Here is a 72,089-nt window from a genome sequence, read left to right on the forward strand (position 1 = left end):
AGATGCAAGAATCGGCACGGAAGGATGTCGAACGCGCCTTCGAAGTCCTTCAAGCTCGGTGGGGAATCATTCGAAGTCCGGCGCGCAATTGGTACGTAGAGCACCTGAAGGACATCATGTTGTGTTGCATCATTCTCCACAACATGATTGTGGAGCACGAAGGTGAAGCGGCTGCCAACTGGAGAGATGATAACGGGGCGTCTAGCAGTGCTTCGACGGAGAGTGCTGGACAAACACCGGTGTCCTTCGAGGAATATGTGCGAAGGGATACACTTCTCCGAGATAGACATCTACATGCTCAGCTCCGAAATGATTTGGTGGAGCACCTTTGGGCACGTTTCGGACTAGGGCCAGAGTAGTTAATTTTTAGGAATTGTTTTTATTTTATTTAAGTTTTATGTAATATTTAGGATTTTATAATTAATGCAATTTAAATTTCAAATAAATTGTGTTATTTAAATTTGAGCACTTAAATTTAAAGGAAAAACATAAAAATCAAAACTAATGTTATCAAGTAACTCCAATGCAGCACTACCTACTCAATAACACAACCCACTATCAAGTAGGCTATCAGGTAGGCTATCAAGTAAGCCCATTGCGGATGCTCTTATCTCTGTGCTGATTCTAAATACAATATGCTGCCTTTTCTCTTTTTCCTTTTTTCTTTCTTTTTGTGAATAACCTTTTGCCATTTTTCTAATCACATCCTATTTGAACAGTTTTTCTCGAACAAGTTGACTCTGTTCATTGGTTTGCTATCAAATTTGAACTCAAGACTTCGTTATTTATCGATAGGAGTTTTGACAAAATTATCGATGGTAGATTTTTAGGGACTTGGAGCATAGTCTCTCATGGAATTATTCAATTTCATTCGGTCATCGTAAAATGGTAATTAAAGAATGTGTTATACATTAGCTACTTCTATTTTTTATCAGGTGTATGTCAAAAATGCTCGTTTTAATAAAAATATGTTGAATTTACCCACTAGGATAATTTACTATGATCAACAATGATGATCGACAGAAAGTGATAGATTCAATATGTTATTTATCAAAAGTGGACAATTTTAATTTCCATCCTTTAAAATTCCAATTCCTTGACAGAAGTGTGTTTTTTGTTTGTTTTTCTTAAATCAATGAACAATTATATTCAAAGGTCCCACAATGATGAATTTAAATTCGAGACTTTTGGCTTTATGTATCAATCTCTCTACCACTAGACTATCACACATGTATGTGTGTGTATTTTTCCTTTCAAAATAAATTAACAGTTAAATTTAAAAACAACACATTTGAACCAGAGACCTTTAGCCTCAGACATTAACCACTTTACAGCTAGGCTTCATATATATTTTCTACAATTCGACATGTAATTTTGTAAAAGAAGATTTGTGAATTAGCGAGTGCCATGCTGTGGGATGAAGGATGTACAGAGAGAAAGTACTCAGGCTCTCAATGAGTTTGATTTTCTAAAGCAAAATCTAGAATCATGCGTAGGTAGAGAGAGATAGATAGATAGGTAGGTAGCATGAAAAATTAAAATTAAAATCATAATGTTACTCATTTTGCATATTTGACGAGGTTAAATATTTTGATAGAAAAAAAAATACGATTTATTATTCATTACAATAATCGGGTTATCAAGGATATATGATATACATATTATAAAAAAAATCGTAAACCTTTTGACTCAATGATGAAAAAATTGAAGTTTAGGGTTAAAGTTAAAATTTTCGAGGCCGAGAAATATTTAGTTGGTTGGTCTCAATTGAAAAAAATGTAAGCATAATAAATGAGACGGTCTCCTGTGTGCTCGAGCGCACAGTGAGAACCAGCCAAATGCATACTAATATTTTTACATATTAAATGAATGAGATTATTTATCATTTAAGCATGTGGCTGTGTTGCAGTTTCAAGCGCTGGGTCGTAGGTTTGAGCGTTGGGTTATGGGTACGGTTCTTCTTGTCGGTTCGCGTGGTCCAGTATTAATTTTTTTAAATTATCAATTTTTATAATACATACACACACACACACACACACACACACACATATATATATATATATATATATATATATATATATATATATAGGGTGCGGTTATAGTGAGAACCACACTTATCCTGAGAACATAAGAACCATTAAAATCAATGCATCTACTATATAAATTAATGCATTCGCTATTAAATTTAATGCATCCGAAAATAATAAATTTTTTGCTCCCTTCAGGATTCGAACCCAGGATCTGCATTCATTCACCAAGATGATGCATCCACCGTAGATCTTGATGATCGAATGGTTTAAAATGGTTCTCTGTTCTAATTTTATTTAGTGGTTCTTATTTGAACATCTCCCTATATATATATATATATATATATATATAGGGTTCAGTTCAACAGAGAATTATCTTTTTATTCATCATGAATAAATCTATATATTTTATGAACAGATCAACATAACTAATGAACAGACGTATTTAGTAAAAATATAGAAAAACTCGCCACCAGCAGGATTCGAACCCGGGGCAAATTGTTGTTCATGCGGTACATTGATCTGTTCATTAAAATTATAGATATGTTCGTTTTTATTTTACGAATTCTCTATTCTCCACAATATTTAGCTTCTCTATTGAACCCTTCTCTCTCTCTCTCTCTCTCTATATATATATATATATATATATGGGTGAGCTAGAATAAAAACACTCTTAAGTGTATAAAATATAAATGTTTCTTAATGTACGAATTTTATGTAGAACACGTATGAATTCATTGCGAAAAAATTTTTTTTTCTACCTTTGGGATTCGAACTCAGGACCACGAATTCATCCAACAGGGTTACGAATCAACCGTAGATCTTGATGATTAAAGGGCTGAAAATCATTTATATTTTATACACTTAAGAAGTGTTTTTATTCTAGCCCTCCCCGGGGAGGGCTAGAATAAAAACGGGGATGGCTAGAATAAAAACACTTCTTAAGTGTATAAAATATAAATGATTTTCAGCCCTTAGATCATCAAGATCTACGGTTGATTCGTAACCATGTTGGATGAATTCGTGGTCCTGAGTTCGAATCCCAAAGGTAGAAAAAATTTATTTTTCGCAATTCGCAACCCTGTTGGATGAATTTATACGTGTTCTACATAAAATTTGCACATTGAAAAACTTTTTTATTTTTATTTTAAGAAGTATTTTCACGTAGCCCTTCCATATATATATATATGTGTGTGTGTGTGTGTGTGTGCACCTTTCTTGGCCACATTCAAAAGTATCATTCGCATATGTTAAAAGTGTCATTTGTAATATACTATCTCCGTCCACAAAAAATAATCCAAGTAAGGGACACACGAGTTTTAATAAAAATGGTTATTGTATTGTGAGTAAAATAGGATCCACCGTGTCATAGATAGTTTCTAAAAAAGAAAAATGACTAATTTTTATGAAAATCCCAAAATGACAAAAATGGACTATTTTTTTTTGGATGGAGAGAGTATCATTTATTTTTCATACAAAATATTATTTTATTTTATAAAAAAATATTATTTACGAAGTATCGTTTGCATACATTAAAAATATTATTAAAAATATTATTTTATGTTATTAAAAGGTCATTTTTAATGCATCATATTAGAAGTATAATTTCTCGTCCATTCGAAAGTATCATTTATATGCTTTTAAAGTGTCATTTTCTATTATTAAAAGTATCAAAGTATCATTTACATACATTAAAAGTATAATTTTATGTTATTAAAAACGTCATTTGTAATGTATCATTTGCGAAGTATCATTTATTATTTTATTTGAAACTATCATTTGCATGCATTAAAAGTGTCATTTGTGTGCATTAAAAATGTCATTTATAATATACCATTTTGTCGGGAAAATTTTATGTTTTGATTAATGTCAAAATCCAACGATCCAAACCCTGATGATGACCAAAACTAGTTGAAGGAACAAGAAGTTCTCAGCTGAAATTGAGTATGCTGAAACCTAGGTCTAAGAAGAAATGACTTAGAGAAATTTCTATGAAGAAGTCAAAGGCTGCTGAAATTGCAGCTGAAGATCCAACTGCAAAGGAAATCCAACAAAAGATCCAGCTGATGAGAAGAACCAAACCGATGAAGATATCCTAGTCTGAAGGATCAACAAGTCAAGCTGATCGGGTTTGTGCCAGGCTACTAGCACAAAGATTTCGCTAAACATGGAATGCGAACTGATGGAAGCATTAGCAAGATGACTGACTGAAGGATCTAAAGCTGGCATCTGTTCCGACTCACTTATGCCACATTAGCCCTAAAGGCAACAAGCTTAGAGCGTATCAAGCCATTCAGGACATTTAATGCTACAAAAATTGCATAAATGTAAATCATGCTTTCTCAGAAGAAGGTACAAGGATGTCTGCCGATTGTTAACATCGAAGTACGGATGTGCAGATGCAGCTATCATAACCATTCCTTGATGCATCAGGAAGATTTCAACGGACAACAAATCAGATTTGAGGAAAGCTCTCTCCAACGACTCTATTCAATTTAATGTCTATATATATGACGGAAGATCAAGACACACATGGGGAGACGACGACTCCCGTACATTGCTAAGTTCTTTAAACTCTAACCCTTGTGGTTAATCGTTCATTTTACAGCAATTGTCATATTAGGAACTCATTCATCATTGTAAATTCCAACTTTATACTTGAGAATATATTAGCAGTTCTTAGATTAGGAGTTCTTCATTATAAACATCTAAACTAGGCGTTCTTCATTATAAATATCTAAAGACTAATTGGAACATATTGAATATACCCAACCATTCTTCATTGTAACAGTGTGTTCACTTAGTTGGATCCCCTTCTGAAACTCACACTCATTGTGAAAGAGACTAGATCTAAATCACTTTACTAGTTGCACATATACTAGGAAATACACAAACTATAACACTCTTCAAGGATATGAACAATATGAATGACACGAAAATAATAAATTGCCCTACTTTTTCTGAACGTGAGATGACCTTTAAATACTCTCCAAACTTTAGATCTTGACTTGTTGGCCAGACAAGATTCATTCCTTGTATAAAGATAACATTACATCAACAAGAAGCTGCCTTGTAGAAGAGATCTTGCCAAATAATAAACTCATGAAGGCATACATGCCTAAAAAAGTATTGCAAAATAAAAACTTTGACTACATACAATGATAAATTTCAACTTGGTGTATAAGCGAACACTAACAATCTCATGCTTTGTCATTTATATGGACAACACCAATTTACAATAATCAAGCTGCAATATCATGAAATAAACTTTCATATGAACTCTTAAACAAAAAATCATGGAGTGCGACATCTAATCTTCCATCTCCCCATTTTTGTCACATAAATCGTCAAAGGGGCCACAAAATCATTTCTAAAATACGATAGATACTCCTTTCTTTGTAAGAACAACTTCAAAATTATTTGTTGGATTAACATCTTAACAAAACGATCAACTAGAACAAGGACATAAATAATTGCTAGAATAATAACTTCAGCATAAAGAGCAATTGTAGGAATAATTGCTGAGGCAAGGGTCATTTCATCAAGGGAGGCAGAAACATCATCAAGTTGATTGGATCCCACAATACCTACGAAGGAAATATATTTATGGTAGAAAATCAGCATTAGTAGTGGCTACATCATGTGGTGAAGAAATTTCTCCAACAATTACAATATTGTCAATTCATCAAAGGAGGCAGAAACATCATCAAGTTGGTTGGATCCCACAATACCTACGAAGGAAATATATTTATGGTAGAAAAATCAGCATTAGTAGTGGCTACATCATGTGGTGAAGAAATTTATCCAACAATTACAATACTGTCAAGAACACGTGTACACATAAAAGCATTCAAACCATCTACATTTTTTGTGATTTCATTGCCAAATGTCTCTTCCTTTCATATATAATTTTTTATAACTCTCTCCATCCACGAAAAGTGTGTTACGAGTAGAAGAGCAAATTTTAAGAAAAATGTTGAGAGATGTGTATAAAGTGGAGAAAGGGTCTCATCAAGTTAATTTGTTATGTACTCCCTCCGTCCCACCAAAGATGATACATATTCCTTTTCGGACCGCTCCAACGATGTTGCTACATTTCTATATTTGGTAAAATTTAGGAATATTAAGCATTTGATTAGAGATAATTTAATCATCCCTTATTTTACTTAAAATTCAGTTTAGACTTTAATTATTAGGCATTGAAATTTTTTAGCCCATTTTCTTTCTAACTTTCTGGCCATTTCTCTCAACCCCATTCCCGTTCCCCCCTTTTCACCGCATCTCTGAAGACCGGCGAGCGGCACCGCCTTGTTCTCTTTGATTTTGAGCCCTAACCCCCATTTTCTCTTCGATTTCGACCTTCCTCGCCTAAGATCTAGGGCTTCGCTTTCTAATTTGGGGCAATTTTTGCAGATCTAAGATCTAGGGCTTCGATTTCAGTTGGAGGGTTGCTGGGTATTTGGGAGGCGACGGGGTTGCTGGGTATTTGGGGTGCCACCGCCCCTCTGCAAACCCTAACCAAGCACGACCCCTGCTTCGGCTCCTCTGCGCGGCGGTAGCATTCTCCCATGCCACCCCTCCGCTGCCATAATGTATTTGGGCGGTAAGGGAGGCGGCGATCGGAAGAACCCTACTCGATGGGAAAAAGGTCGATGATGATAACATCTCTGAGACCACCCTTGAAATCCTCAATTTTCCTTGATTTAGGAAGGGTTTTTTTTGAAGTTTTTCTTGAATTGGAGGTTGTTGGGGAGGAAGACCGGCGACGGTCGGAGAGAGGGCGGCGCTGAGGGAAGTGTTTCAATTTCTGATTTGGGGGAGGGGGGAGAGGAAGTCGGACAGGTTGTTGGGGATTTAGGGAGGTGGCCATTGCTGCGGATTTGGGGCGGTGGGGGGAGGAAGTCTGGCAAGGTTGTTGGTATTTTTGGGCAGCGAGGTTGCAACTTGCTGGGTATTTTTTTTGGGGGGAGGGGGGTTGGGGGTGGGTTGCAAAAATAATCAGATTAGAAATTTTCATATTTTTATTTAAAAATAATTTATAATTACTAATTATATAGGTAATGGTTAATCACAAATTCACCAACATACTTACACTACTAAACACTAACTCCTTAATGAAGGGTTGTATACTGAAAGCAAGACTTTATGCTTGTATACATTGATTCCTTAGTTCACTATGATTCTTCTATCTGAAATATTGTTATTATTGCATAATCCTATTATAGTCCAATTTATCTCATACTATAGATTATATAGTGTGTTGTAGATCACAGAAGATCATATAATTGGAAAAGGTTGATATACAAATTGAGTTTACAATCGAGGAAACTATGGACGAGTTGCTGGTTTAGATTGTAGCATAAATGGATAAATAGTTTATCTTGGCTATTTATTTATGCTAGTACCTCGTGTATTGAACAGGATCACGGTGAGATGAATTCTTATATTCTGACTAATTAAGAATCAAAATTTCGGTGACTTAAATAGTCTTAACCTTAATTGAATTAATCGGTGTGAATAATTAATTGACTGTTGCTTTGATTTATCAAGGGTGAGAGTTCTATTGAAGCTCAATATACTCGATACTTTGGGTGATAGCAATTATTATTTGACATGCGATTATATTGCAATAAGAATTCGTGTCCTGCTAATAACAGGATGATAATATCCTCTCGAGGAACTTAATAAGTTTATCGTATTAAACCCTGCAGGTGGAATTAGTTCCAATACGATAATAAGTTTAAGTGGTAGCACTCGAGATGTCGTTTATAATTAAACGACTGATTAATTAATTAATGGATATTAGATATCTTAAACACGGGGATTAATTAAGTCTAATGCTAGCCCCGAATCACCTAAAGAATAAAGAAGTAATTCAGTATTAATTTTCTAGTGGAATAAATTAATACTTGTGTCTCGATTTTATTCTGGGCTGAAAAAGAAAATCGAACACTGGGAGGCCAAACTTTATTCAAGCTAGTAGATCCCCGCTTGGCCCAATTAAGGCTCGAACTTCTTAAGTGGGCGTCACCTCTATTCTCTAAAGCCTTTGGGCTTCGTCTGGTGTAATTATGTTTATGGGTTTATTATTCAGGTATGATTAATACCTAGTATAAATAATAAGACAGCCCTAAACCTAATTATTATTCATTAACGTGAAATCAGAAAAGAGTAATCTGTGAGAGCAGAAAAGTGAGAAGGAGACGCCAACTTTGAAGAGGGAGAGGACTTGAAGATCGTTGCCACCCAACGTCAAGTCATGCCGTGGGAACAAGTTGGAAGATCAACACTGGAGTCTCTAATCGCCGGATTTGCAAGTAAGACTCGTTCCCTTGTAATAGGCACGAATGGCTTTTGTATGTATTCGTTTGGCATCCAGAATTGATCACGGGCACGTGAATCATATATCAAAATATGGTTCCTTCAATTGGTATCAGAGCCGTGGTTCCAGAATTTCGACTCTACCGGATAAACGAATAGTAAAATCACTAGGTTTATCATTTATTTACCTGCTTCGTCGTCTTATCGTGGATGTTTATCGCTTTCGATTTTGCCGGTTTGGCTGTTTAGTACCCCGAGAAAATCCGTGGTTAGTGTAGTTTTTCGTTGTATTCGTACTTTCCTTTGTATTTTGTTTGTACGGGTCTAGACAACTATGATATCTTACCGAAGAAGATGAGTGAGGCGGCGTCAATACAGCAGCGAGCGACGTCTCTCTTTCACCTACTAGGGTTCAAACGCGGCGTGGTTAATGACGAACAAAATCCGATTCGCTGAGACTTTAGTCTCGGCGTCTATGGTGTTCGATCCATCCATGCCGTTGGTCGAAGTAGTGTGTAGATGAGGGACTGTCACGGTGACAGCATCTGCCTTGGCAGGATGCTGTTGTGCTGTTGTGTACAGATGTGGTGTGGGGCTGGGGTGCGTCGTATATGCGACGCTGAAACCCTAACCCTAGATAAACCTTAGCGCACTCTCTTCGGCAAGTAGCAACGGCAGAAGGCGAATCCAGACAGCAGCAGTAGTGGCTGATCCCCACGGTGGCAACCAGCGGCAGCAGTAGTTGGTGGGAGCAGAAGGGTGCTCTAAGATTGGGGGGGCCGCTTCAGGCGGTGCAGAAACCCTAATTTGGGCGAAAACCCTAGTACTGCATTGTCAGACGGGCTGTAGAGGTGGGTTTGGTGGGCCAGGCGGCGCTTCATGGCCAAGACTCTATACCGTCGAGAGTTTGTCGAAGACGACGAGAATTGTCAAAAGACGAAGAATTATTTTTGTAATAGATTAGAATTTCTTTTGTAATAAAGTAGGCATGGACGAACAGGTTCCAGTTTCCACGATAAGATGACACTTTTTACGTTTTTTTTTGTCGTTGAAAGCATGTCGTGGATTTAATCATCGTTAAGGTGTTTTGAGCATGATTTTATTTGCTTTATGTGAATATAAATGCGCATAGAATATCATGCTAGGTGTTATCACATTTTCACTAAGCACAAATTAGAATTTCAAGCGAGCATGTTTTACTACATGTGTTCTAGATTTGCATGCTTAGGTTTTTTCGTGTCAACGTGATTTAACCTGTAATCCTTTTGAAGTAAAAGACTAAGAGGATAATTCAATTTTTAAATAAAATTGATATAGACCTCCACGGTTGGTTTAAGACAAAGGGGATTGATAATTGGTGTAAACGTCCACACGAACGTGGCTTGCACTCGTTCTCAATTTGCAGCTTCTGTCAGTTAAACTTCTAAATTAAAAACTGTCTTAATCTTGTGAATGAGTGGGAGTTTTGCATGTAAACGTTCACACTATCGTGACTTGCATGTATTAATTCCAGCGAGTTATTCTAGGAAAGATTAAAGTAATTATTTTAACCTTGTGAATAGTGGGAGTTTCTCGTGTAAACGTCCACACGAACTTGGCTTGCACGGGTTAGTTTTTCATGGATTATTCTAGGAGGGGTTAAAATAAAAGATAGTCATAAAGTTGACTAAACTGTGGTCAAGCTTAGGCGTTTATTTCAAGTACAACTCCCAACCGGAGTCCCTTCTTGAAGTTGCGTGGTCTAGTTAAGGTCCGTTTATTGGTCCCATTTTGTCATAAGGATAAGTTGACAATGGAATTAGACCAAAGACTGGGTGTCTGGTCAAACGAAGAGTGCGTAAACATCCACACGAACGTGGCTTCCGTGTAATTCGATTGTGCTAACGAAGGTTTCAATAATATTATTTTATCAAAAGGTTACAATATTATTGCTACGAATCTTTATGCAATAACGTGTTTTCTAATGTGCGCTTGTTTGTTTATATTTCAAATATGACTGTTACTCCACTTTTGAATGTTTTATCTGCAAAACCGCTTACCGGTCTGAATTTTTTGGAATGGAAGCGCAATTTGGGATTTGTCCTGGACGCGGAGGAGTATAAGTTTGTACTTACTACTCCTGCTCCCGCGAACCTTCATACTCGGTCTTCCGAAGAGCAAAGGGAGGCCCACAAGCGGTGGCATAAGACGAATAATATGGCGAAAGCTTATATTATGACCACTATTTCTTCTACGTTGCAGCTGCAACATCAGTCAAAGGAGACTGCGGCTGCAATTATGAGGAACATCGAGGAGCTCTTTGGGGAATCGGACCGATCAGTCCATTTTGAACTCATGAGGAAACTCATGTCTTCAAAGATGACGAAAGGTTCGTCTGTGCACGAGCACGTGCTTGGAATGATTAATCATTTCAATGAGCTGGACATGCTCGGTGGAGGTATCGAGGATGCTACTAAATTAGACATGGTGTAACACCCCAATTTTCATAAACTTTTCAATATAAAATCTTTGAAAAACTAATAGATAAAATAAAATTTCTTGAATTATAAAAGTTTAAACCAATTTAAATTCAACTCAAACTTCTGTAGAATTACTAAATCTCTAGTCATTCTCGACTTCCATGGCCGCCTCAACTCCAGAACTGCAAAACTAAAAAGATAAGGGGTGAACATATTGAAGATATACTCAGTGAGGAACATAACAAATATACACATACGTCACATAAGTAATCAAATCACATTATCATACTTGCAAACATACGCCAAGAGACCGGAGCCCCTTGACAAACATAATCATAGTTTGAGTCGATGGCTTAAATCTCATGACCAAACACATACATAGATCAATGGCTTAGGTCCCATGATCGCACATAGCATCATAGATCAATGGCTTAGGTCCTATGATCGCACATAACATCATAGATCAATGGCTTAGGTCCCATGATCGCACATAACATCATAGATCAATGGCTTAAGTCCCATGATCACACATAACAACATAGTTATAAGATGTACGTAAACAAGTAATCAAACGCGATAATAAAAACATATATAACCATATGAATAAGCGTAAAATCCCTCACCTTAAATCTCTAAGCTTATAAATCAAAATCGGATTGAGGATCCTAGTTGCACCGCACCGATTATGATTGCTTGATTCGGTTTCTGCGTATGGGTATATTTGAAGTAATATTTGTGCCTCTATTTATACTAGTTATGAGGAATTTTTTATAAGTATAAAAATTATATTCTATGTATATCTCCTAGGATAAAGAATAAAGATGATAAAAGAGTTCTAGTTCTAATAGGAATCGAAATAATAATAATAATAATAATAATAATAATAATAATAATAATAATAATAATAATAATAGCTAGATAAAATAAATAAATGGTGCATATCTATATGTTTCATGTAATTATATATCTAAAAAAATAAACTATAAAAGAAAATACTAATAATCCAACTTATATAATAAATCTAAATATTTGAGATGTTACACATGGTCCTCCACACTCTACCCAAATCCTATGAAAACTTCTGACTCAATGTCGTAATGGGCAAGAAAAAGTTCACTCTAAATGAACTGCTTAATGAGTTGGTTGCAGCCGAGGGGGTCATGGGAAAGAGTCCACAGGCTTTGGCCACTGCCAAAGGTCCTAGCTTTCCACCGAAAAGTGGAAAGAAGAAGGGGCCCCATGGTAAGAAAGGCCAAGCAAAGGGTGGGAGCAACAAGAAGTTAGGCCCGACCGGAGGCGTTGGCAAGCCAAAGGGGAAAGGGAAATGCTTCAAGTGTCAACAAGTAGGACATTGGAAGTTTGACTGTCCCATGATGAAGAAAGCTCAAGGTATTTCTACTGCTCTAGTAACGGAAACATACTCAGTTTCGAGATCTTCCCATCAATGGGTTGTTAACTCGGGTGCAACTGACCATGTTTGTTACACCTTGTAGGGGTTCTTGCTGACAAGGGAGCTCAGTAGAGGCGAGCTGGCACTCTCCATGGAAAATGATGCAAGCTTGCCTGTTGTTTCAATTGGAGATGTGAATTTATTTATTGATGGACATGTTTTAGTTTTGAGAGATGTACTCTATGTTCCGGGTTTTTGGAAAAACTTGATTTCTGCCATTCAATTACGCAAGTATGGATATTCTGTTCTTTTAGAAGACAGTGCATTATTCATTAAAGATGGTCTAGTTTTATTTAGAAGTGCAGCTGATTCTCTTTATACTTTTTCATGTCCATTCGATTATTCTTCATCTGCTTATACTTTCACGGTTGCACACGCAACCTTCTCCTCTCTCACTTGAAACTGCCGCCGCAGGTGACCTTCTTTGGCGAGTCGTCGCCTGCCTTCGTCGGCTCTGCTTTTGCCCCTGACTCCACCCCTCTCTCTCTGTTTCTCCTCTGCGATTTCCCCTCCACATTTCACAAATTGAGCCCTAGCTCTTTTCTGGAGTCGCCGCCGTCACCTCGGCTCTGAAAATCCAGCGACATCGCCGCCTTCTGAAGTTTGACCCATCGTCTGTCCTCTTCTCTCGCCGTCTTTGTGCCCTTGGCTCTTCCCTGCACCTCTGCCTTGGCGACGAGGCAACAACAACCGCCTCTCGGCCATCCATACTTCCTCATGGTTCACCCATCGGTTCTTGACTCAACGCTCATACAAAAAGCCGAGTTCTCCCAGCTCGACCCCACACTAAGGTACTAAACGCAGTTAAGCAAGATAGGATTTTTGGTGCTTTTCAATTATCAATGCTCGTAACTCAATTCATAAATCTCTTGTGAAACTATGGTGTTCTGTACTAGTCTTTGCTTCACTAGTTCTTGCGTGAAGTCTATAAGTATAAGCTGAATGAGCTATTCATCAGCAACATATCATGGTTTATGCTGGATTATGGAAAGTGTGACTTTGCTAAGTCTATACGCATATACACTTGTCTGTATAGTATATATCCATTTACTAAAACATGTTTTGATGTTATGAAGTATAGATTTGAATAATTGAGATAGTATAATACCTTGCAATTGTTTGGTAGTTTGGTTGGCTGCTGTGTTGCTATTGAAATCACCGGGAAAAAACTGAAATAGAAACTGGTTGCTTTAACCTCTTGCGGGGAGGAACTATGGAGGGATGGAGAGAGTTAAGCAAAACTTACCTATCCGAAACTTGGCAGCTGGAAAATCGGTTCACTCCTTTGATTGCTGGTGAACAAAGACTGAATAAGGGAGTTTGCTGGATGGCTGACTTATTGAAGGAGAGAGTTAGCTAAATGGGAGTATCTACTCTTCTATGACATGCTTGAAAGATGGGCAGCAGGTGTAGGGTGGCTGACTGAGGAGATGGCTGTCATAGGGTGGCTGATTGACACCCTAAGTGTACCTTGGCATGTTTTAAGGGATGGGGGAGTGGCTTGGTGCAGATGGAGGTGAAGGCTGTTGTTGCAGCTATTCTGCACACACGACACACATTTCATTTTCTTTCTTTTCCTCTTTTTTGTTAGCAGGTGTACTAGCTATGTAGTAGGAGTAAAAGTTGTATTGTAACTAGGAACAAATCCTTATAACTTATATTCTTTATGCATTTGTAATATTAACTCCGAGTTTTGATATCGTCGTGTATCTGTAAATCCAATTCGAGCTATGCTAATAACGACGCTTCGTTATGAAGACTCAACAATTAAACATCTAATTTATTCTTATAAGTCGGAATTAAATCCACACTCAAGTAACAATAATAAATAGAAATAATATTATGTAGCATATAAATTAATAACTTGACTTTGCTAAGTCAGTTATCATTCTGGAAAAATAAATCATTGTCTGCTCAATGAATAAATTACGATTATCTCACGTGAAAATATCTAATTCGGAATCTCAGCTGAATTAACATTATTGGAGGATGCAATAATTAAATATCGCATTTACTAATCCTAATCATAAATAAAAGAGCGGGCTACTACACATTGTGTCGAGAAGTGTAAAGCAGAAATGCAATTCTCTATCCACCATGGAAGCCGAGCATGTAGCTGCTTGTGAAGCTGCTAAAGAGGCCGTATGGCTCAGGAACTTCCTAACTTAGATTGATGTGATTCCTAGTTTGTTGAAGTGCATCACAATTTATTGTGATAACGAGGCAGCTATTGCGAATAGCAAGGATTCAAGATGTCATCAATCCATGAAACACATTGATGGCAAGTATCATTACATTCGGTCTGTGGTCAAGCATGGTGATGTAGCATTGATGCATATTGTGGGAGTTGATGATCTGGCTGATCCTTTCACGAAGAGACTTCCTGGTGCGGTGTTCAACAAGCATGTTGAAGGCCTTGAAGTTCGTGGCCACCCTATACTAAATTAAACTTTAGTATAAGTGGGAGATGTTGTAATAGCTAGAGGATATTATCTTTTTTTTCCAGTCACATTGTCTACTAAAAGTTTGCTTTAGTATAAGTGAGAGAATTGAAGGGTTGTATACTGAAAGCAAGACTTTACGCTTGTATACATTGATTCCTTAGTTCACTATGATTCTTTTATCTGAAATATTGTTATTGCATAATCCTATTATAGTCCAATTTATCTCATACTATAGATTATATGGTGTGTTGTAGATCACAGAAGATCATATAATTGGAAAAAGTTGATATACAAATTGAGTTTACAATCGAGGAAACTATGGACGAGTTGCTGGTTTAGATTGTAGCATAAATGGATAAATAGTTTGTCTTGGTTATTTATTTATGCTAGTACCTTCGTGTATTGAACATGATCACAATGAGAAGAATTCTTATATTCTGACTAATTAAGAATCAAAATCTCGGTGACTTAAATAGTCTTAACCTTAATTGAATTAATCGATGTGAGTAGTTAATTGACTATTGCTTTGATTTATCAAAGGTGAGAGTTCTATTGAAGCTCAATATACTCGATACTTTGGGTGATAGCAATTATTATTTGACATGCGATTATATTGCAATAAGGATCCGTGTCCTGCTAATAACAGGATGATAATATCCTCTCGAGGTGAAGGAACCATATTTTGATATATGATTCACGTGCCCGTGACCCATTTCGGATATCAAACGAATACATACAAAAACCATGTGCCTATAGCAAGAGGATAGAATCTTACTTGCAAATCCGGCAATGATCGACTCCAGTGTTGATCTTCCAACTTGTTCCCACGGCAAGACTTGACGTTGGGTGGCAACGATCTTCAAGTCCTCTCCTTTTCCTAGGGAAACGCGCCGCCTCAGTTACTGTGTTCTCACATATTTCTCTCTATTTTACCTCACGTAACGTCACAAGTAAATTAGAATTAGGGCTGTACCTATTATTTATACTGGGTATTAAAACCCTAAATAATAAGCCCATCATCTAATTAAACTAAAACAAAGCCCAAAGGCTTAAGTGAGAAATAGATGGACGGACGCCCCATATGGAGTTAAGCCTTTATTGGGCCAAGCGGGGATCTACTAGCTTGAATAAAGTTTGGCCTCCCAGTGCTCGATTTTCCTATTCAGCCCAGAATAAAATCGAGACACAAGTATTAATTTATTCCACTAGAAAATTAATACTGAATTACCTCTTTATTCTTTAGGTGAGTCGGGGCTAGTATTAGACTTAATTAATCCCCGTGTTTAAGATATCCAATATCCATTAATTAATTAATTCCTCTGACGATCAATTAATTAATTAATTAGTCGTTTAATTATAAACGACATCTCGAGTGCTACCACTTAAACTTATTATCGTATTGGAACTAATTCCACCTGCAGGGTTTAATACGATAAACTTATTAAGTTCCTCGAGAGGATATTATCATCCTGTTATTAGCAGGACACGGATCCTTATTGCAATATAATCGCATGTCAAATAATAATTGCTATCACCCAAAGTATCGAGTATATTGAGCTTCAAGAGAACTCTCACCCATGATAAATCAAAGCAATAGTCAATATATTATTCACACCGATTAATCCAACTAAGGTTAAGACTATTTAAGTCACCGAGATCTTGATTCTTAATTAGTCAGAATATAAGAATTCATCTCACTGTGATCCTGTTCAATACACGAAGGTACTAGCATAAATAAATAGCCAAGACAAACTATTTATCCATTTATGCTACAATCTAAACCAGCAACTCGTCCATAGTTGCCTCGATTGTGAACTCAATTTATATCTCAACGTTTTCCAATTATATGATCTTCTGTGATCTACAACACACCATATAATCTATAGTATGAGATAAATTGGACTATAATAGGATTATGCAATAACAATATTTCAGATAGAAGAATCACAGTGAACTAAGGAATCAATGTATACAAGCATAAAGTCTTGCTTTCAGTATACAACCCTTCAATTCTCCCACTTATACTAAAGCAAACTTTTAGTATACAATGTGACTGAAAAACTGATAATATCCTCTAGCTATTACAAAATCTCCCACTTATACTAAAGTTTAATTTAGTATAGGGAGGCCACGAACTCCAAGGCCTTCAACATGCTTGTTGAACACCGCACCAGGAAGACTCTTCGTGAAGGGATCAGCCAGATTATCAACTCCCGCAATATGCATCAAAGCTACATCACCATGCTTGACCACAGACCGAATGTAATGATACTTGCCATCAATGTGTTTCATGGATTGATGACATCTTGAATCCTTGCCTCGTTATCACAATAAATTGTGATGCACTTCGGCAAACTAGGAATCACATCAATCTCAGTTAGGAAGTTCCTGAGCCATACAGCCTCTTTAGCAGCTTCACAAGCAGCTACATACTCAGCTTCCATGGTAGATAGTGAATTGCATTTCTGCTTTACACTTCTCCACACAATGGCTCCACCCCCAAACTTAAACACATAGCCAGTAGTAGACCGCCTCTTGTCCTTATCACCTTGATAATCGGCGTCCACATACCCTACCGGTGTCAGATCATCGGACTGGTAAACTAGCGCATACTCCTTAGTCCGTTTAAGGTACTTGAGTATGTGCTTTACAGCAGTCCAATGAGCTTGACCTGGATTCGCCTGATATCTTGCTGCAATGCCAACGGCAAAATAGATATCAGGCCTGGTACACTGCATCGCATACATGAGACTTCCCACAGCCGAGGCATAGGGAATTATCTTCATGCTCGCTATCTCCTCAGGCGTTGTGGGACACATTGCCTTAGATAGCGGAACACCATGTCTGAAAGGTAGAAAACCTTTCTTGGCATTCTGCATGCTGAACCGCGCCAAAACAGTGTCAATGTAGGATGTTTGAGACAAACTCAACATTCTCTTAGATCGGTCACGACCAATCTTTATTCCGAGAATATATGCTGCCTCTCCCAAATCCTTCATTTGAAACTGTTGGGATAACCACTCCTTAATGCCAGACAATACATTCACATTATCGCTAATGAGAAGTATGTCGTCCACATAGAGTATAAGGAATACCAGACTCCCATCGATACAGACCCTATAAACGCAACTATCGTTGACACACTGCTCAAAACCATAAGTTTTGACCACGTCATCGAAACGTTTGTTCCAGGATCGTGAAGCTTGCTTAAGCCCATAAATGGACTTCTTGAGCTTCCACACTAGATGCTCCTCACCTTCCTCGATGAACCCCTCTGGTTGTAGCATATAGATGTCTCTATCTTCCTCAAGATACCCATTCAAGAATGCGGTCTTGACATCCATTTGCCACACCTCTAGGTTCATATGGGCAGCCATAGCCAAGAGAGCTCGAATAGACTTAAGCATGGCTACTGGCGAAAAAGTTTCCTCATAATCGATACCAGGTCGTTGAGTATAACCCTTCGCCACTAGTCTCGCTTTGAAGGCCGTAACCTTCCCGTCCGGTCCTCTCTTGCGTTTGTATACCCATTTGCAACCAATGGCCTCACGACCAACAGGTAGCAAACATTTCTCGTATACATCCATGGCAGTTATGGATTCATATTCAGAAACCATACATGCTTCCCATTCAAGAGCATCTGGATCTGCTAGTGCTTCTGAGTAAGTCCAGGGATCTTCTTCGACAAGCCCATCATCAACTGAATCCGTAGATTCATTGACAAACGCATATCGATTGGGCGGTTTGCCCTTTGATGCCCTCTCACTACGACGTGGCACTATTGCAGATTCAGTATCGACAGCTTGTGCCTTTTCTGATGAGACCTGTGGTACTACATCTTGCACAATTGGCTGAGTTGGTTGACTTGTCGTGCCAATGTCTTTGACCTCACCGAGGACGATTTCGCTCCTACTTTTGTGGTTATTTACATAGTCCTCTTCCAAGAATCTTGCGTTAGTACTAATAACGACTTTCTGATCCTTAGGACAATAAAAATAACCCCCTTTCGTTCCTCTAGGATATCCTATGAACAGCTTTACTTCAGTTCTAGGGCTCAACTTATCGGCATCCTTGTTCAGCACGTGTGCTGGACTGCCCCAAACCCGGATGTGGTTAAGAGAAGGCTTGCGCCCTGACCACAGCTCGGACGGGGTCTTTGCAACCGACTTAGAAGGCACTAAGTTAAGAATGTAACCAGCTGTTTCTAAGGCATATCCCCAGAACGAAATAGGTAAAGTAGCGAAACTCATCATCGAACGAACCATTTCTAGAAGGGTCCTATTTCTTCTCTCTGCTACACCATTCTGTTGGGGTGTACCCGGTGTAGTCAACTGAGATGTAATCCCAGATTCTAACAAGTATGCTCTAAACTCGTTACTGAGGTATTCGCCACCGCGGTCAGATCGCAATGACTTGATACTTTTACCATGTCGCCTCTCTACTTCCGCCTTGAATGTTTGAAACTTGTCAAAACATTCAGACTTGTAGCGCAACAAGTAAATGTATCCGTACCTTGAGTAATCGTCAATGAAAGTGACAAAATACTCGTACCCTCCACGAGCTTGAGTGGACATGGGTCCACACAAGTCAGAATGAACCAGTTCCAACACTTCTTTGGCCCTATACCCCTTGGCCTTGAAAGACCGAGTCGTCATCTTTCCCTCTATGCAGGATTCGCAGACTGGGATTGGTTCTACTTGGAGAGACTCCAAGATACCATCGGAAACCAGTCTTTGGATCCTCCTTAGATTGATGTGACCCAATCTTAGGTGCCAAAGAAGAGTTTGGTTGTCTTGAGAAGAAGCCTTTCTCTTCTTTTGGTTTGTAGTCAAAGTATAAGCAGATGAAGAATAATCGAATGGACATGAAAAAGTATAAAGAGAATCAGCCGCACTTCTAAATAAAACTTGACCGTCTTTGATGAATACTGCACTGTCTTCTAAAAGAACAGAATATCCATACTTTCGTAATTGAATAGTAGAAATCAAGTTTTTCCGAAAACCCGGAACATAGAGTACATCTCTCAAAACCAAAACATGTCCATCAATCAATAAATTCACGTCTCCAATTGAAACAACAGGTAAGCTTGCTTCATTTCCCATGGAGAGTGCTAGCTCGCCTCCACTAAGCTCCCTTGTCCGCAGGAACCCCTGCAAGGTGTAACAAACATGATCAGTTGCACCCGAGTCAACAACCCATTGATGGGAAGATCTCGAAACTGAGTATGTTTCTGTTACAAGAGCAGTAGAATTACCTTGAGCTTTCTTCATCATGGGACAGTCAGACTTCCAATGTCCTACTTGTTGACACTTGAAGCATTTCCCTTTCCCCTTTGGCTTGCCAACGCCTCCGGTCGGGCCTAGCTTCTTCTTGCTCCCACCTTTTGCTTGGCCTTTCTTGCCATTGGGCCCTTTCTTCTTCCTACCTTTCGGTGGAAAACTGGGTCCTGTGGCAGTGGCCAAAGCCTGTGGACTCTTTCCCATGACCCCCTCGGCCGCAACCAACTCATTAAGCAGTTCATTTAGAGTGAACTTTTTCTTGCCCATTACGGCATTGAGTCGGAAGTTTTCGTAGGATTTGGGCAGAGTGTGGAGAACCATGTCTACCTTAGTAGCATCCTCGATTCCTCCACCGAGCACGTCCAGCTCATTGAAATGATTAATCATTCCAAGCACGTGCTCGCGCACAGACGAACCTTCCGTCATCTTTGAAGACATGAGTTTCCTCATGAGTTCAAAACGGACTGACCGGTCCGATTCCCCAAAGAGCTCCTCGAGGTTCCTCATAATTGCAGCCGCAGTCTCCAACGACTGATGTTGCAGCTGCAACGCAGAAGACATAGTGGTCATAATATAAGCTTTCGCCATATTATTCGCCCTATGCCACCGCTTATGGGCCTCCCTTTGCTCTTCGGAAGACCGAGTATTAAGGTTTGCGGGAGCGGGAATAGTAAGCACAAACTTATACTCCTCCGCGTCTAGGACAAATCCCAGATTGCGCTTCCATTCCGAAAAATTCGGACCAGTAAGCGGCTTAGCAGATAAAACATTCAAAAGCGGGGTAACAGTCATATCTGAAATATAAACAAACAAGCGCACATTAGAAAACACGTTATTGCATAAAGATTCGTAGCAATAATATTGTAACCTTTTGATAAAACAATATTATTGAAACCTCCGTTAGCCCAATCGAATTACACGCAAGCCACGTTCGTGTGGACGTTTACGCGCTCTTCGGTTGACCAGACACCCAGTCTTTGGTCTCATTCCATTGCCAACTTATCCTTATGACAAAATGGGACCAATAAACGGACCTTGACTAGACCACGCAATTTCAAGAAGGGACTCCGTTGGGGAGTTGTACTTGAAATAAACGCCTAAGCTATGACCACAGTTTAGTCAACTTTATGACTATCTTTTATTTTAACCCCTCCTAGAATAATCCATGAAAGACTAACCCGTGCAAGCCACGTTCGTGTGGACGTTTACACGAGAAGCTCCCACTATTCTCAAGGTTAAAATAATTTATTTTAATCCTTTCAAGAATAACACGCAGAAATTAATACATGCAAGTCACGATAGTGTGAACGTTTACATGCAAAACTCCCACTTATTCACAAGATTAAAATATTTTTAATTTAGAAGTTTAACCGACAAAAGCTGCAAATTAATAACGAGTGCAAGCCACGTTCGTGTGGACGTTTACACCAATTATTAATTTACTTTGTCTCAAACCAACTGTGGAGGTCTATATCAATTTTATTTAAAAAATTGAATTATCCGCTTAGTCTTTTACTTCAAAAGGTTTACAGGTTAAATCACGTTGACACGGAAAACCTAAGCATGCATTTCTAGAACACATGTAATAAAACATGCTCGCTTGAAATTAAAACGTGCTTAGTGAAAACGTGATTGAACCTAGCATGATATTCTATGCGCATTTAAAATCACATAAAGCAAATAAAATTATGCTCAAAACACCATAACGGTGATAAAATCCCACGACATGCTGAGAACAATAAAGAAAAATTCTTCGCGGCCCATTCGTGGAATCCCATTTCTAATCTATTACAATAAAACAATAGAAAAGAAAAAAAATAGGCTGAAAAACAGCCAAGAGCTCGAAATTTGGGCTGATAGAAGCCCTCAAACTCAGCCCATGAAGAGAACACCGCCCAGGCCTGATCTTAGGCCCAAGCAATCGGCCCAAAATCGCGGTCCAGTCGCCTAGGCCCGTTGAGCAGCCCAAAACGCAGACACTGTTCATCTGCTAGGGCTTGCAGAGAACCAAGCGCCGCCTAGGGTTGCGCGCCGCCAGAGCGCCGCTGCACAGCCTCTTCCCCGCCGCGCAGCACAAACGTCGAGCAGCACCAGCACACGCCGAAATCAGGCGCCGTCGTCAGCCATCGCGGCTGCTCCGGTGAGCCTCCTCTCCGACCCGCGCCTGCACCCCATCAAAACTCAATCTGCGCCGCCGGTCAAGCCAGTCGCCACCACCGCCGCGACTCATGGCTCCGCCATCTGCCCTACCATCTACCCTCGTTGCACGGTCGTCGAGCAGGTAGGGGTTGCCGGAGCGACCCCAACCCTCGACGCCGTTGAGCGGATCTGGCAGTGGCTGAAATTCAGCCAAAACAGAAGGAGAGCGATTCCAGACGGTCTGTGCGCGTCAGAAACGGCGGCACCCACCAGAGGCGCGGCAGCGACAGCCTGATTCCGGTGCCGGGCTCCCGCTGGTCGCCCGGAAAGTTTGGATCGGCATCCGTTCTCCTTCGGGCAGAGGCTCGCCGGAATCTGGACAGATAGCTCCAGCAATCTTCGTTCTTCGTGCACAGTACCATTGTCCGTGTTGAATTTCCAGATTACAGATTACAACAGAAAACGAATACAATTCGAAAAACTAATCTAACCACGGATTTTCTCGTGGTGGAAAAACAATTACAACGTCAAACCGACGTATCCCACGAATCAACAAGCCACGAAGAACAACAGCAGGAAAAACAAAAAAAACTTAATGGTTTTACTATTCGTTTATCCGACAGAGCCGAAATTCTGGAACCACGGCTCTGATACCAATTGAAGGAACCATATTTTGATATATGATTCACGTGCCCGTGACCCATTTCGGATATCAAACGAATACATACAAAAACCATGTGCCTATAGCAAGAGGATAGAATCTTACTTGCAAATCCGGCAATGATCGACTCCAGTGTTGATCTTCCAACTTGTTCCCACGGCAAGACTTGACGTTGGGTGGCAACGATCTTCAAGTCCTCTCCTTTTCCTAGGGAAACGCGCCGCCTCAGTTACTGTGTTCTCACATATTTCTCTCTATTTTACCTCACGTAACGTCACAAGTAAATTAGAATTAGGGCTGTACCTATTATTTATACTGGGTATTAAAACCCTAAATAATAAGCCCATCATCTAATTAAACTAAAACAAAGCCCAAAGGCTTAAGTGAGAAATAGATGGACGGACGCCCCATATGGAGTTAAGCCTTTATTGGGCCAAGCGGGGATCTACTAGCTTGAATAAAGTTTGGCCTCCCAGTGCTCGATTTTCCTATTCAGCCCAGAATAAAATCGAGACACAAGTTTTAATTTATTCCACTAGAAAATTAATACTGAATTACCTCTTTATTCTTTAGGTGAGTCGGGGCTAGTATTAGACTTAATTAATCCCCGTGTTTAAGATATCCAATATCCATTAATTAATTAATTCCTCTGACGATCAATTAATTAATTAATTAGTCGTTTAATTATAAACGACATCTCGAGTGCTACCACTTAAACTTATTATCGTATTGGAACTAATTCCACCTGCAGTGTTTAATACGATAAACTTATTAAGTTCCTCGAGAGGATATTATCATCCTGTTATTAGCAGGACACGGATCCTTATTGCAATATAATCGCATGTCAAATAATAATTGCTATCACCCAAAGTATCGAGTATATTGAGCTTCAAGAGAACTCTCACCCATGATAAATCAAAGCAATAGTCAATATATTATTCACACCGATTAATCCAACTAAGGTTAAGACTATTTAAGTCACCGAGATCTTGATTCTTAATTAGTCAGAATATAAGAATTCATCTCACTGTGATCCTGTTCAATACACGAAGGTACTAGCATAAATAAATAGCCAAGACAAACTATTTATCCATTTATGCTACAATCTAAACCAGCAACTCGTCCATAGTTGCCTCGATTGTGAACTCAATTTATATCTCAACGTTTTCCAATTATATGATCTTCTGTGATCTACAACACACCATATAATCTATAGTATGAGATAAATTGGACTATAATAGGATTATGCAATAACAATATTTCAGATAGAAGAATCACAGTGAACTAAGGAATCAATGTATACAAGCATAAAGTCTTGCTTTCAGTATACAACCCTTCACGAGGAACTTAATAAGTTTATCGTATTAAACCCTGCAGGTGGAATTAGATCCGATACGATAATAAGTTTAAGTGGTAGCACTCGAGATGTCGTTTATAATTAAACGACTGATTAATTAATTAATTGATCGTCAGATGAATTAATTAATTAATTAATGGATATTAGATATCTTAAACACAAGGATTAATTAAGTCTAATGCTAGCCCCGACTCACCTAAAGAATAAAGAGGTGATTCAGTATTAATTTTCTAGTGGAATAAATTAATACTTGTGCCTCGATTTTATTTTGGACTGAATAAGAAAATCGAATACTGGGAGGTCAAACTTTATTAAAGCTAGTAGATCCCCGCTTGGCCCAATTAAGGGTCGAACTCCTTAAGTGGGCGTCCCCTCTATTCTCTAAAGCCTTTGGGCTTGGTCTGGTTTAATTATGTTTTTGGGTTTATTATTTAGGTATGATTAATACCTAGTATAAATAATAAGAGAACCCTAAACCTAATTATTAGTCATTAACGTGAAATCAGAAAAGAGTAATCTGTGAGAGCAGAAAAGTGAGAAGGAGTCGCCAACTTTGAAGAGGGAGAGGACTTGAAGATCGTTGCCACCCAACGTCAAGTCTTGCCGTCGGAACAAGTTGGAAGATCAACACTAGAGTCTCTAATCGTCGGATTTGCAAGTAAGATTCGTTCCCTTGTAATAGGCACGAATAGTTTTTGTATGTATTCGTTTGGTATCCAGAATTGATCACGGGCACGTGAATCATATATCAAAATATGGTTCCTTCACTTAAATCCCGTGCCGAAAAGAAATGTATCATCTTCGGTAGGACGAAGGGAGTAATAAATAAATGGTTTGTGAGATTAGTATTTTTGTAAATATTGTGTGTGAATGGGATAAAGTATAAGAGTATATGTCATAAAATGGAAAGACCACACTTATTCTGGACGGACGAAAATGACAAAAATACCATAATTATCGTGGACAGATGGAGAATTACATTTTGCAACCCATTTCTTTCTCATCTATCGTTTATCCTTATGATAAGGTTGGAATTTGGTCTAATATACCGTAGTCTTTCACAAAAGTGACAAATAGAAATATATGTGCTTCTTTTATGAGAAAGTCTTAAAGAAAATAATGTTGGTAGAGATATGTTGTGAACTTTCTTTCTTTCTTCCTTTGGCAACTGCATCGATATCTACTCCATTAGGATGAGCTTTTGGTACTCAACACTGTTGCTGATACCCGATCCCAAAATTTGTCCCCACTACTGTGTCCAACCTTAATATATAATTTTTCTTTGATATTTTCTGCTATGCAAAATCTAACTTCATTTTGACGAGGTTGGTTGGTGGTTCCTCCAAAATAACCAATGCTTGTCTTCTCATGGTGTCTAGTAGCAAAATTTCATCCAATGAAGTAGTACTTGTATTCATCATCTGCATCATTCTTTTTCATGTATTGAAGTTGTCTTTAAAGATCTTCATTGGTTCAAATCAACTTGTCTTTTTTATTTTTCATTACTTCAAACTCACCCTTAATAAAAAAGAATATAAACTCTTTTACAATGAAAGCTAAATACTTCATTTGTCCCCCCAAATAACTTCCTAGTAGGGGACGACACAAGTTTTAAGGAAAAGTTATTAAGTGTATTGATAATGGAGAAAAAGTGTTATAATTAGTATTGAAAGTGATGAAAAAATGTTATAATTAATATTGAGAATGGTGAAAGGTTGAAAAGTAAGAATAAATAAAGTACTATTAGTGGTGGGTAATGTCCCAAAATGGATATAAAGTTAATTGGAGATGTCCCAAAAAGAAAATATGGGAAGTTATTTGGGGAACAGAAAGAGTAATATTTAACTCAAAATCACTCTATTGGTAGCCCACACACATACTAGGAAAATACACAAACTGATAACACTATTTAAGGACCTACTTTTTCTGAACGTGTGATAACCTTTAAACACTCTTCCAACTATAGATCTTGACTCGTGGGCTGGACAAGATTCATTCCATGTATAAAGATACGTTTCTTAAACAAGAAATTATCTTGTAGAATAGATCTTGTCAAGCAAGGAAACTGCCATATACATCAGACACTGCATCTAAGCACTCATTATGGCACACATATCTCATAAACTATTATGGAATAAAACTTTGTCTACATACAATGACAAATTTCAACTTACTATATAAGCATATACTAATATGCCTAATTAATCTACACAAATCCCAACTCGTGATATTTAGATCCATTTTGATTCGTGTAAAAAAAACTTTTCCTACTCCTTATTTGGACATAAATTCATTAATTATTATTTTTAATTTTTTTATATATTTATACATATTATCATTAATGACTATTTTCTTTACTCATCAAATATCTACATTGTGGAGCATCTTCTTTATTCATTAATAAGGCAATTGCTTTGCATGATTGATAAGATATACTCCCTCCGTCCCATTAAAGTTGGCCACATTTCCTTTTTGGGCGTCCCACTAAAGTTGGCTACTTTCCTTTTTGGGTAAAAATTACACCAAATTAAACTCTATAATTAAGTCAACTAATCTACACCTATTAACCTAACCTATCCCCACTCATATTTCTCTCTCTCACACCGCATCTCCCTCTCGCCTCTCTCTTATTCTCCGGCGGATGCAACCCCATGGCCGCCGCCGCCTCTCCCTCTCTCCCCCTCTGTTCTTCTCCGGCTTTCTCTCCGTCGGACGCTTCTCTGCTCTCTTTCGTCTGAATCTATCGTCGTCTCCGGTGAGCAAGGGTTCCGATTCGCGCGATTCAGGGGTAGTTCGCCCAGATCTGAGGTGGCGTGACCCCATGGCCGCCGTGTCTCTGTCTGCGCCGCGACCCCATGGCCGTCATCCCTCTGTCTGCACCGCGACCCCATGGCCGCCGCCTCTCTGATCTGCGCCGCCTCTCAGCTCAGGCAAAATCGTTGGAAGAGGGGTTAGGAGCAAGGGCTGGAGCCGAAAGGGAGTAGGCGGCGGTTCAAAAAGGAGTACGCGGCGGCGGCGGCGTCTGGTTTTGGGGCGAGAAACAGGGTCTGATTTGGTTTTGATTGGGGTCTGATTTGGTTTTGAGGAAATTGGGGTCTGATTTGGTTTTGGTGCCGTCTGATTTGGGTTGATTGTCGTCGTCTGATTTGGGGTGATTGTCGTCGTCGGCGGCGTCGCCGTCGGCCGGAAAAGAACGACTTAATCTGGGGTGATTAAAGAACGTCGCCGTCGCATAGCCAGAAAATTTGTTACTTTAATTTTATTGGACCACACTTAATCTCCACTAACTATCTATTTCTTAATCTCCGTGCCGAAAAGAACGTGGCCAACTTTAATGGGACGGAGGGAGTATGATTTTTATCCTCAAAAGTAGAATTTATACAATCTCATCATTTCAATGAGATAAGAGTCAAACAAAATTAGATTAAAAGGCTAATGAGGCCTAGCTCAAGTTGTAAAGCGGAAGTATCCAAAGACTCTCATTTATGGGAGGTTTTGGGTTCAATTACACCTGTATTTTTGTGTGAATAGTGTTCTCATCTTTATATGGGTAGTAGTCCCATCTACCTGCGGTTATAAGAGCATCCACGTCAATACTGTAAAATAGCAGAAAACTCTAGAATAGAGTGTGAACCCATCTCCAACAATACTTTAAGTTACGCCACATTTTAGAGTATGTGAACACTACCCTCGCTACATTTGTCGGGGTACTGTTAATCACAGTAGGTGTATTTTTATTTTTATTTTTTGCTTTTGTTTTGTCCTTTTTGTAACTTATTTTTATTTCTTTTAGTTATCTCATATGAAATACTCTTTTGTTTATCTATTAATTTCGATTCTTTTATTGATTTTCATGTTTCTAGTTGTTAATATGCAAATGAGTGGGATATATATGGTTATCAATTTTTTATTTTATTAATTTATTTAAGTCCTTGTGTGAAAATTATAGAAGATATTATATAATTTTTTTTGAGGAATGATATTATATAAAATTTTAAAATTGCAACATCATTAAAATATAGAATTAGGGGTGGGAATTTCGGGATCGGGTAATCGGGTACCCGATACCCGACCCGAAAAAATCGGGTATCGGGTACCCTATACCCGAAAAAATCGGGGTCGGGGTCGGGGTCGGGTATTTAGGCTGTGAAAAAATCGGGTATCGGGTATACCCGATCGGGTATCGGGTATACCCAAATTACCCGATTTTTTATTAAGTATATATTAAATTATAATTATCTAATTAATTTTCCCACAGCCCTACACTCTGACTTCCGCGGCGCTCCCAATTCCCAAACTCACTCTTCACACTCTATGTTCCCTAATCCCTAATCCCTACACTCTGTCTGACTTCCGCGGCGCCACCGGCCACGACCCAATCACCCAGTGGCGTCGGCCTCTCGCCGTCGTCCCACCCGCCACCGGCCACGACCCAGCGGCGTCGGCCTCTCGCGAGTCGCGACCCTCGCCTCCCAGCCACGCAGCTTCCTCCGTCGCGAGTCGTCGACCCAGCCACGCAGCTGCCTCCGTCGTCCCAGCAGCCGCGCGCCAGACCAGCCATGCCATGCCGCCGAGCTTCTACGCCTTCTCTTCTTCTTCTTCTCTTCTTCTTCTTCTTTTTTTATTTCTTTTTTTTTTAAATACAGATTTTCTATGTATGATTTTGTATGATTTGTATGAATTTCGACTGAATTCATTTGGGGAATGGCGTAAAAACTATCGGGTAATGAGGAATTTCGACTGAATTCATTTGAGCTTTCTTGATCTGCTTTGAATTGGCTCGATTTTGGGTTGAATTTTGGTGGAATTTTGGGTTGATTTCGACTGAATTGGCTCGATTTTGGGCTGGGAATTTCGACTGAATTGGCTCGATTTTGGGTTGAATTTCATTATCGGGTAATTTAGGGTACCCGAATACCCGACTCGGGTACCCGAGTCGGGTATTAGGGTACCCGATTTCAATTTCGGGTTCGGGTTCGGGTAGCAAATTTAGGGTATTTTCGGGTTCGGGTACCCGATTTTTTCGGGTAGGGTACCCGAACCCGACCCGATTCCCAGCCCTATATAGAATAATGCAAAATTACGATAATAATAAAATTACAACAACACAAAAATATCATAACATAAAAGTACAAGAAATAGAAATACAATAACATTAAATTAACAATACATTCAATCCTAGTAAGGTCCAAGATCACCTTCAGATCCTCCAGCATCACTTCCAGATCCGCTAAAATTTTGAAATTCATCACCAAACATGTTGAAAGCATTGCTTGAACCTAAACCGTCTTATCTTTTCATTATGATTCTTGTTTGTTCTTGTTTGAAGTACTCCCGTCGAATGGGATCAGAAATATTGTCGGTGTCTATCATCAAAATTTTATTATCTGCTTCCCACTTACGAAATGCAAGAGCTTGTTTTATTTCTTCAATCTTTTGTAGTTGTAGTTGCATGATCTGATCTTTTTTTGTGGATGAGTTATCCATTATTTCTTCAAGTCTTTTATTTCCTTGATCAATTGCTTTTAGAATACCAAACCTATCTTCGCATTTTTTTCCTCTTGGCATTGTATTGGTCCTGAACCACTACCACTACCATCACTTAAATTGATACTAAAAGAAGACAAACCATCAGGTGAGATAGGAGATTCTGGTGTTGTTTCTGATTGAAATGAAGACCTTTGTGAAGTACAATCAAACTTCACAAAATCTTTTATAATGGGCCAGACATGCTTAAACTTGAATCCTTTCTTATATCTTGGATCCTCCGTTAGTAATTGTTTTGCACGATCAAACTGAATAATAAATAACATATGTTAGCAATAGCACGACAATTAAATAGTTAAGTCAATTGTAAAAATAAATAACTACTTACAATATCTTTTTCAGAAGCTCCACTTGGATTTAGATATTCGATTTGTTGCACACATCCTTAGAATTTTGAAAGAGAACTCATAATGACTTGCATACGAGTTTCAATCGATCTTTTGGTTCGATCAGGAATATATGGAGAAGGTTTTTCACTGTTATATACCTTCAAAATTTCTTTCCAAAAACCATTTTTTTTTTATATATTCTTGTTTCACTATCTTGGGATAGATCCATCTACACACGACAAAGATGTTTATCTTCATCGATTGTGTAATTAGGCTGTCGAGAAGAAGACATGAAAGGCAGAATAACAAACAAATAAAAAAGACAAAAACAAGAAATAAAAGCTTAGATTGTGTGTGGAAGTATACAAATCGTAGAGCATACTTATAGAGATTAAATTGTGAAAATTTGCAGATAAGATAAGAAATGAATGGTGGGGATTTAATGGAAATCGTAATGAATGGCATAGATTTTTTCTTTCAGATTCGTACATAAGATATAGAATGGATGATGCAGATTTAAAGAACTTTAAATGAATAGTACATATTTGATGTTGTAGAGTTGCGGAAAAGATAAGAAACGGATGGTGAGGATTTAATGAAAATCGTGACGAATGATAGAGATTTATTCTTTCAAATTTGTACATAAGATATAAAATACATGATGCAGATTTGATGTTATTATTAAATTAAATTTTATTAAAAGGAGAAAGAGAAAAAAGAACCAAGAACCCTTGAGTGCACAAACAACAAACTAAGGGCCGAGCCTCATTAAAACCCTTTTAAGGCAAACCTGGTCGGAAAATCCTTAAAAGGGAAAAAGAGTACTCGTCTAAAAAGGAGCTGTGTGGGAACGGAAGTGAGACAACTTCAGAGATTCCGGCCTAACCATAAGATATAGTTGAATGATAGAAAAGATAAAGAAACGGATGGTGAGGATGTAATGGAAATCGTGACGAATGATAGAGATTTATTCTTTCAGATTTGTACATAAGATATAGAATACATGGTGTAGATTTGATGTTATAAAGTTGCAGAATAGATAATAAATGGATGGTGAGGATTTAATGGAAATGATAACGAATGGTAAAGATTTATTCTTTCAAATTTATACATAAGATATAAAATATATGGTGCAGATTTGATGTTATAAAGTTGCAGAATAGATAATAAATGGATGGTGGGGATTTAATGAAAATCAAAATAGACGGTGGATATTTATTATTGGAAAGATAAGTGTCACAGCCCAAAACCGTTTATTTCATTTGTAATTTTTATTTGAAAATTTTTAAAGTTTCGAGTTATTAATATATATATATCTATAAGTCGAGTTTATGAATTTTATCTAGTCGCGCCCCTAGTTAGATGAATAAATTTATAAATTTTAATGTATTCTCTAATATTTTAATGAAAAATTTGAACCTTAGATAAAATATTTATATAATTTTATGTGTTGGGCCCTTTTATTTTAATATTGGACTAAAAATTTTAAATTAGCTACACAAGCCCATAGATTTTCGAATTTATCTTGAGCAGCAATTTTAATTGATTTTTTTTTTATTTAAAAATAAGTCCACATGTTTCACTTTGCTGCAGCCATGTTTTGAGCCAAATATCATCCGTATCAATTTTATCAGATTTATCTCTTCCACCGCCTTCACCATTTCATTTTATCAGATTTATCTCTGCTACCGCCTTCGTCATTTCATTTCCGAAAAAATTGACAAAAACGCAGCAAACTTTGATTCTCATTTTTTTTCCTTGATTTCCATTTGTTCTTTCCAGTGCAGGCATCAAAAGGTAAACTTTATTATTTTCAAAAACAAACAAAAGTTCCTTTTAATTCATCATGGCTATTTTCTTCAATTTTTTTCCTATGCAGACACAATATATTGCCAGAAACTCTCAAAATTTCTTGTTTTATTTAGAAAAAAATGTTTCTTTTGGAAAACCATTACACAGCATATGCATAATCAAATAGAATGAATCTTGTTAATTACATGGAAAAAGGAAATGGAATAAGTGGGAAGAGGAATAAAAATAGAAAAGAGGGGAGAAGGCAGACAACGCCGCCGTGGCGCATGCGGAGAGAAGCAGGGGCGGCGAGGGAGGAGACAGGGGCGGCGGCACGGTCTCGGCCGCTGCTGTGCTGTCCGGTCGAGGGAAGAGGTGGCTGGGACAGCTGCTGTCAACCCGGGAGCGGCAATGACGGCCGCTGCTGTCGGCAAAAAGGGAGAGAGGGTGGTGGCTGGCGGCGATTGTCGCCGGAGAAGGGTGGACGCTGCTGTCGGGTGCGGTGGGGGAAGAGTGAGAGGGAGACTAGAGGTGAGTAAAGGAGAGAGGTCGAAGGGAAGGAGAGAGGAGGCGGAGCCGCCGGCCTCCGGGACGGCGCTGCCGTCCGGTGGCGGCGGCAGGAGGGCGCAGAGAGCGAGAGAGAGTGAGCGGCTGAGAGGGAGAAGAGAGGGTGTGTGCGTGAGTTGTGTGTGTGTGATGGGTGTAGAAGTCAAAGTGGGTATTAAATTAGGGTGAAGGGAAGAATGGGCTTTAAATTGGGCTTAATTTTATTAAATGGTTGGGCTCTTTTTAATTATCAAATGGACTTGCATTTGCATATCATTTTATAAAGGACATCATTCCTATTATATTTGGACTTGAATTATTAATTTAAATTTAATTTTAATTAAATATTGAGTTCAAATTTTTTTATAAAAGTTCTTTTATAATTTATTAGACCAATGATTTCAAATGATTTTATGATTTAAACTACTACTATTATTATTTTTAAAGTTCAAGGCTCTTATGTTTTATTATATGAATTTATCTGACTAGGTGCGGCGCGACTAGGACGTAAATTTTGATTGAATTTCTCAAAGTTAGCCTTCAAGTTGAAGTTCAAGTCTCGGGTGTGAGATTTATTTCAGTACATGCTGTGGTTAATTCTTGTCCATTTTAATAATATGTGTTTACCATATGTGTTATGACGTATATTTTGAGGATATCGCTAGGGGCCCGTAAATAGGGTCCAGGATTTCACAGTCCTTGGATTGCCACAATGCGATTTGAGGTATATTTTGAGGATGTCGCCAGGGGCCCGTAAATAGGGTCCGGGACTTTAAAGTCCTTGGATTGCCACAGTGCGAATATTGAGGATATATATGAAATGACCATATGTGTTACCGTTTTATTAACGTGGACAATTATTGCATGTTCCCACACTGAGTGTACTCTGTATGCTTATCTCATATTTAACATCTTCAGGTTTTAAAGACCGGAGACGCGTAGCTAAAATCAAATATTTTGAATTTAGCTATACTTAAAAATGTTATGTTGATTAAAGTGTTTTAATAAAATATTTATTTCTTTATTTTCACATTAAATATCTATTTATAGTCATGATTTTTCCGCGTGCGTTTTCTTTTAAAATTAAATTGGATTTGGGTGTCACAATAAGATTTGCAAGAGAGGTAATAGTTGCAGCCTTGCAGGAGTATGCAGACAAGATAAGATTTCTTTGAATAAATTTTATTATATAAAAAGTATGCGCTTCTCATAATCTGTAGACCTATCTTATCAATTTTACTCGTCAAGAAGAAAAAATAAAATATGAATTATCATGCTGCTGGCTCTTCTTATATATTTTCTTCTTCAAGCTCATCTAATGATGAGATTGAAGGTATACTCAATGAATGTGATGTTGAACATCAACTGATGTCTCAACATATTTTGTCAAATAATTTCATTGTAACAAGCCTTATTGAAAATCAAAATGCTACAACAATCCACAAAGGCTCAGTTCCTGGTCGTAGGATGATCCATCGTGATCGAGAAGCAGCTGCCCAACGCCTGTTGAATGATTATTTTTATGAAAATCCAACATTTAATGAAGGAATATTTCGTAGACATTTCCGAATGTCTCGAAATTTATTCCTTCGTATTGTTGATGCTGTAAAAAATCATAATAGTTACTTTCAGCAAGGAAGAGATTGCACTGGTAGACTGGGCTTGTTCACATTGCAAAAAATAACCGTTGCATTTCGGATATTGGCATACGGGGTACCTGTAGATGCCACTGATGAGTACATCAACATTGGTGACTCTACTGCATTTAAATGTGTCAAGAAATTTTGTCGTGCAATTGTGGAAATATTTTCAAGTCAATATCTTAGATCTCCTACTTCTAGTGATGTTGCTAGACTACTATATATTGGTCAACAACGTGATTTTCCAAGAATGCTAGGAGACTAGATTGTATGCACTGGAAGTGGAAAAATTGTCCAACTGCTTGGGCAGGCTCGTATGCAGTTCGTAATGTGATGTTGAACATCAATTGATGTCTCAACATATTTTGTCTAATAATTTCATTGTAGCAAGCCTTATTGAAAATCAAAACGCTACAACAATCCACAGAGGCTCAGTTCCTGATAGTATGATGATCCATCGTGATCGAGAAGCAACTGCCCAACGTATGTTGAACGATTATTTTTATAAAAATCCAACATTTAATAAAGGAATGTTTCGTAGACGTTCCGAATGTCTCGAAATTTATTCTTTCGTATTGTTGATGCTGTAAAAAATCATAATAGTTACTTTCAGCAAGGAAGAGATTACACTGGTAGACTGGGCTTGTCCACATTGCAAAAAATAACCGCTGCATTTCGGATATTGGCATACGGGCTACCTGCAGATGCCACTGATGAGTACATCAACATTGGTGACTCTACTGCATTTAAATGTGTCAAGAAATTTTATCGTGCAATTGTGGAAATATTTTCAAGTCAATATCTTAGATCTCCTACTTCTAGTGATGTTGCTGGACTACTATATATTGGTCAACAACGTGATTTTCCAAGAATGCTATGAGTCTAGATTGTATGCACTGGAAGTGGAAAAATTGTCCAACTGCTTGGGCAGGCTCGTATGCAGTTCGTAATGTGATGTTGAACATCAACTGATGTCTCAACATATTTTATCAAATAATTTCATTGTAGCAAGCCTTATTGAAAATCAAAATGCTACAACAATCCACAGAGGCTCAGTTCCTGGTCGTATGATGATCCATCGTGATCGAAAAGCAGTTGCCCAACATCTGTTGAACGATTATTTTTATGAAAATTCAACATTTAATGAAGAAATGTTTCGTAGACGTTACGAATGTCTCGAAATTTATTCTTTCGTATTGTTGATGCTGTAAAAAATCATAATAGTTACTTTCAGCAAGGAAGAGATTGCATTGGTAGACTGGGCTTGTCCACATTGCAAAAAATAACCGCTGCATTTCGGATATTGGCATACATGATGAGTACATCAACATTGGTGACTCTACTGCATTTAAATGTGTCAAGAAATTTTGTCGTGCAATTGTGGAAATATTTTCAAGTCAATATCTTAGATCTCCTACTTCTAGTGATGTTGCTAGACTACTATATATTGATCAACAACGTGATTTTCCAAGAATGCTAGGTAGTCTAGATTGTATGCACTGGAAGTGGAAAAATTGTCCAACTGCTTGGGCAGGCTCGTATGCAGTTCGTAATGGATCTCCCACGATTATTCTTGAAATTATTGCCGATATGATCTTTGGATATGGCATTCATACTTTGGTATGCTAGGGTCCAATAATGATATTAATGTCTTGAAAAGATCTCATCTTTTCAATGAGCTTGCTAGAGGTATCACTCCATCTGCATATTATGTAATACAGGAAAAAAAGTATAGTGTGTGTTATTATTTAGCTGACGGAATATATCTGAAATGGTCCACACTTGTGCAAACTATTCATGAACCACGTTCTGCGAGACAAGGTTGTGTAGAAAAGATGTGAAACGTGCATTTGGAGTTTTTCAAAGTCGATTTGCAATTGTTGTGTTTGTTGGAAAAGAAAGAGAGAAGGGAAAGCTGCTGTTGTGTGTTTGTGTGTGAATAGTGTGTGTGTATGTGTTTAATAGGTTAGAATTAGGGTTTGGTTAGTGAGTTAATTAGTGGCTTTAATTAAGTCTAATTTTTTCCTTCTTTTAGAAAGTAGCCAAGAATAGTGGGACAAACTAAAAAGGAAATGTGGTCAACTTTAATGGAACGAAGAGGTATATAAAAAGATTAATTTAATAATAATTGAAAGTATCAAAATAGAATATTTCATTATAGAGTGAAATATAAAGTTGATTGCTGGAGAGCAAAATAAAATTACTCTACATTTCATTCTACAATAGAGTGAAATTTATTCTAATGTAGAGTGAATCATTGGAGATGCTCTCAGACTGATTTTTTAAAGTAAATGTACATAAAATATACGACTAAATTTTTAAAAATTAATACTCCCTCCGTCCATGAAATATTGCCCTACTTACTCATTTTTCCTTGTCCACAAAGTAATGCCCTACTCTGTTTTTTGTACCACTACACCCTTTTTTCTTTCATTTATTTACCATCAATTGCCATTAATGGACCCACCATACAATAACTTATTTCATTTTTATATTCTATTTTATTACACTTTATTACTAGTGGACCCATCACACAATACCTTTAACACTTTAGTTAACTACCTTTATCATTTTAGTCAACTACCCTTATATTTTATTCACAATCACTTTATCAATTTTCTTAAAATCTGTGCCGAACAGTAAATGGGATAATACTTTGTGGATGGAGGGAGTATCAAGATATTTGATGATAGGAGGGAATAATAAAATCGACGGCAACGCCAAAAATGGTGAATATTGGATTTGGATAATCCGATGCTCACCAACTCCAACAATAATGCATTGTTTCTCACTCCAATTTGAATAAAAGCAATAATAGTGCCCCAATTCTAAACGAATGGCTTCCACTGTACTACTCTCTCTCCTCCTCAGCCTAACACTCCTCCACCCACTGTCACTCTACGCCGCCGCCAACCTCCACCGCACAACAACCCTATTCAGATCACTGCCCGATTTCGAGTCCACCTCATCATCCGCAGCCGACGCTCCTCCTCCCACTCCCACCGTCTACTTCGAAGTCACCAAACCCATCGCGCTCCCCCCCTCCAAACCCTGCTCGTATTTGCTCCTCCAGCATGATTTCGCCGCCACCTACGGCCAGCCGCCGGTCCTCGCGGACTTCAAGCCGCCGTCGGACTGCCCGTCTCAAAATTTCGAGAAAATCGTCCTTGAGTGGACGGCGACGTGCAAGGGCAGGCAGTTCGACCGAATCTTCGGCGTGTGGATCGGCGGCGTCGAAGTCCTCCGCAGCTGCACTGCCGAGCCCACGGCCACCGGCATTGTTTGGACGGTGAAGAAGGACATCACCAGGTACTCTTCTCTGCTCACCACCAATCAAACCCTCGCTGTTTTTCTGGGAAATATCGTTGATTCCACTTACACCGGCGTTTACCATGTTAATATCTCACTCCACTTTTACCCTGCTGAAACGGGCGCCGCCTCCGGGTCCGGGGCGGATTTGATCCTGCCCATTTCGAGGAATCTGCCATTGAATGACGGATTGTGGTTCGAAATCCAGAATTCAATACATGTGGAGTCGAAGGAATTCACGATTCCTGTAAATACTTACAGAGCCGTGTTGGAGGTTTATGTCTCATTTCATGAAAACGATGAATTCTGGTATGGGAATCCCCCAAATGACTACATCTCCGCCAATAACCTAACTGGCCTGCCCGGGAACGGGCCGTTCAGGGAGGTTGTTGTGAGCTTAGACGGCGCCGTTGTGGGCGCTGTCTGGCCGTTCACTGTGATCTACACCGGCGGAGTGAACCCCCTTCTGTGGCGGCCGATCACCGGCATCGGCTCCTTCGACCTCCCCACTTACGACATTGAGATCACCCCTTTCTTGGGGAGATTATTGGATGGAGAGGCTCACAATCTTGCATTTAGCGTGACCAACGCCTTGAATGTTTGGTACATTGATGCGAATTTGCATCTATGGTTGGACGGGAAGAGTGCGAGGACGCAGGGGAAGTTGTTGGAGCACAGAGCCTCGCACCTCTCCCTCTCCGCATTCTCCAACTTCACAGGCTTAGACGGCGTGTTCGTCACCAACGCCACCCGTTCCATAATCTCGAGCGGAATGGTGATGTCGTCTCACGGGGTGGTGACGACCACATCGCTGCAGGAGCTCGGTTACAGGAGCTGGATGGGTATGGGGAATGATGGGAACAAGCAGGTTCTTGATCAGGTCATCACCTTCAACACAAGTGTTGATGTTGATCGCCCCTCCCTCCACTCTGCCAATGCGGAAAGGAGGTTTAGCATTCACTACGGCTCTGACAACATGGACAATGACGATGGGAGCTACGACTCTGTGGCGAACCTCACCCTGGGGTTCGAGGAGAGTGTGCAGAGGAGCGGCGCTTCTGGTGTGTCGAGGAGCAGGGTGAAGAACGTGCAGAACGCCGAGGGCTCCATGCTTGTGAGGGGAAACTTGGTGGTGAGTGGATTGGGAAGCACTCAACAGGAATATGGTTACACCAGTGATAAATGGTGCTATTTTAGGAAAGTGAGCAGCTCTAACTACACCATTCTTCATGATCAAGTCAGCCGTACCTGCAGATATGATCGATGCTGGCCTTATTTTGCGAGGAACTTTCTTGGTTCCACATGTAATGGTGTGAAGAAAGGGCTTCTTTGAGTTTTGCTTTTTATGATTATCTAATTGTCCAATTAAGATGAAAATTATTAGTGTTTTCTTTTGTCTAAAAGTGTCAACATATTTGCCTTGCTCCTGCTTATTGAATAAACTGATTTCAGCCTTCTTGAATTATTAATATTTGAATTTTATATTTTTTTATTTTTTTTAATGTTATACTTGCCGTATTTTTACCCCCAAATTGTTGCTGGCATGACAGTCGAATTGATATTCCATATCCTACAATTACATGTTTTAGATACCACATTGACAACAAACTTATTTGCTTCATTATGAACTTCATATTTTCCTCTCAAAATTTATGGGTAAAAATTCGGTGGGTGCAAAAAAAAAAAAATCAAAGTTCAGATATTTGTTGGCAAATTTTAAAGTTGAGGTGTAAAACTTATAAATGGAAAAATTTCTAGTATTTACAAGCTAATACCCTTTCTTTTTAAGGTAAAATAAATAATACTCCCTCCGTCCCTAAAATAAGTTCCTCTTTTTCCTTTTTGGGACGTTCCCCAAATAAGTTCCTCTTTCTTTCTTTCCATTTTTGGACAACTACCCCACCACTAATAATACTTTATTTATTCTTACTTTTCACTTTTTCACCACTCCCAATACTAATTATAACATTTTTCACCTTTTCACCACTCCCAATACTAATTATAATATATTTTTCTTCACTATCAATACACTTTACTATTTTTTCTTAAAACTCGTGCCGTCCCCAAAGAGGAACTTATTTTGGGGACGGAGGGAGTATATATCAAGAAATACAAGTAGATCAAATCCACATAGAACGCTTCAACGTACAAGCTTACAACATCAAATGAGCTTAGGAAAACTTAGAAGGACAACAACTAAAGGGATCAAAAAGTTACTCATGGGTGAGTAACATAAATTTTTGGGAATTGTTGCCTTTAATCATCTCCACGTTCTAGTAATATCAGGACATCCATCTTTGAACACTCTCTTGTTTTTGACTTTCCAAATCATCCAACAAACACATTGTCAAATAATTATGCACATCAATTTTTCAGCCTTATTCCCGCCTTTCTCTACAAACTCGTAACAATGATCCAGAGTCATGAAGAAGAAACTGGAGGAACTTTCAACCAATTGCAAATATACTTCCAAACCAATCTAGAAAAAAACACACACTAGTGAAATGATCAGTGGAGTCCAAATGAGAATAACTGAGGGAGCAGTTGTACTCACCATTTCTCGAGCAAAATTCCTCTCTTCAACAAATTATTTCTTGCTGGAATTCTGCCTTAAAAGCTTATCAAACAAAGGAAGACACTTTGCAAGGAATGAATTTTAATTAAATATATTTGAAGGTTGTCGGGATGTGATCCATGAAGTACAAAGCTTTGTGGAGAAGGGAATACACCTATTTTGTTGTGAAGTTTTCAGTGTTTGGGCCATTGCACGAGATGGACTCATCCATAGAAGGATGGAGGTAGACCCTGCACAATAAAAGAGTGTTTGGTTGAGCTTATAAGCGTTTTAAAACAACGTATAAGCTGTTTAGGACCTTATAAGTTTTCAAAGTGTTTGACTAAATAAGCTCGTAAAGAGCTTATAAGTTGTAAAAATAATATTTCCAAGAAATAAGTTCCTTTACCTCAACTTATTTTTCATTATCTTATAAGTAAAACTCATTTAATAAAAATAACTCAGCTACAATTTTTTATTTTCATCATATATTATCCTAATTTCATCTTTTTTTTTATTTTCACTCCCTAACAAATATTTTCTCTCCAACTTATAAGTTCAATTATCCAAATACTTTGTGTGACGCCCCAATTTTCTTATTAAATAAAAAGAAGTACTTTGATTAAAAATAATAAGATTTCAATGTTTAAATAACTAAAACCCAAATCCAACTGAGAAAAGTAAATAAACATCATAAACTGAGTCATTATTCCAATTGAAAATAAAACATTATTTCTTCTTTATCTTGACCATCACTCGCCCCGCCTCTCATCGCTCGAGTCATCTCCTGAAAAAGATATTGTTTTGGGGTGAGTACAATAAACTCAGTGGGGTGCATTTATCCATATTATAAGAATCACAACAAAATATAAGTGCAATAAAAATTGTCTGCTCTTTCATATTGCCCGAAAGCAATAACTTTCTGTCTCTTAGCCTGAAGGCTATATAACTTTCTGTCTCATATAGCCCGTAGGCTATAACTTTCTTTCTCATATAACCCGTAGGCTATAACTTTCTGTCTCATATAGCCCGTAGGCTATAACTTTCTTTCTCATATAACCCGTAGGCTATAACTTTTTGTCTCATATAGCCCATAGGCTATAACTTTCTGTCTCATAGCCCGGAGGCTCTGCCTGCTTCTCACACATATAAATTGAGTAAAACGTATAATAAGGATAAATGTTAAATGCAACGTTATAACCCCACCTTTACTTCTCTTTGACACGTGTAAAATAATTAAAGATTAAGTCTTGCGCGCCTCGCCTAAAAATAAATTATGAAATCATAATTAAGATACATTTAAATCAATGAATGCACATGAATATATATAGATAAACTTTTTTCTATAAATCTTTACTGGTAAAATACGTATACACATATATAATTTACCTTAAACGTGTGCTAGGGAAAAATACTCAACTTATTAAATATATATATATACATATATATATATATAATAATAAAATCGTTTAGCACTAATTATTTATTAACTAAAACAGAATACTTTAATTAAGTAGTACAACATATGTAGTAAAACAGAATATGTTAAAACACAATATTTAAGCATAACTCCTTAAATACATATATATATATATATATATATATATATATATATATATGTCTTACAGAAAATATTGTACATCTAGTATATATATGCACATTAACTTATTAAACAAATAAGCGACAAGATTAGTTTAGGTAGTAAAAGTAATTGACATTACTTATACAATACATGTAGGAACTTAAATTAAAAGAAAAAAAATGAAAAGAAAACTCAACTAGTCTACATATATATGTACGAATCTGACAAAGAAAAAATAATTAGTAGGCACTATCATCTATATGGCAATAGAACCTTCAAAAGGTTTTCAAAAGAAACAGAGAAAGGAGAATTGTGCGAAAATAATACTGTGGAAGAAACTGGAGGATGATTTACCTCTGCCGAAAAGCTCTATGAATAATTGTTTTGAGTGTGAGGAAAAATAGTAAAGAGAAGTGGTATTTATACTAGAAGATAGAGGTTTATTTTTGGCAGTAAAATTAATCAAGGAACAATCTTTCCATAATTTTAATATTATCAAGAAGGAAAGGTGAATTAGGGTTTTCAATTGGTGCTGAAAATTCTAGAGAAGAAATTACTTTGGGCTCAAGCAATGGGCTCCAAGAAAGAATTGGGCTGAAATAAAAATATAATTCTTTGGGCTTAAAATATGTAGTAACTTATAACAAAAGAAAAATAATATCCTCATAATAATAATAATAATAATAATAATAATAATAAATGCTAGAAATGATTAAATGCTCATGCTCATGCAATATCTAGGCGCGACTTATAAGACTTAAAATTTAATTATTAAAATAAATTAAAGAAGAGAAATTTTTGTACTTAAAAAAATATTTTGGGGCACTACAACCTTACCAACAAAAAAAAAATTTCGTCCTCGAAATTACTTACCTGAGTCAAACAAAAGAGGGTATCTAGATCTAATGCCATCTTCCTTTTCCCATGTAGCCTCGCTATGATCATGTCTACTCTATTGGACTTTGACTAGAGGGATTTCTTAACTTCTTAACACATGAACTTTTCTATTCAAAAAGGCTATCGGGTGTTCATCATAAGTTAGGTCCCTATCTAGTTCGACGTGATTGACAAGGGCACTTAGCAGCTCAAAACATCACATCATACTTGGAAATCTTAGAACGAGCCCAAGCAGTCGCATCACGCCTGAAACTGGGCAACTCTGTGGTTCGACCTCAACATACTGGAGAAAAGAGGCACTGGGATGATCGAGACAAAATGAGGAACTCCCAACCAGAAAAGAAACCAAGGAGTAATGTGGGAGACGACCACGAATTGGCGCCGTACAAACCTCTTTGTCCACGTTGTCAGCGTTACCATTTCGGAGAGTGCAAATCTGGTGAGAACGTATGCTTCCGATGTCACAAAGAAGGACACATGGCGATGAACTGCCCAGAAGCACGGAGTACGAATGTCCCGAACAACAACAACGTCCCGACTTGGCGGAATAAGAACAATAACTGTGGAAGAAATCACGGCAACAACAACAACAATATGGGAAGGAACCAGAACTACAACAACAATGGTACCCGCAAGGGAGAGGCACGAGTTTATGCCATGAACCAGGAAGAGATGGATGGAGAGGCTCAAATTATGTCGGGTATCTTACCCGTTCTGGACAAGTTTGCTATAGTACTCTTTGATTCCAGTACTTCGCATTCGTTTATCGCAAGGAGGTTTTACGAAAAGCTGATACAACCCTTGAAGGTAAGAATTTCCCTCAGGAAAAGGCGGTGGGAATAGATCGTTTGACAAGGGAGGAAAACTAAGACCTCGTTACATCAGGCCCTAATTCCATTTCCACCTTCTGCTTGAGGTTGATGCGGTTGCTGAGGCAATACTCCTCTCAGTGCTTGTGCAAGCACGTGGGCCAGCGTATTAACGTCATTTCGATTTCGATTCCTATTCCCCATCGATTGAGTAGCTTCGCTATCGGATTCTTCGTCTGCCGGAGGTCTCCTGTTACCCCTTGTTCTGGCCATAATCTAAAATTTTGCAGTAAAAAGTAAGAGTTGTGTGACAAAAACAACGATAGGTACTAATTCTCATTGATACTAAGAGATTCGTCGTCCCAATTCTTGTACACGTGTTGGCACCGCTGTACTTATTCTACAGGTTTTGCGTATTCTAAACATCTAGATAAGTAATCTCGAGGACACGAGAAGAAAAAAAAATGAAATAAAATCTAACTTCATCAAGAAAACTTAAAGCATCATAAATATACTTTTGACTTTTACCTCACTCGGTAGCGATGTGGCGGTTACGATGATGGTCATTTTTCTTAAAAAGATTTTTATTGCATGTCTACAGAAACGTAGACCTGCTCTGATACCATACTGTGACGCCCCAATTTTCTTATTAAATAAAAAGAAGTACTTTGATTAAAAATAATAAGATTTCAATGTTTAAATAACTAAAACCCAAATCCAACTGAGAAAAGTAAATAAACATCATAAACTGAGTCATTATTCCAATTGAAAATAAAACATTATTTCTTCTTTATCTTGACCATCACTCGCCCCGCCTCTCATCGCTCGAGTCATCTCCTGAAAAAGATATTGTTTTGGGGTGAGTACAATAAACTCAGTGGGGTGCATTTATCCATATTATAAGAATCACAACAAAATATAAGTGCAATAAAAATTGTCTGCTCTTTCATATTGCCCGAAAGCAATAACTTTCTGTCTCTTAGCCTGAAGGCTATATAACTTTCTGTCTCATATAGCCCGTAGGCTATAACTTTCTTTCTCATATAACCCGTAGGCTATAACTTTCTGTCTCATATAGCCCGTAGGCTATAACTTTCTTTCTCATATAACCCGTAGGCTATAACTTTTTGTCTCATATAGCCCATAGGCTATAACTTTCTGTCTCATAGCCCGGAGGCTCTGCCTGCTTCTCACACATATAAATTGAGTAAAACGTATAATAAGGATAAATGTTAAATGCAACGTTATAACCCCACCTTTACTTCTCTTTGACACGTGTAAAATAATTAAAGATTAAGTCTTGCGCGCCTCGCCTAAAAATAAATTATGAAATCATAATTAAGATACATTTAAATCAATGAATGCACATGAATATATATAGATAAACTTTTTTCTATAAATCTTTACTGGTAAAATACGTATACACATATATAATTTACCTTAAACGTGTGCTAGGGAAAAATACTCAACTTATTAAATATATATATATACATATATATATATATATAATAATAAAATCGTTTAGCACTAATTATTTATTAACTAAAACAGAATACTTTAATTAAGTAGTACAACATATGTAGTAAAACAGAATATGTTAAAACACAATATTTAAGCATAACTCCTTAAATACATATATATATATATATATATATATATATATATATATATATATATGTCTTACAGAAAATATTGTACATCTAGTATATATATGCACATTAACTTATTAAACAAATAAGCGACAAGATTAGTTTAGGTAGTAAAAGTAATTGACATTACTTATACAATACATGTAGGAACTTAAATTAAAAGAAAAAAAATGAAAAGAAAACTCAACTAGTCTACATATATATGTACGAATCTGACAAAGAAAAAATAATTAGTAGGCACTATCATCTATATGGCAATAGAACCTTCAAAAGGTTTTCAAAAGAAACAGAGAAAGGAGAATTGTGCGAAAATAATACTGTGGAAGAAACTGGAGGATGATTTACCTCTGCCGAAAAGCTCTATGAATAATTGTTTTGAGTGTGAGGAAAAATAGTAAAGAGAAGTGGTATTTATACTAGAAGATAGAGGTTTATTTTTGGCAGTAAAATTAATCAAGGAACAATCTTTCCATAATTTTAATATTATCAAGAAGGAAAGGTGAATTAGGGTTTTCAATTGGTGCTGAAAATTCTAGAGAAGAAATTACTTTGGGCTCAAGCAATGGGCTCCAAGAAAGAATTGGGCTGAAATAAAAATATAATTCTTTGGGCTTAAAATATGTAGTAACTTATAACAAAAGAAAAATAATATCCTCATAATAATAATAATAATAATAATAATAATAAATGCTAGAAATGATTAAATGCTCATGCTCATGCAATATCTAGGCGCGACTTATAAGACTTAAAATTTAATTATTAAAATAAATTAAAGAAGAGAAATTTTTGTACTTAAAAAAATATTTTGGGGCACTACACTTTGACTACTTATATGCTCTTATGAAACTACATTTTATAAGCTCCAAGAGCTTATAAGCTCTCCAAACTAAGTTCAGCCAAACACCCTAAATATCACAAATCCACAAATTCACCAAATTCTAATAAGTTAAAAGCTCTATTTTAGCCAAAGTTCCAGACCCACTTTATGTCTCTAATGACACCCATCTCCCCAACCTTAAAACTTTTATAGAAGATAAACAATAAGATTCTTGAATTTAGTTTTAAAAGGAATCCCCTTCTCCAATCATGGATCATCCTAAAACAAAATAGACAACATATTTCCTAATGTAAAAGAAATATTTCGGCAAAAGATCTTACCCTCAACCTATTTTGAAAGATTTTTCAGATCCCTCTACCCTATAGAATCCAAATTCACATTAGTCGGGTCTTATAACCATCAGAGACAACCCCATATCTAGATATAAGAACCCTCACCCAAAGAGCATTTTGATTCTTAGCGAATCTCCAAAACCATTTGCAAAGAAGAGCCAAATTAAAAGTTATTCAATCTTTGGCCTCGAGACTGCCATCAGATTTGCTACATCATACTCTATTCTAACTAACCTAAGCAATTCTTTTTACTACTTTGCTTTCCCACCCTTTCCTCTCCCAAGAGTTCTCGCTGCATTCTTGTCAAAGTTTTGATAACATACATAGGGGCTTTGAAGAAAAAAAAGTAGCTGACAAGTCCGAATTCAAGAGAATAGTTCTTCCTCCTAAAGAAAGAGCTCTCTTTTCCCACCCTGATAACTTCTTACGGAATTTCTCAATCACGACTTTCAAAGTTCCCTTTTTCCTATGATTAGCACCAATAAGAAGGCCCAACTAGCTAAAAGAAAAACTTTCAATATTGCATCCAATGATATCAATAAAGAAGGTAATATGAAGATTGTCCTCGTGAATGATATGGATAGAGCTTTTCATAAAATTAACTCTAAGCCCAGAGGAGATTTCAAACAGTATGAGAATACTTTTGATAACCTTAACATTATTTGGTCCTACGGTACTACCATAAGCTTGGATACTACAAGAACCCAACCCTATATATATATATATATATATGGGAGGGCTACGGTAAAAACACTTCTTAAAATATAAATATAAATGTTTTTTAATATACGAATTTTATCCAACAGGGTTACGAATTCATCAAACATGGTTACGAATTGTGAAAAATAATTTTTTGTTACCTTTGGGATTCGAACCCAGGACCACGAATTCATCCAACAGGGTTACGAATCAACCGTAGATCTTGATGATCTAAGGGCTGAAAATCATTTATATTTTATACACTTAAGAGTGTTTTTATTCTAGCCCTCCCCTATATATATATATATATATACATATATATATATATATATATATATATATATATATTGAGTTTATTGAAGCTCACATATTTTTGATGCATAAGTTTGCACACAAAATGCATTGCATTTTGCGATTGATCATATATTTTTTTTCGTTGACCCTCCACCCACCACCCCCGATCAAATTTTTAGTTTTTTTGGCGTTTTGTGTGAAAAGTTATGCATAGTACATTTAGCGTTGAAAAAAAAAGATATTCGACTGGGGGTGGGGAAGGAGGGGTGGCGAGAAATACTCGATCGTTGCAAAATGCAATGTATTTTGTGTGTAATGTTATGCATTTTTGTGTGCAATTTTATGCATCAAAAACATGCTAGCTTCCAAAATTCCAAAAAAATATATAACAAAAGAAACAATATACTCACATGGCCATTTGAAGAAGAAAACACAATATTTGGCCACTAATTGAAAAAACACAAAACCTGACCATTTTTTAGGTTTTAGAACTATTTTTCCCTTAATTAAGGCGGACCAGATTCGGGTTGGATTCGGGTTTGCGCACGGGTTAGGCACACATAACATTATTAGTGTCATCAGTGTGATACATTCAGTGTTGTACGAATGGTACTTATGGTCATATTAGTGTCATACGAATGGTATTTATGATCATATTAGTGCCATTAGTGTCATATACTTATTTTTATTTTTTGCTTGGCACATATGACACTAATAGTGCCATATGTGCCTAACCCATGCGCAAACCCGAATTCGATCCGAATCCGGTCCGCTCTAATTAAAGGGGAAACAGTTTTTACACGTAATAAATGGTCAGATTTTGTGTTTTTTCAATTAGTGGTCAAATATTGTGTTTCCTTCTTCAAAATGGCTATTTCAAAAACGCTCTCTTAAAAAATAGTATCTTTGTTCAATATCCAAAATTTTTATTCTTATTTTACCCTTGCGCAGATTGTCTGTTGAAAACCCTCGGTCATGTGTCACATTCTTGGTGCGTCACACAAACAAAATGTGTGGTCCAAAATTGGTACTACATACTACCTAAGGCTTGGGTACTACATGATCTTATTCCTATAAATATAAGAATTATTATTAAATTAAGATTTTATAAAAAAGAGAAAATAGACCTATATATATAAGAAGATCAAATGATAATGGTCAAATGTGGTGAGAAATGCAAACGAAATTTAAAAGTTAGAATTTTAAATCCTATAGCTAATATTTGCTTAGAGGGGCCAAAAATTTACGTGGGTTCGAATCTTAGAGGTGCGAAAATCTTATGCAATATTATATATTAACTTATTCATTATTTTCATTTCTCACGAAAAATTATACTCCCCCTATCCACGTAAAGATGCCCTATTTACCCCATTTTTTGTCCACAAAAAAGTGTCATGTTTACTTTTTTGTACATTCATACCTTTTATTTTTTTACTTATTTGCAACTTATGCTATTAATGAATTCACTGTTTTATTTAACCCATGTAATTAGCACTACCCCTACTCTAACTTTTACTCCACTCAAAATAACTTTATAAGTTTTGTTAATACCTGTGTCGATACTCAAATTGGCACTTTTTTATGGATGGAGGGAGTAAGATTTTGACTATAACCTAATTCTATATATATATATGGTGGATCAAGAAACGGGCGGGGTTTTAGCTTCTATCAAGCATTTCATTTTTTTATTCTCATAAGATCATTACCTTGATAATATTTCGTGCGAATAGTTGCGCAAAAGTCTTTCGTCACAATCAAATTATATAAAAACTATATTTTTGAAATCTCGATTCAACTCAAAATTTTAAAATACTGCTCCTACATACCAAAGGTATTTACTGTGTCCGCCCTCTATATATATATATAGGGAGTTATATGGCCAACTCTTTTTTTTTCTTCTTTATTTTTTTTAAAAAATGATCAATAATATTTTTTTATTTATTTTTCTAATGGCTTGAACCTCTATTAATTAAAAGAGAAATGTATTACTCCTTTTGTCCCATCTATCTTGCCACATTTCCTTATTTGACAAAAGTTTTATCCTTTATTCACCTTTATATTTTTTCACCTACACACAAAACGCTATTTTCATAATTTCCGTACCAAAAAAAAGGTCTTAAGATAGTCGAGACAGAGGGAATATTAATTAAAGGGCAAATAACGTCAAAATCCACCAAGTTTGAGCGAGTTCTTATTTTTCAATGATTTTCGAGTTTCTTGTAAAAATTCATAGTCGTGCAATCGATTTTTAATTTTCCCTTAATGTCATTTTTTGGCCATAAAATTGATGATTTGTAACTTTTGTGTCATACTTATGCTGAGTAGATTAAATTAGGATTAAACGTCGTCGTATTGAGATTGAATTAATTAGGGCAAATAGTGTCAAAATCCACCAAGTTTTAGCGAGTTCTTGTTTTTCCCATGACTTCGAATTTCTTAAGCTCATGTTGAAGCTCTTGCACCAAAGTCTTCAAATCGAAATCATCTTCTCCACAATCCATTTCAGTGTTTGGTTTTTCCTTCATTTTGTTGTTATTGAGAAGCTCTAATCCGAACGCTCTGAAGCACGAGGACATGTATGAAATCAACGCTCTGAATTTTTCTTTGTATGCGAAATTCGAATCACAACTAGGAGCCCATGGCCACAGAGTATTCGCGCGTCGGGATGAATGTGAGGTAGACATGGGAACTCAAGATTCGCATTCAAGAATTTTTTGGAATTGAAAATAAAAACCCTAATTTAAAGAAAAGTTGTCCAATTTTTAATTTAATCCACGAATTTACCCCAAATTACGATGTTTAAGTATGAATTAAACGATGTCACTGTGCTCGTCGGACGATGTTGCTTACGTGTAATTTTCGATTGCCAAGTAAGCATTAATTTGAAAAAAAATTCAATGTAAGGGAAAATTAAAAATCGAGTACAATTTTTTGTAAGTTTTTACAAAAAATTCAAAAATTATGAGAAAAATAAGACACTCACTCAAATTTGGTGAATTTTGACGTTATTTAATCTTAATTAAATTTTCATTATATATACGTGGGAAGTTAGATGGCCAACTTATAAGCTAATGGTTGCTTGTCTTTTAGCAACATGGCTCCTGGCTTCGTATGCTATTTTGTCAATAACAACATAACTTTTTTTTTTTGAGGGATATAACAACATAACTAACAAATCTAATACTGAAAAACAGCCGTTACTGAAGAAGTTGCACTTTATCTAATGAACAAAATTATATATCTTGACATCTACTGACCGTTTAATTCTTGAAAAAGTAGTTGATAGTCTGCAGATATGTGTGTATCAGACCATTAATGGGGGAAAATATATTTGATTAAAATAAAAAATCTAAATGATCTTGACTTTGGAGAAATTTTACAATTAACATTATTTTGGTGTATCATTAATGGGGGAAAATATATTTAATTAAAATAAAAAATCTAAATGATCTTGACTTTGGAGAAATTTTACAATTAACATTATTTTGGTGTATAAGCAAATATGAGTAGATTCTAAAAATGATCACTAGTAAAAATAAAAAATTTAAAAATTAACCACACTTATCATTTTATCTTTCATATAAAAAAACTTCAATATTATTCACTTATTTTTTTAGTTATAAATTCGTGCTTAGGAGCTACAATTCACAACCAATAATATTTTTAGTTGTGTGTGTGTTGGCCTAGTGGTAGGGGGTTAATGCCCAATACCTAAGATCTTGGGTTCGAGTGCTCCGTTGTGTGGTTTTTGAATTTCTTTATTTACTTATGTAATTTATCAATATATATATATATATATATATATATATATATATATAGGTTAATTGCATCAAAATACACGAACTTTTGTCACTTTTTCATTCTGCACATGACTTTTGAAATTTACAATTTTAATCATGAACTTTGCAATGGTTTCAATTTTTTCTTAAAATTGCATTTCCCCCAATTTGATGCTGATGTGGATTGTATGTGGCAGCCGGAAGTGTGCCACTTATTTCACGGTCCGACACATGAAACAACATACTTTTTTTAGGGGCAAACGACGTCGTTTTGTCTCAATTGATGAAATTAGGTTAAATTTCAAACTTAAATCCACTCTCAAATGCGATCTGCCACACCCTATCTCCTTTCTTCATCCTCCCATTTCCTTCTGATGAGAGAGAATGCGAAGAACAGCTGCTCCGATGCGGGAATAACAAGAGGTCTGATGGCGGTAATGTTGGATTTGAGAGCTTCTCCAACGATGGTCATGGGATCCGCCACCAGCTGTAATCAGAGAGCAACAATGGTGGTAGGTGGCGATGCTCAGAAAGGGAGATGACTATAGCGAGGCTGGTTAGGAGGGTTTCGGTGAGCAGTCGGGTTGGGCGTTTGGGACGGCAGCTGCGTTTTGTGCTGTTGACCTGGCAATCGGCCCAAAATCCAAAGTGGGATTTTGGGCGGCAGCTGAGTTAGAGAGGAGAGAGGCGGGGATTGGAGGCGGCACCATTCGAGGAGATTGGAAAGAGAAAGAGATAGTTGGGGGGATCGATGTATGCAATTAATGGAAAAGAAATAGATGGAAAGAATTGAGAGATTGTATCAGACGACATGAGATTCAATTGTAAAACATGATTTGTCCTTGAATTTGTGGCGAAAATGGCGGAAATCGCCTAATTTCCTGGAGCCATAAAAGTTACAAATGTAAAAAATGAGAATTAACCTAATTTGAGGGATTTACTTTGGAATTAAAAGCGAAACGCCGTCGTTTCTCATCAAAACATTGTAGTTTAGATAACCACTCTCAAAACGACATCATTTTGTATTGCCACGTCGATTTAACTATTGACATGTGTTACATACACGTGGCATCTACAATGACATGTCAGCTTTCCGGCCGCTGGAATTCAATTTTAAGGAAAAATTGAAACATTGCAAAGTTCATGATTAAAATTATAAATTTCAAAAGTCATGTGCAGAATGAAAAAGTAACTAAAGTTCATGTATTTTGGTGCAATTAACCCTATATATACATACACACACACACACACACACACACACACACACACACACACACATATATATATATATATATATATATATATATATATATATATATTTCTAGTTTGTGAATTCGATCTCTTGAATTCACCAATTAGAAATAATGTTGGTTGTGAATTTGAATTTTAAAGCTCAAATTCACAACCAACACAATTGTTAGTTGTGAAATCAAACTTTAAAACTCTAATTTACAACTGAATAACTAATATTGGTTGTGAATTAAAAATGTAAAGCTTCAATTCACAACTAGAATATTACCAACACTATTGTTAGTTGTGAAATCAAACTTTTAAACTTCAATATTTACTACTGAATAACTAGTATATATTGGTTGCGAATTCAAAATGTAAAGCTTAAAAATGTAAAGCAATGTAAAACTTCAATTCACAACTAAAATAGTGCTAGCCGTGAATTCTAATTTTAAACCTTGAATTCACAACTAGATTTAAAGCTTGATTTCAGAACTAGCAATAATGTTGGTTGTGAATTTTTATATATATAAATAGCAAAGTAAATATAAATAAATTCAATTAGAAGGATATAATTAGAATTTATGGAAAAAAATTATAAACACCACTAAACCACCTAAAATTAGTTGATTACCTTGAAACTGCCGACAGTTTAACTCTTTTAAACAAAATAAGCTATTAAATATTCCATAAAATGATAGAACAAACTAATTCAATATTAGCATTATTAAAATGTTTGCATCTTTCGAAAATTAATAGTCTATATTGATTGTGATTTAACCCATGAGCTTTAACATATTAACAATTTATATTTTAGAAAGTAATATTTTACTTAAAATGCGTAACCGCAATTTAAATCTATAATTTTCATTTTTTTTCTAATTTCTAATATTTTAATTATTCAAATTATGTATTTACATTCATTTTCTAAAATTTGATTTGTTAATTATAGCAACTCCTTATTATATAAGTAATACAATATCTATATGTACATGTTATATTTTTCTATAAATTATATTGATTATATGAAAGTATTAGATTAATTTGCAAATAATAAATTTGATATCAAATTTTAATTCTATTAGTTTATATTAATAATTATAAAATATATGCACAACTTACACGAATCACAATTACTGCGCATAGCGCGTGAGGTACACTAGTTTGATGTTTAAAACTCAAATTTACAACCAACAGTAACTTGTGAATTCATCAAATTAATTGGGAATTGAAGAACATTAACAACACAAACTTACCTCCATATTAATTTCACACCACACAACAATTTTTCCTAATTATACACGATTACCAGCAAATTAAACACACACCGATCACTTCTACATTCCTCTCCTCTACAGCACCGATCTATAAACAAAAAATTCAACCATCACCGTTTTCATAGACGCGAAGCGGCAAAAAGTTTGAAATTGCAACGGGGAATCAATTAGAATTGCTTTGTTATGATTAATATAACCAATTAATTTGTTTATTTAATATTACGGATTTGATCATTGGCTCCGATAAATTTGATACGCATGTATATAGGTGTAGGAATGGATGAGCCTTCTCCAGAAACGGCTCCGACTGGAACGCCGCCAGACAGTCCCAGATCTTGCTTATGGACCAGAGGTTGACGAACAGCAGTGTGTGTCGCCGGAATTGTGTAGTCGTCGACATGACCGAGGGATCAGGAGAAGATTAAGCCCACGTTTGGTTGGATGTTTTTAGAGGTTGGAAAGGAAATCAAGTAATTGAATCAATTACTTGTTGTTTGGTTTGGATAATGAGATAATCATTACCCTTACTTGAGGGTAACCCAATCACCCAATTTGTTACCCCTCAAAATAGAGGGGAAACAAAAGAAAGGGAATCCCTTACTAATGTTTCATTTCCATTGTTAAACCAAACACTCAATAAAAGTAATGGTTATTATTACCATTCCACTCCTTTATTTGATTCCATTCCATTTCCATTCCTCTACTTGAACCAAACGACCACTAAGATAAGAGAGATCTTTTTTTTGATCGGGCAAAGTCATGTTAGATGTTAGTAATTAGTTCCCCATCCACTCCAAGAACCACCTTATCTCTCCATTCACCAAAATCCACCTTATATCTCCCCAATCTCCAATTCGCTCCCAAGAGGGATCGAACCCGGGTCATTTCACTTAAGTGAGGACCTGGTGGCCAGTGGGCTAAGCCCCCTGGTTAAGATAAGAGAGATCTAACATGAGAAAAAGAGAGAGAAGAGATATTTTACCGGAGAAAAGAGGGGGACGAGAGGTCAGACTAATTAATTCGGAGCAGGGTTACATTTGTCTTTTAGGGTGCGTTCTCTTTGGTTGTAAATTTATCATGAGAAAATGAGGGATAAACAAAATTTAACCCTTTAAATCATTCATTTCTTTTCTCACAGTTCCTACTTGACCCTTACTCATTCCTCATTTACACTACAAATGAGGGATCCCTCCAAAAATTGTGTGATAATATTATCCCTCCTTTGTAGTGTAAATGAGGAATGAGTAAGGGTCAAGTAGGAAATGTGGAAAAAGAAAGGGAAGATTTAGAGGGTTAAATTTTGTTTATCCTTCATTTTCCCATGATAAATTTACAATCAAAGAGAACGCACCCTTACTGATTAATTTTTAAGATTTTTATGTTACTATACATTTTTAAATTTTACCGTACCAAAATGGATATTTTCATACCAATATACAATAACTATAGAAAACAACAAAGTGATCGCGTGACCAATAGTGTCCCTTAAAAGCCACAAACAAAATAAATCATGCAAGGGTTACTGACGCCTAAATACATGAATTTTAAATCTATTTTGAATTTTTCCACGAATTTTGAAAGTTATTAAAAAACACAAACTTTGACTCATTTATGTGGGATAAAATAAAATGAGCCAAAGTTTGTGTATTTTTGATAATTTTCAAAGTTCATGGAAAAAATAAAATAAGTCAAAGTTCCAATATATTTTTGACAACTTTCAAAATTTGTGGGAAAATTCAAAATGGGCCCAAAGTTTGTGTCGTTAAGCGTCAATAACTTATAAATGAATTTAATTATATTTAGATATTATTTGCAATTCTAATTAAAAAATATATATAAATTTGAAATAAATTAATAAGCTATAGTGAAAATTGTATAATCCAGAATTAACGCGTCTTAATTAAAGCCCCAACAAATCAAATCTTAGTCTAAATCTTAGGGGAGACAGGTTTCAATATTACTTTGAAGTCTAGGAATAAAAGTAGGATTTTATGCTGTCGATCTCACTTTCTCCCTAATTAACTATGGTTTCGTAAACCATATAACCAAGTTAATTGGGGGTTAATTTTTAACCTAATGGCATTTGATAATGATTGCTTTCCGATGATGCTACCCCAATCCAATTAAAATAAAATATAAATATATACACATAAAAAAAGGGCATCATTTTAATTACACTTAGTACCATTAAAGGAAGAAAATAGTGTTGTCAAGGTAGAAACAAAGGGAGAGAGCAAAAGCACTTTCCTTTGGCCCATACCATGTTTCCTCAATAGCCTGTTGATTTGATTACCCACTTGAAAATTTTTCTTCCTCACTATATCTTACATCACATTTCATCAAAATTTCTTCCACCAACAAATATTTGCAAACGAAATCAATGATGTCGAATGATCACGGAGGAGGAGAAGGATCATCGTCATCAGCTGCCACCGCTGCCGATCACGGCCACCAGCTGCAGCCGCCACCGCAGCTCAGCCGGTACGAGTCCCAGAAGCGGCGCGACTGGAACACGTTCGGACAGTACCTGCGGAACCAGCGGCCGCAGGTGGCGCTGTCGCAGTGCAACTACAGCCACGTGTTGGAATTCATGCGCTACCTCGACCAGTTCGGGAAGACTAAGGTCCACATACAAGGATGCATGTTTTTCGGGCAGCCCGAGCCCGCGGGCCCCTGCACCTGCCCCCTGAGGCAGGCATGGGGCAGCTTAGACGCTCTCGTGGGCCGCTTGAGGGCGGCCTACGAGGAGAATGGAGGAGCCCCAGAGACCAACCCGTTTGCCAACGGGGCGATACGGGTCTATCTCCGTGAGGTAAGGGATTCCCAAGCTAAGGCGCGGGGAATCCCTTACAGAAAGAAGAAGAAGAGAAAGAAGCCTAATCACACAGTCAACTCTACTTTTCACTCTATGCAGTCTTCTTCTGGAGTCTAAGTTCCGTCATAGCAAACTTCTCCATGGTGAGTTGCTGATTTTTGTTATTACTTTTATAGATCGTAACATTTCTCGAATATTACTGGACTTATGTCAAAATCGAATTTCGTTATGACTAGCTATATATGGCTATAAATATTTGTAAGGTTACAATATATTATTTGAAGAATTTTAACTTAGGCAAAGTCTGCAGATGCAGAATTTATACTCTTCTTGATGGGAACCCTAAATTTTAAACCCTAATCTGCATGCCCTTTTGCTACTAATTAAGCTTAATATATATAAAAACACATCTTAGTATGCATACATATCTTCAAAACTTGAACACGAAGATGTACGTTCCAAGGAATAGGAACAACGAAGCACGTCAGGGGATTGTTTTTTTTTTTGTTTTATTTATTTATTTATTTATTTTTGTTTTCTGGGATTTGAATTTTTTATAATATATAGGTGTTCACTTTTGTCCAATCTTTTGTCTTTCAAGATTCTGTTTGATATCGTCGTGGAGTTCCCTTCAGTGTGATCTAAATGCTAAGTCATCAATTTTGGAGCACAGCATCTACTTAACTATAAATAATGTATGTGCTAATCAAAATTCCAGCATATACATAATATATGTAGATTATATGATTTGTTTTCTCAATTCAGCAGCCTATAGCTGTTTGCACTTGTTGCTATTGGGCTCAAGCCTATATATGTTGCTTCAAATTTTAATATTTTCGTTCATTATCTTCTGTCACAACCATAGGAATGTCTTTTCTCTTTCTAAAAGTAACATCAATTTTTGTTGTCTCATATCTCTATAAAGATGAGGATGATGAGTCTGTTGCTATGTCATTTCTATTAAACAGTAACTAGTTAATTATGAGCAAGTACTCCTGAGTTGAGCAATTGACATATATGTCTGTTTCTTCTACTTTTGTGCTAACACCCATTTTCGCTTCAAATTTTAAACAACTCTTTTGATAATTTCATTCCAGATCAAATTTGTGTATGAACGTGTACGTTTAGTGTGGGTGGGTGGTGTGTGCGTGCGTGTGTGTGTGTGTGTGTGAGAGAGAGAGAGAGAGAGAGAGAGAGTTTATTTTATTATTATAAATTTAAATTGTTTGACAAATAGGAAATAGGAGTTTGATATGATTCAAAACCAAGACTTGTTGGAAATAAAGTTGTGTTCGAAGATGTAAGGTAGTTGATTTTGTTTGCTATAAGCTTCTCCCATTTTTTTTGTATAATTTACAAATTGTTGAAGTATAATTTTTTTTTTCTCTCGATGAAGGTCTCTATGCCTTTGTATAGTACGGGCCACTCACATACTCTAATGTGACACTTGCAAGTGTATTATTAGACACTACTCTACTAAAATACTTATAAATATCCTCATAAAGTATGTGAGTAGTGATTCATACCATCTGGAGTTCTGGACCTCTCGCACAGAAGTGTGTGTATTTTTCAATTGACTCTCAACATCCACTCAAAATCACAATTATATCAAATACATTCCCAATTACACTAAATGTTGCCGTAATATTCAAAATATGAAGTGCCATTCTTGATCAAATATATTTATTGGGCACATTATTTCTGGAAGTTCTCTAGCTTCAAAAGACCTATATATTCCACTCGTGTTGATCTCATTGGAATTGGAGTAGAATAAAAGAGAGTTGTCTCCTAGCACAACTTCAAATATGATCTCATTTGCCAATACACATTTTACCTAGCTTATGCATGGCAACAATTATATATTAGGGAAAGATATTATATAAATTAGTGTCCTCATACATATATTACATTTTTGTACTTGTGTGTTTCCTTGTTTCCTCATATATTACATTTTTGTACTTGTGTGTCCTCATACATATATTAGTGTTTGTGTGTTGTGTGTTGTGTGTTTCCTTGTTTTATTTATTATTACATTTTTGTTCTTGTAGACATGTAATTGGAGATGCCTGTGCAAGTGACCGTCTAGCTAGAGTGGTAGGTGGGCTAGCTAGTCACTTAATTAGGTTTTAAGAATACATATATATATATTAACATATTTGGTCACAAGTTTAACACTTTTATTTTTGTAATTTGCAGCAATCGTAAAAGTGAAAGAAGAGAAGTTATATGGCTAAAATGATCGATTTCAGATTTCAGCGTTAACTGCAGTTTTCAGCTTATATTGGTAAAGACGAATTGCAGCACCGCGGTATATCAGTTTAAACTACTACTCTTTCTTTACTATAACTGAAAGATTTTTTGTTGGATTTATAGTTGTATTTGTTAGATCTTATATTCGTCAAATATCAGTAATTAAACAGTACTTACATTTATCTGGTTTCTTAATGAATACTTTGATTATATATCATTATTTTAAGTTTTAATTTTTATGCAACATCGAGTATATGATATATATTTAAATATAGCTATATAGCCAATGAAACCTAGCTCAAGTGGCAAAGTTGAGACACCCAAAGATTCTCTTAGAATAAAATCTTCCTTCCGTCCCACGGTTATTATATTGCGATATATATAGGAATAGAATAAAATACTCCTTCCGTCCCATTAATAATATCCCAGTTGCTATATTGAAACGTCCCACTAGTAATATCTCATACATTTTTTAGTAAATAATTAACTATTTAAAATATTATTAATGTTGGGCCCAACACTTAAAATAATTCTTAAATATCTCCCACCAATTTTCTTTATACACTAACTATATTTTTTGTTAAGCTCCGTGTCCAAAAGTAATGGGACGGAGGGAGTAATAATTTATTGAAAAAATCAGTGCGCAATTTGTACAGAAAAATAAATTTCCAGTGACTTAATAATATCACAGTTACTATATTGGAACGTCCCACTAGTAATATAGTATCATACATTTTTTTAGTAAATAATTAACTATTTAAAATATTATTAATGTTGGGTCCAACACTTAAAATAATTCTTAAATATATTACACCAACTTTCTTTATACACTAACTATATTTTTTCTTAAGCTCCGTGTCCAAAAGTAATAGGACGAAGGGAGTAATAATTTATTGAAAAAACCAGTGCACAATTTGTACATAAAAATAAATTTCCAATGACTAAGAACCCATGTTGTCACACGGGGTCGGATAGAATAATAATACGCAACAAACATGCATAAAATAATAAACCAACAAATATAATATTAGTACTCAGTTCGTTGATAAAACTAAAATTCACAACTCGAATAAGTTGGTTGTGAATTCGAGTTTTAAAAGCTGGAATTCACAATTATGAGTAGTCTTGATTGTGAATTTGAATTTTAATACTAGAATTCACAACTCAAAATAGTATTAATTGTGAATCCGAGTTTTAAAATTTTTATTCACAATTCAGAATAGTCTTGGTTGTGAATTTTAGTTTTAAAATTAGAATTCACAACTCGAGATAGTCTTAATTATGAATTCAAATTTTAAAATTAGAATTCATAACTCAAAATAATCTCGGTTGTGAATTTGATTTTTAAGGGGTTAAGGTAAAACCTCCTGGGAAGACCATAAGAGTTCCACTTCAAAAATGTAGAGATGATGATTATGTTCCTCAAACCCTACAAGATGAAATTGATGAGTCATTCCCAGGAACATTTGAAGATACATTGCATGAGAACAATTCTAACCCAAACCCTGAAAATAATGAACCAATCACTGATTTTGATGAGTTAGATAAACTAATAGAAGATCTAGGGGAACGGTGGTGAGTATAATGAGAAAAGTAGTGAGGGTTCAAACTATGTTCAACCTAATGATGACTTATCGGACTGTGGTCTCATTTATCTTGACTTAGCTTCTGGGGATGAGGAAGATGTAGAGAGTAAGAAAAAAATGAGAGGTTGAAAAAATGTCTCATAAACAATGTATATAGATCTTCGAAAGAATGAATAGAGTCCGACTCAAGCTTTCGAATTGTTGCGCCACTCCTGATAGAGTGGTCGAAAATATTCTACATTTGATGCCCTTAATGTATTGGTGTAGCATTATGAGTCCCTCGAACCGAGCCATGTGAACCTTCGGATCCGCAGTCCCATCATAATCCAAATTAATAGGTTTATAGTTTCGAGGGAGAACGTCTGCCAAAACATCCTATAAAAATAGAATTTGTCGCAACCTTAGCATCAGCGCTGCCTCAATAACCCTTTTCTCTTTTCTAGATATCTTATTATCGTTTTCCTTCAACATCTTGTATGTGGTTTTCTTGTGTTTCATGGAGTATTTCTTTTTGCCGGAATGTTCTTTATTTTCGTTTTTACGGAAGCTCTCCGTCATCCGATCCCTTTCTTTCATCGTAGATTCGAGTCCCTTCAATTGTTTTTGCATGAACAAGACTTTCTCATGTAATTTAGCGGCTTCGCCCGGCTGTCTATTTCTTAAACATAAGTAGTTTTGCTGGTGAAATCGCCCATGTCCTCCACGGATTCCACGCTTTTAGCTAAGCATGCATTTCCTTCTGGTTGTTTACCCATATTCTTAGTTATCAGGTCTTAGTTGATGCCTTTAGGTTGAGTTGCCAGAACTGGTACTTGCTCGTTGATCGATTTTTCGATTGTCGTGGATCTTAAGTTTTCTCACATGGTATGTTTTGGTACCATTGGTGTGTCGATCCCTAGCATGCCCTAAGCCAATGGCGTAAAGGGCACCCCCATATCCGCCTCATGATAACATAATTAAACATTGCGAGCATTTCCTCCCTTATGGTGACGTTAACCAACCCACCATCAGGCGTGGCAAATGCAACATTAGGTAACCCGGTCTCAGTAGTTGCGGGACCAAGCCTTATCGATGTAGTGATCAGTCTTAAAGATAGCAACGTGGCAATAAACGTGCGCAGAAATCCATAAACAAGAAAAAGAAAAGAGATATTCCAGATCAAATGTACGAAATGCCCTATTCTTTGCGTAAGATCCGATAAGCGAAAACAACAAACAATGGTTTGTTTTTTGGGAAATAAATCCAGTAAACTAAAAAATAAGTGTGAAATCTTCCACATCCAGGAAATCCAAATAATAACTCTGAGAATTATACGAAAAAATGCAGAATGAGAATTCGAAAAAATTCAAATAATAACAATCAACATAAGAACCCATTAACAACACTTAACACGAAGATATTTTTTGATAGACAATTGCATTTAAACACACAATTGCCAAGGAAACATGGTTATGACATAATGAAATACATGAGAGCACACAATTTTAGTAGATACACAACTAAATATGCAAGCATCATACAACAAAAATAGATTACAACGAAAATCAAGAGTAATGAAACCCCCAAAAGAAGGAAGAATGAAATCAATTATAAGAACAACAACGTCAACCTATAATTTGATTGAGATAATAAAATCACATAAATCACAGACATACTCACGCCTTAACTCATTTTCCCATAAATGATGCCAGTTGGTGAATTGACTACCAACAAATACCCTAAATAGTGCATTTTATATATTTGATATCGCGTCAATCATACAAATGAGCCCAGAGTGCCTATAAATAGAGAAAGATGCAAGGGTAAAAACGTAAATGTCTACGTCTTACGTACAATCCATGGATTTTTCTACGTCATTGTGAATCTAAGTACCATTACAATTGTTAACCGACTAACTATTTTTGTTCATATCTCTGACAGAGCTGAATCGATGATTGTTGGGTCCCTTGAGGGTTGAAAGAACAGCTGTATGGGGAGGAGGGGGATACACCTGTAAGCTATTTTTTTGGAGGTTACTTAAAATCAACACCTTTGTACTGAAAGACAGTTTTACTGCTTTGAAAATGTGTGCAGTTTAACAAGAGGTGGGCGACTGATACTGAAACAGAGGTTCAGTGGGTGACTTCAGTTAATCGAACTGGTCAATTAACTTTAGTCCAAGTAAGGCTTCAGTCGTAAGTAAAACAGAGTACAGTTATTTATCTAACTGACTATCGAAAGATTGATCAGTTAAACCTATAACTCTAGCAGCGGAATATTAAACTTAGTGAAATAGCCTTGAAAGATTTTCTTCAATGAGAATCTCTTAGTTACTCTTTTCAGTTAGTCAGTATTATAGAAACAGAGATATGCGCAAATATTGAAAATAAAAGCAAGTAAGAACACAAGGGATTTTTACGTGGTTCGGAACACAACGATTCTACATCCGCGGCCAGATGATCAATCTGACGAATATTCTGGACATATGCTTACGGGTGACTCAACCTAAACACTACACTAGATTGACTCGCAATAGGATGAGATCTATTGTAACGTGTAAGCTAACCCAAGTCGTCTCTCAAGGAAGATCTTAAAGGGCTTTTAATCATATCACAAGAAAGCAGTAAAGGTTGAATTAAAAACGGTAAACTTAAACTTAAACTTAAACGTGAAAAGTAAACTTGAACGTAAACTTAAACTTGTAAATTTTACTAGGCAAGAAACTATTAAACCCTAGACAAAAATTAAACGCTTAAAATAAATGCAACTTAAGAAACTATTAAACTTGTAAATTAAAGCTTCTAAACTAGGCATGAAACTAAAGTGCAGAATTTAAATTGCAGAATTTAAAGTGCATAATTTAAATTGCATAGTTGAAATTAAAGCATAAACGTAAAGGCAAAACATAAACATGATGAAACAAAAGAAATTGAATTAAATACGAAATATCGTAAACTTCTTGAACGTGCAATCGCTGTCACTCAATCACAATCCAAGAGGAAACTAAAAACAAAACTAAATTGAAAGCTAACTAAAACAATAAATTCAAAAACATGAAGCAACTAAGAAAGCTTGTAAACCTAAACTTTGGCTGCCTAGCGGAAGAATGACTCTCAAAAGACGGAACAAAGATTAGGGCAAAGGAGAATGATTACAATGAAAATCAAGACCCTATTTATAGACTTCATTTCAATCCTAATCACCATCAAACTCGCCTTGCAAAACTGGACTCTTAAGGAAATAGAATCGTAAACTTAAAGGTAAGTCCAGCTGTATCGTGCTCTGCAAGTCATCTTAGCTCTGGCGTAGATTGGCTAACTCTGGAAGTTCGGTTCTGGAAAAGTATGACAGAGCTGAAAGTCAGCTCTGGAATTAGCGAGCTCTGAAAAGTATAGCAGTGCTGGGAGTCAGCTCTGGATATGTTGACTCTGTCGATCTTTAGCTCTGCTCTGTCAAGTTTACTTTGGCGCGTAAAGTCGGCTCTGAAGATTTAGCTCTGCTCTGTCGAGTTTAGCTCTGCTCTGACAAGTTTGTTCTGCTCTGGAGATTTCAGCTCTGATAGTGAAGTTCAGCTCTGGAGATTTCAGCTCTGCTCTGATACAGAGCTATCCGCGCAGCTCTGCTCTACTCTGCGCCTTTTCAGCTCTGCTCTGACGCGGGCTTTTCTACTCTGGCGCGGGCTTTTCAGCTCTGAACACCAGATTGCGCCAGAATACACAATTCTCATCCAAAATCTCCAAAATCACACTCTTCCATCTATAAAATCAAAATCTCCTGCAAAGCATAAAATAAACCATAAACGCACCAATTTCCAGGATATTTAACTTAAAACAAGCACATGCAAACCCTCGAATTTAGAACAATTAGGCATAAATCAACGGGTGCATAGCAAACCTAGCCATGATGCTTACGGGTGCAACGCAAACCTAACTGCAATGCTTACGGGTGCAAAGCGACCTGTACTGATAAGAAAAACACCTTTTAGCTTGCGGGTGCTAAGCAACTTAATAGTTTAGTTTATTGGTACTAAATAACCACTGAGCTCGGTCTAAGTCTCAAGCTCAATTACAAACACTCTTCTCGCTCTTTTGAAAAGGGGTATTGTAATATACCAACAAGGATTACTGAGTACAAAATCTCAAGTAATCAGTAACTAGGCTAATGATCTATCTATGTGAATTTCCTAGTTATACTAAGAGAGTTTAGGTAATCAGTAGAACTAATTTTACAACAGTGAGATACTCTCTTCATCGATTCAATGCTTAAGGAATATTAAGCTCTATTTGTTTTTCTGCTGTAGCTTTGGTATTGAGGATTGAATCGAAACTTTCTCTTTTCTTTTCTTCACCTCTCTCATCTCTTAGTTTCTTGAAAGATCTTTTGAGCTATTTATAGGCGTCTCTGAGGAATAGATCTGTTGGCAGAGATCTTCTTCTTCAAATCCTACCTTTGGAGATAACGTCTTTATTATTGCTCAGGTACTAAAAAGGACATTCTTCTAAAATGGTATATTAAATGCTATTGCATAAGCATTTAATGTAAGTGAGTGTGCTTCCGTCCTTTGTTTGACCAGTCGTTGACTTTAGTTCAGTCGACCAACATAATCTCAGTATCTTTCTTCAGTTGTTCAGTTCTGCAGTTGAGTTTTGATCTTTGAAAGCTTCAGTTGTAGTTTCTTTAGTCGCTTCTTTCTCCTGCAATCTTCAGTCAAGATATTAAAGCTAAGAGTTTTTGTATAATCAAAACTAGGATGGATATTTCTTCCAATTTCCAACAATTTCCCCATTTTTTATGATGCCAAAACCACACAGGAAAAACAAAGAGAAACAGACTGAAGTTGGTTTCTAAGGGAGTTAATTCAGTTCCCCCTGAACATTTTGCTCCTACAACCAGCAGTCAACGCAACTTAAAATAACTTAACAGAGTACAACCCAAACAGTCAGACAAGTTAATAACATCCAGCGAATTAAAAATATGCAAGAGATGTAAGATCACTTAAAACAGATGCTTGTTGTCAACAGGTAGATGAAGCAACTCTTTTCTTGTATAACCTTGAAATATTGAAAGTATACACAACATAAGGCAGATACAGAAAAGTTACAACATGAGTAAGTTGTTCTGCTCTTCATCAGTCTGCTGTTTTGGTGTTTATCTTCATCTCCATCTTCTTGTTGATGAGCTCACTCTTTCACACTTGTTCTCCGTTGATTTGATGTCATCTGGTTGTTCTTCCTCCTGATCTACTGGTGATCTTACTATTTACCAGCTTCAGTCTCTGAAGGTTTTTCTTTTCCTTATTTCCCTATTTTTGGCAACATCAAAAAGAAAGAATGACTGATGTTGGAAACAGTGATCAGTCAATACTCAACTCCATTTCTCAGAAGCTCGTGAGAAGGTTCGAGATGAGTTTGAGCAGATTAGACTCAGAAGAGGGAGGCGCCAGTGGGTGAGCGAGATGATGAGGGAGAAGGGGAAGAAGAGGGTTTGTGGAGATGAAGGTAGGGGATATAGGTAAGTATGTAGAGCTCTTGGGAATAGAACTATAATAGAGCGGCTCTGCATACGGACCTTAGGGTTGGAAAAGGGTTTAAGAGAGAGGAAGAGAGAGAGTATGTGGGTGGGTATGCTGAGCCTTTTGTGAAAAAAGTCGGGTAAATTGTGGCACAACATACGGACATGGAGAAGTCTCAGGATCAATTGCCTTCGACGTCTCCAAGCATGGGATGGGTGTGAGAGGGGAATATCGAATCAGTGATAGTCGTGAGGACTAACACTGTCGATTCACCCGCATTAGGTCTATGTTGAGAAGATCGTGTGCGGCGAGGGATGCCGACAGACAACGAGGGAAAACTCATTGTTGTTGAAGTTATGGGAGGTATGCAAGATATACGAGGTGATTTTGTAGACCATTTGAAGTAACCATTGACATTTGTTACTTCAAATTCTGTCCTCCCGAAGCATGAGGGCTTCTTTATGCCGTGTATTATGATGGAAGACACCTTAATCTCTGGAAACAAGTGAGAAAAGAGATGAGCTTGACTTTGGCTCTTAGTCGGAGTTTGAAGAAGAACTTCATTCCATTTGAATGGTCCTTTGAAGATCAAGGCGGCTAGTGCCATTTTCTTCCTGAGATTTCCCATTATTGAGAGAGATTCTGTAAAGAGAAATTTTCTCACAGAGAAGTCTGTGGAAGTAGGTTAGTTGAGATGTGAAAATAATGCTAGACCAAGGTGCACATTTATAGAAAAAACCAAAATGCAAAGACTAATCAGTTTTTGTGCCTTGGAGAAGGTTAATGCAGATTTTCACATCCGCTGTCACTTGAGGATGTTGAGAGAGTCTCAAAAGGAGTAAGAATATAATCTCCAATTCTAGTCAGATTAGTAAGGTCTTATTATGGAGGCATGTGATCTGTTCAGAGAAAGGACTATTTTGATTATGATTTTTCTTCTAATTTTGCAACAGCCCAAAAGATAGTAGATAACAAACTCAAGTAACTGATGCTAGCTTAGGCATAGATAATTACAGCTGTTGACGGTTTTCATTTGACATAGGCGGTTCAGATTTGACTATTAAATCCGATTAAAGAGAATTTTCGCGTCCGCATTAAGTAACCGTCTAAATCGTGAGCCTAAAAAGGTGGAGCAAGTTAATACGTGCTGACGTGGGTGAACAGTAGAAAGATTTTGAAAATCTTTTTATCCGATAAGTTGCAAGAAGGGCGGGTTAAAATTCGCACTTTTAGTTGAAAATATATCTTTCAACATTACTATAACAACACATAGGATATTTGGAATAGAAACACTTACTCGTCGACTGAGTGTTGTAATCAGTCGATACCTCTTATGAAATCTTTGGTGGCTTCTTCTGGTTTTCCCTTAACTGATGACGAGGTAAGTTTGACTGATGATTGTTCAGTTGCAATTACTAAACATTCTTACAGTTGAAGAACTTCATTAGATGACTGATAGTTGTAGCTGGTAGATTTGACTTTCCTTTCTGATCCTTCAGTTGCATTTCTCACATCTTCTGAAGTGGTTGTTGATCAGCTCATTTTTCTTCAGATTTGATGAAACTTGGTTTCTGATGGAGCTTTCGTCTTCCGGCTGAATGAGTGTGTGTGAATGGACATGGTGCAATTTGCTTCCTCATTCCTTTGCTTATCATTGATTATTGAACATCCCGTCAGGTAAAAGAGCAATCTTATCTGGATGACAATACTACAAGAAATCCATTAGATGTAAAATCATTAGAACAAAGATTTCTTTCTAATGACTGATTTGGTCATCGGTGTGAATCGACTTTCTTCTTGACTTCAGTCATTGAGTCGTTCACGGTGAGACAGAGAGAACTAAAAGAGCGGGTTAGTGACTATGTAAAAAGCAGATATCACAGACAGGTAAGAGCACATAGCACATAGAGAAAAGAAAATTTTGAAACTCTTGAAAATCTTTTGACAACCCTTCTGAATAGGATCTAGTTCAGTAGAACTGGATCAAAACAAATTGTTCTTTCGAACAACCTGCTCTGATACCAATTGTTGGGTCCCCTGAGGGTTGAAAGGATAGGTGTATGGAGGGGAGGGAAATATACCTGTAGGCTATTTTTTTCGGAGGTTACTTAAAATCAACACTTTTGTACTGAAAGTCAGTTTTACTGCTTTGAAAATACGTGCTTTAGTTTAACAAGAGGTGGACGACTGATACTGTAACAAAGGTTCAATGAGTGACTTCAGTTAATTGAACTGATCATTTAACTTTAGTCCAAGTAAGGCTTCGGTCATAAGTAAAACAAAGTTGAGTTATTTATCTAACTGACTATCGAAAGATTGATCAGTTAAATCTATAACTCTAGCAACGGAATATTAAACTTAGTGAAATAGTCTTGAAAGATTTTCTTCAATAAGAATCCCTTAGTTACTATTTTCAGTTAGTCAGTATTATAGAAACAGAGATATGCGCAAATACTGAAAATAAAAGCAAGTAAGAACACAAGGGATTTTTACGTGGTTCGGAAAATAACGTTCCTACATCCACGGCTAGATGATCAATCTGATGAATATTCTAGATTTTCATACTTAACTTGCGGGTGCTAAGCAACCTAACTGTTTAGTTTACTGGTGCTAAATAACCACTGAGCTCGGTCTAAGTCTCAAGCTCGATTACAAACACTCTTCTTGCTCTTTTAAAAAGGGGTATTGTAATATACCAACTAGGATTACTGAGTACAGAATCTCAAGTAATCAGCAACTAGGCTAATGATCTATCTATGTGAATTCCCTAGTTATACTAGGAGAGTTTAGGTAATCAGTAGAACTGATTTTACAACAGTGAGATACTTTCTTCATTAATTCAATGCTTAAGGAATATTGATCTCTATTTGATTTTCTGCTATAGCTTTGGCATTGGGGATTGAATCAGAAATTTCTCTTCTCTTGAAAGATCTTCTGAGCTATTTATAGGTGTCTCTGAGGAATAGATCCGTTGGCGGAGATCTTCTTCTTCGAATCCTACCATTGGAGATAACGTCTTTATTCTTGCTCAGGTACTGGAAATGACATTCTTCTTAAATATTATATTAAATGTTGTTGCATAAGCATTTAATGTAAGTGAGTGTGCTTCCATCCTTTGTTTGACTAGTCGTTGACTTTAGTTCAGTGGACCAGCATAATCTCAGTATCTTTCTTCAGTTGTTCAGTTATGCAGTTGAGTTGTGATCTTTGAAAGCTCCAGTTGTAGTTTCTTCAGTCGCTTCTTTCTCCTGCAATCTTCAGTCAAGATATTACAGCTAAGAGTTTTGGTATCATCAAAACTAGGATGAATATTTCTTCCAATTTCCAACAATGATCAACCTACACCCATTGCTCCTAACATCAGTGATGCCTTTTGATCATCGTAATGGCCTTCTATTTTAACTCTTTGACATCTCGATCACCCTTTTCTCACCTTTGCTCTAACACTTCAACTTTGTTCCTCTCACATCCGCAACGATATTTTACCTCTGTTATCCGTGCGTCTGCAATTGACATCTCTAACCAAAATAACAATGAAGTATTTTGGGCCGATATTTTTTTTTTAACCCGGATCATCATTTATAAATGTTTTGTTTTACTCGAGGAATATAGATAAATCAGTGCTGATGCATGATTTACTCCACAACATACATATATAATTTATCTGTATGCATATAGTATTTGTATGCATATAATATTTATGACTCATTTGATACATATGTAATATATATATATTACATATGTGAGAATGTATGTAATATACTACATCTGCTGTACAAATTAATGCATTCTCTATTAAATTTAGTATATGATAACACTCATATTTCCATGATTTTTAGTGTTCATACGATGTCAACTTTATAGGGAATTGAGTATTTGATGATTATTTTGTGCTTAAATTGCTTTATCTTGTGAAATATGTTACTTGTTTGTAGTTTGATGAATTTTACAGAAATATGTAGTCTGAATTTGGACCGGTGATTTGAATGAAACTTGTAGTCCGTCTCGATACAAGTTCGCTGGCGCAAACGGTTCACAAATCCGAGTTTGGACGAGGAAGATATTACCGAAACAAGAAAGTCGCGCGCACCAGTGAATAGTGCGCGACGGAAATTTTTGAATTTTCGGGATTTTACGGGATTTTCGGATTTTCTCAGTATTTTCGAGTTCTACACTGTATTTATCTTCTGTGCCTATATATAGGTCTTCTTTTGACCTATCTAGGTTCCCAACTTTAGTTTTTTCAGATTCACAGCTTTAGATTATTATTGCTTTCCAGTTTTTAGAGCTTGGATTGGAATTCTACAAGATTAAAGATTCAAGCTGTTACAATCGTTTTATTTCCGGTTTTATATAATTCAGTTTTTACAATTGCGTTCTTTTTAATTATGTTTATGTTTTCTTTTGCTATGTCTGGCTAAGTTCTTTATCTGATTCTAGGGTTTGTAAATAGTTAATTAGATTTGTGTAATTTATTTGTTAATACTTATTTACCTTCCAACTTATGATTCATAATTCCTGGTGCTTGAATTCGTGTGAATTATCTGATCAATAGTTTGCATGTGTATCTATTCGGTTTGAGACCTAGAGGAGATAACTATTTAGCTGATTCATGAATGTATGATATGATTTTAACCTTGAGACCTAGCGAAGATAGGTGGATCATAGGGAGCTATTCTTATGTGCTTTTGGGAGTTAGTAGATTTTCTTGAGACCTAGCGGAGATACATAATTTACTAATGTACGATCGTTGCTGCTCTAGCGAGAGTAATTATTTAATTAAGTGATCTCTCATCATTACTGGATTAAACTGGTTAATAGGATTAATAGATTGATTATGTGGATTTAGTTAATGAATTTACTACCCTAGGATCAGTCGTTGTCATAATTTGATTTTTCCTATTTGCTGCTATTTGAATTTAGCTTTAGTTAAATCTTCTTCTTATTATGTTTTCCTGTCTACTGTGGTAGTTTGTTTAGAGAATAGCTGTGGAGACGATACTTTGCTTACTATTTATTACTACAATTACGCTGTGTGAGTTGCGGTTTTGTTGCTAATAAAAATAGTGATCAGTATATTCGAAAATAATAAAATTTTTGCTCCCTTCAGGATTCGAACCCATATACTGCATTCATTCACCAAAATTATGCATTGACTGTAGATCTTGCTGATCGAATGGCTGAAAAATGATTCCCCATTATTATTTTATTTGAACCTCTCCCTATATATATATGGTCGCGTTCAATGGAGAAAACGAACACGCCCATGTTCATCAAATTATATTGAACATATCAATCATTTCGTTGAACGTTCATTAAAATATACTGAATTTTTGGGGGTTCTGGGGTTCGACCCCCCCTACATGTTCAACATAAAAATTCGTTGAACATGTCGTGAATAAATGCTGACCGTTAGATTAGATAAGATAAATGGCTGAGATTTGTTCTCTGTTCTTTAAATATTTAGTGTTCTCGTGAGAACACATCTTAAAATAAGAAATAAGAGCAATTTTCAATGTATGAATTTTATGTAGAACACGTATGAATTCGCTGTATAAAGGTATGAATTGTGAAAAATAAATTTTTGCTACCTTTGGGATTCGAACTCAGGACCATAAATCCATCCAACAGAGTTATGAATCAACCTTAGATCTTCATGATCTAAGGGCTGAAAATGATTCTTATTTTATATCTTAAGAAGTGTATTTATTTTAGCCTTCCATATATATATATGGAGTGGGTTACCATGAAAACACTTTTAAGTGTATAAAATAGGAACAAATCGTGTCCATTAGATCGTAGTGAATTAATAGCCCGAATCAAATTATATGGAGATCCGAAATTTGTAACTGTTTCCCTTGCAATTCATACGTTTTTCCTTATTAAGATTAAAAGTACTTTTATTACGAATTATATTTTATTCATGAATCTGAAGTTTCTTTGTTACGAATTATGTTGTGATTAGGCAAATTTCAAGCCACAATATCAACCTAATGGACATGATTTGTTCCTATTTTATACACTTAAAAGTGTTCTTATTTTAGCCCACCCCTATATATATATATATATATATATATATATATATATATATATATATATAAGGGGTTAAAATGAAAATATTTCGTAAAATATAAAATAAGAACCAATTTCAGCTCTTAGATCATCAAAATCTACAGTAGATTCATCATCTTGTTGGATGAATTCATAGTCATGAGTTCGAATCTTAGGTAGCGAAAATTTTAATTTCACAATTCAGATATTTATACAACGAATTCATACGTGTTTTATATATAATTCATACATTCACATACGTGCTATCTAAGATTAAATCTCAACCATTAGATTATGAGTAGATAATAGTGTGAATCTATTCCTATTTTATACTCTAAGAGTTTTTTTAGCCTAGCCCTCCCTTATATATATATATATATATATATATATATATATATATATATATATATATATATATAGGAGGGCTACGGTATAAACACTTCTTAACATATAAAATACGAACTACCTAAAATGTATAAATTTTGTGTAGAACATATATGAATTCGTTGTGTAAATGTATGAATTGCGAAAAATAATTTTTTTGCTACTTATGGAATTCGAACTCGGAACCAAGGTGATGAATCAACCGTAGATCTTGATGATCTAAGGGATGAAAGTAGTTTCTATTTTATTTTCTAAAAGGTATTTTTATTTTAG

The 72,089-nt window shown here is 36.4% G+C and overlaps 3 protein-coding genes and 1 long non-coding RNA gene across 6 annotated transcripts; all 4 read left to right on the top strand.

The window, feature by feature from the left end:
* Positions 1–31,601: 31,601 nt before the first annotated feature.
* LOC130986900 (uncharacterized) lies at positions 31,602–34,181 on the top strand. The gene is made up of 2 exons (XR_009089473.1): positions 31,602–31,810; positions 32,840–34,181. It is a non-coding gene; the product is annotated as an uncharacterized LOC130986900 (long non-coding RNA).
* Positions 34,182–36,705: 2,524 nt separating this feature from the next.
* Positions 36,706–38,764, top strand: LOC130986901 (peptide-N4-(N-acetyl-beta-glucosaminyl)asparagine amidase A). Its single transcript, XM_057910442.1, has one exon. The coding sequence runs from the start codon at positions 36,827–36,829 to the stop codon at positions 38,630–38,632; it is 1,806 nt and encodes a 601-aa protein (XP_057766425.1). The 5' UTR covers positions 36,706–36,826; the 3' UTR covers positions 38,633–38,764.
* Positions 38,765–42,650: 3,886 nt separating this feature from the next.
* LOC131025818 (uncharacterized) lies at positions 42,651–43,314 on the top strand. Its single transcript, XM_057955607.1, has 2 exons — positions 42,651–43,139; positions 43,249–43,314. Exons 1-2 carry the CDS (start codon positions 42,651–42,653, stop codon positions 43,312–43,314), a joined length of 555 nt encoding a protein of 184 aa, XP_057811590.1.
* Positions 43,315–55,417: 12,103 nt separating this feature from the next.
* Positions 55,418–58,535, top strand: LOC130986902 (protein LIGHT-DEPENDENT SHORT HYPOCOTYLS 10-like). 3 transcript variants are annotated; one of them, XR_009089475.1, is made up of 3 exons: positions 55,420–56,197; positions 58,103–58,152; positions 58,251–58,535. XR_009089475.1 is itself a non-coding variant. In XM_057910443.1 (2 exons), the coding sequence occupies exon 1, from the start codon at positions 55,620–55,622 to the stop codon at positions 56,169–56,171; it is 552 nt and encodes a 183-aa protein (XP_057766426.1). In that variant the 5' UTR covers positions 55,418–55,619; the 3' UTR covers positions 56,172–56,197; positions 58,251–58,535. The 3 variants fall into 3 exon arrangements, 1 of the variants encoding a protein (XP_057766426.1); XR_009089474.1 differs by having other exon boundaries at positions 58,103–58,148; XM_057910443.1 differs by lacking the exon at positions 58,103–58,152 and having other exon boundaries at positions 55,418–56,197.
* The last annotated feature ends 13,554 nt before the right edge of the window (positions 58,536–72,089 follow it).

The sequence above is a fragment of the Salvia miltiorrhiza genome, chromosome 5, assembly GCF_028751815.1.
Source record: "Salvia miltiorrhiza cultivar Shanhuang (shh) chromosome 5, IMPLAD_Smil_shh, whole genome shotgun sequence".
NCBI lineage: Eukaryota > Viridiplantae > Streptophyta > Magnoliopsida > Lamiales > Lamiaceae > Salvia > Salvia miltiorrhiza.

Bases quoted from the DNA above. Each gene is read 5' to 3' on its own strand.
- LOC131025818 (XM_057955607.1), top strand. From the start codon at position 42,651: ATGAGGAACTCCCAACCAGAAAAGAAACCAAGGAGTAATGTGGGAGAC. The intron at 43,140-43,248 runs GTAAGAATTTCC...CTTCTGCTTGAG, and splicing joins AGCTGATACAACCCTTGAAG to GTTGATGCGGTTGCTGAGGC.
- LOC130986901 (XM_057910442.1), top strand. From the start codon at position 36,827: ATGGCTTCCACTGTACTACTCTCTCTCCTCCTCAGCCTAACACTCCTC.
- LOC130986902 (XM_057910443.1), top strand. From the start codon at position 55,620: ATGATGTCGAATGATCACGGAGGAGGAGAAGGATCATCGTCATCAGCT.